Here is a 72089-nt window from a genome sequence, read left to right as displayed (position 1 = left end):
CTACAACTGGCTTATTTCACCTAGCATAAAGCTGTGTTCATTCACATTGTCATAAATGGTAGGATTTCTTTCCTTTCAAAGACTGAATATTTTATTCTATGTACAATTGTCCTTCAGTATCTGAGGAGGGTTGGTTTCAGGAGCCCCTACATTTACCAAACTCCGACTACACTCAAAACCCATAGTCAGCCCTCTGTAACCATAGATTCCACTTCCATGGATTCAACCAACCACAGTTGGAAATTTCAATCCCTGGTTGAATCTGAAGCTGCAAAAACCCTCCAATATAGGGAGCCAACTGTGTGTATATTGAAAAATATCCACAGTTCAAATTCATGTTGTTCAAGGGTCTACTGTATCTGCCATATTTTATTTTCTTTATACATTCATCCTTCAATGGGCAGTTATTTCCACACTTTGGCTATCAAGAATACTGCTGTAATGAACAAAGGAGTACAAATACCTCTATAACCTTACTTTCAATTATTTTGGATAAATACCCAGACGTGGAATTACTGGATGATCGGGAAGTTCTCATTTTAATTTTCTGAGGCACATTCATACTATCTTCCATAAAAGCTTCACAATTTTACATTCCCATCAAGGATGTACAGAGTTTCCAATTATCTTTGCCTTTTCTAAGACAAAGAGCTAAGAATCAGATCGGTTAAATAAATTGCTCAAAGTTAAAAGCCTGTTTCCTCTTGTCCTGACTCTTACTCTCCGTGCATATCTGAGCTCAGGCTTCATATCTTTCATGAAGCAGCAGCAGCATATACTCATTACAGATTCATTAATCTGAATTAAAATCACTTATGCATTAGATTGGGGCTCCCTCAGTCACTCAGATGGGAAAGAATTCATTTGCAATGCAGGAGATGTGGGTTCGATCCCTGGGTTGGAAAGATCCCCTGGAGGAGGAAATGGCTATCCACTCCAGTATTTTTGCCTGGAAAATCCCATGAACAGGGGAACCTGGTGGGCTAGAGTCCATGGGATCAAAAAAGAGTTAGACACAACTGAGTGACTAAACAACAACAGTGCATTAGATTAAGTATATGAAATTGTCAATATTCAACCATTTTTGAACTACAAATACAGCTATTTGAAATGATTCCATCTAAAGTTTGTTTTTCATGTTAAGAAAAACTCCTTGAAGGCAAGGATAATATCTTGAATACTAACAAGTTCCAAGGGCTTACCACAGTGCCTAGGATATAGCAGGCATGTAACATAATTTTTATATTAAGTAAACAAAATTAAATAAATGAACAAATAAATGAACCAACAGCATTTTATAGTTTTATAAAAAATTAAAACCTGATTATTCTACTTAAAAACATCCAATTAACTCAACCTCTGTATATCTAAGACTGTAACATAATTTATAATAGAAACTATGAATATGTTTCAAAACAATACTCATGTCTTATGCAACTTCCTTTTACAGTTGCAAAATGAAGCCTAAATGCAAATGAAATCAATAGGAGAATTTGTTGTTGTCTATCTGTTTTATTTTGTTTCGTTTTTGTTTGGTTGTATATTGTCCAAATGCATACAACTTGTTTTCACATGAACAAATAGAAAGATGACTTTCCAAATTTACTCTTTTTAAGGTATGCCTTCAATTTCACTTTTTAAAGATTTTTATAACTGAAACTGATTTGATAAGCTTAACAAAACCTTACCCAGTATGAGGCAATTAATATATGAAACTGGAAATTTTTATTCCATTTATGATTACCACATACAAAAGAAGAATTGAGAAGATTGTATACTGATTAAACTGTTCTTATCAGTGAATATATCATCTGCTTATACTCTTTCTGGTGCAGTTTAAAAGTGTAAATTGCATCACATTCCATGCTTTCCTAAACTATCACTGAAAAGAAAGTGAAAGTGTTAGTCATTCAGTCATGTCTGACTCTTTGTGACCCCATGGACAATAACATTGCCAGTCTCCTCTGTACATGGAATTCTTCAGGCAAGAATACTGGAGTGGGAGGCCATTCCCTTCTCCACAGGGTCTTCCCAACCCAGGGATTGAACCCAGGTATCCCACTTCACAGGCAGATTCTTTACTGTCTGAACCATCTAGTGCTATCTAATAAAACTTTCTGAAATAATGCAAATATTCTATATCCACACTGTCCAATACAGCAATAAAGCCATATGTGGCTACTGAGTATTTAAAATATGACTGATATGACAGAGGGAGAGGTTGAATTTTTAACTTCGTTTCATCTTAATTAATTGAAACTCAAATAACCACATATATCTAGTGCCTACTATATTGAATAGCTCAAGAAACTTCCTTTCAAACAAACAAAACAAACACAAATTGTCTCAGTGTGGTTTTTAGCCAATTTTCTCTTCTTTACTTGCTTCTTGCATCTGACATTTCTGTTCTTTTGCTTTTTAACTTCTTGCTGAACAAGTGCTTTGCTAGTTCTTTCAGTGAGGAGTGTAGGTGGTAAACTGCCTTTGTCTTCTTATGTCAAAAAATACTCTGATTTGCTCACACTCTTGAGCAGTTCCTGGGCTGATATAAAATTCTATGCTGACAATTATTTTTCTCCAGCATTTTGAAGCTGTTGTTTTATTATGTTCCAGCAGCTTTTGTTGCTGAGAGACAGTAGCAATCTATTTGACCTTTTTAAAAAAACTCTTTCTTTTTTCCCCAGTTTTGAGATATAGTTGACATACAGCGCTATGAAAGTTTATGGGGTACATCATAAGGATTTGACTTATATACATCATGAAAGGATTATCACAGTAAGTTTAGTGAACATCATCTTCTCATATAAATATTTTCTAATTTAAAAATTAGAAAAATGTTTCCTTGTGATGAGAATTTCTATACATTTTAAAATGTCTACCATGGTAAGTCTAATTACGATATGTCACCATGTAAAGACATTATATAGCTATTAAATATATTCCCCAAACTGTACATTTCATACCATGACTCATTTATTTTACAACAGGAAGTTTGTATCTTTTAACCTCCCTCATCTCTTTCTTTCCTCTACCATTTCCCTCCCCTGAGGCAACCACCTGTTTTTTTGCTGTATCTATAACTCCATTTCTGTTTTTCTGTTTGTTCATTTTTTTTCTTTTTAGATTCCACAAATAAGAGAAATCATACAGTATTTGTGTTTCTCTGTCTGACTTATTTCACTTACCATAGTACCTTTTAGGTGCATCTGTATTGTCGCAGATTGCAAAAGATTTCATTCTTCTTTATGGCTGAGTAATATACTATTATGTATATGCATGTGTGTGTGTGTGTATATATATGTGTGTATGTGTATATATATGTGTATGTGTGTATATATATGTATGTATATATATGTATGTATGTATGTGTATATATATATATATAAAACATCTCCTTTATCTATTCACCAATTGATGGACACTTAGGTTGCTTCCATATCTTGACTATTGTAAATAACACTGTAATGAACATAGGGTTGCATATATCATTTTTAATTAACATTTTCTTCAGATAAATAACCAGAAGTAGAATTTCTAGGTCATATGGTGGTTCTGCCTTTATTTTTTGACCTTAAAAAAATTCTCCATACTGCTTGCCACAATGGCTGCACCAGTTTATATTCCCACCAACAGTACAGGAGGGTTCCCTTACCCCATATCCTCACCAATGCTTGTTATTTGCTGTCCTTTTGAAAACAACCAGTCTGACAAGTGTGATATATTTGCATTTCCCTGATGATTTGTGCTGGGGAGAATCTTTTCATGTGTTTGTTGCCCATCTATATGTCTTCTTTGGAAAAATGTCTATCCAGATCCTCTGCCCTTTTTTTGAGGTTTTTTTATACATTGAATTGTAGAGTTCCTTATATATTTTGGATCTTAACTCCTTACCAGATATATTTGCAAGTATCTTATCCCATTCAATAGGTAGCCTTTTCATTTCGTTGATAGTTACCTTTGCTGTGCAAAATCTTTTTGGTTTGGTGGGAGGTGTTTTTTTGTTATTGATTAAATTTCATTACCTATGATTAGTCTAATTTTTCCCAATTCAGTCTTGGAGAATTGAACATTTTTAGAAATTTGTCCATTTCTTTTAGGTTGTCCATTTTATTGGTATATAATTATTCATAATTATAGGCCAGTCTCTCATGATTCCTTGTGTTTCTGTGTTGACAATTGTGACTTCTCCTTTTTCATCTTATTTTATTGATTTGCACCTTCTCTCCTTTTCTCTTGATTAGTCTGGCCAGAGGTTTATCAATTTTGTTTGTCTTTTCAAGGAACCACCTCTTAGTTTCATTGATCTGTTCTATTGTGTTTTTAGTATCCATTCATTTCTTTTTGCTCTAGTTTTATGATTTCTTCTACTAAATTTGGGCATTATTTGTTCTTTTTCTAGTTACTTTAAGTAAAATGTTAGATTGCTTTTATGAGATTTTTCTTGTTTCCGCCTTAGGTTGGTATTGGTAAAAACTTGTCTTTAGAACTGCTTTCACTGCATTACATAGGTGTTGAATCTGTGTTTTTGTCTGCAGGTATTTTTTATTTCTTATTTCATTTCTTCAGTGATTTGTTGGTTGTTTAGTAGCATGTTGTTTAGCCTCCACTTGTTTAGTTTTATACAGTTTTTTGCTTATATTTGATTTCTAATTTCAAATAATTGTCAGAAAAGATGCTTAATATGATTTCAGTTTTCTTAAATGTGCTGAGGCTTGTTTTATGGCAACACATAATCTATTCTGAAGAATGTCCAGTGTGCACTGGGAAGAAGTTGTATTCTGCTGCTTTGGGATGGAATGTTCTTTATAAACCAATTAAGTCTATTTGTTTTTCTAATGTGCCATTTAAGGCCAGTGTTTTCTTACAAATCTTTTGCCTGAATAATCTGTCCATCAATGTGAAGTGAAGTGTTAGCTGCTCAGTCGCGTCCAACTCTCTGCAACCCCACTAGGCTCCTCTGTCCATGGAATTTTCCAGGCAGGAATACTGGAGTGGATTGTCATTTCCTTCTCCAGGGGATCTTCCTAACCCAGGGATTGAACCCAGGTCTCCCGCACTGTAATCCAATTTTTAACAGGCAGAGCCAGGAAGGAAGCCACACGTCCAGTGATGTAGTGAGATGCGAAAAGTCTCCTCCTATTATTGCGCTATTGTCAGTTTCTCCCTTATGTCTGTTAATATTCACTTTATGTATTTAGGTGCCACTATATAGGATGCATATATATTTATAATTACTATGTCTCCTTGATTACTGTCAAGACGACAATGTCTTTGTTTCTTTTACAATCTTTGTTTTAAAGTCTATTTGTCTGATATAAGTATTGCTGTTCAGGCTATCTTTTCATTATCAATTACTTGAAATACCTTTTACCATCCCTTCTCTTTCAGTCTGTGTGTGTCTTTAGATCTAAAGTGAGCCTCTTATAGGCAACATATATACAGGTCTTAAATTTGCATCCATTCAGCCACTGTATGTCTTTTTATTGGAGCATTGATTATATTTACATTTAATGTAATTATTGATAGGCATGCACCTACTGCCATTTTGTTAATTGTTTGGGGTCTATTTATGTAGTTCCTTTCTCCTTTTGCACTCTTCCCTTATGATTTGATGTTTATCTTTATTGCTTTATTGCTTTCTCTTCTTTGTGTATCTGTTAAAAGATTTTTTGTTTGTAGTCATGAGCTTTATATGTAGCTCACTATATATACGTGTATGCATGTGTGTGCATATACGTGTGTATATATGTGGGTGTATATGTGTATGTATGTATATTTGTGTACATGTATATATGTGATTATTTCAAGTTGCTGATTTCTTAAGTTCAAAAGCATTTTAATGCTGAACAACTCCCCACCCCCATGTTTATTGTTTTTTGTGTCTTTTGTGTGTCCTTTAATTACTTATTGTAGATACAGATAATTTTACTGCTTTTGTCTTTAGACCTTCCAACTCAGCTTGTATGTGGATGACTTATTACCTTTAGTGTATATTTGTCTTTATGAGTAAGGTTTTCCCTATTGTAATTTTTGTGGTCCTAGTTGTCCTTTCCTTTTTTGTGGAGAGAAATTCCTTTAACGTTTCTTGTAAAGATGACTTCAAAGTGATAAACTCTTTAAACTTTTGCTTGTCTGTAAAACTTTTGATCTCTCTATAAGCCTGAATGAAAATTTGCCAGGTAGAGTATACTTGGTTGTAGGTTTTTCCCTTTCATTACTTTAAGTATATCATAACACTCCTTCCAACCTGTAGAGTTACTGCTGAAAAGTCAGAGTTTTTGCTAAAAGGCAGCTGGATAGCTTTATTGGAGTTGCTTTGTAGATAACTTGTTGCTTCCCCCTTGCTTTTAGTATTCTCTCTTTATCTTTAATATTTGCCATTTTAATATAGTATATCTTTGTGTTGATCCTGTTTGGGGCTCTATGCTTCCTGGACCTGGATGTTTATTTCCTTTTCTAGGTTAGGGATATTCTTAAATACTACACCCTCAAATATGTTCTTTGACGCTTTCTCTCTTTTCCTTCTGAGACGCCTGTAATGTGAATGTTAGTAAGTTTGGTGTTGCCTCAGGAGGCTTTTAAACTGTACTCATTTCTTTTTATTTTTTTTCTGTTTAGCTTCAGTGATTTCCACTGCTGTTTCTTCTAGTTCACTGATTTGTTCCTTGGTTTCATCTAAATACTGTTTATTCCATTCCTTCAAGTGTTTTTTCTCTTTAATTTCATTTATTCTATTTTTCATCTCTGTTTATTTTTATCTTTGTTTAAAACATCTAACTTCTCACTCTGTTCATTCAATCTTCTCTTGAGTATTTGAACATCTTCACAATGATTACCTTGAACTCTTTATTGGGTAGATTGACTGTCCCCTCTTCACTTAGTTCTTCCTCTGGGGTTTTATCTTGTTTCTTCATGTGGAGCATATTACATTGTCACATCATTTTGCCTTATTTGCTGTTTTTGTGTCTGTGTATTCAGTAGATTGATTACTGGCCTGCTGGTTGGTGGAGCTGTGACCCCACACTGCTAGCTGCTTGGCCTGAAGTGCTGACAGGTTGGTTGGTGGTGCCAGGTTCTGGGACTAATGAGGTAGAGGGACTATTCCAAAATGGTATTTGCCAGCATCACTGTCATCATGGTAGAACAAGCTTCTGAAAATGACTGCCACCTGTGTTTATGTCCCTGAGATGTGCTCCCCAGTTGCCTCCTGTCTCTCTGAGAGGCTCTCCAAGGTTAACAGGTGGGTCTGACTTACTTTGACTCCTTTCAAATTACTGTTTCTACCCTGTGTCCCAGAGGATATGAGATAGTGTGTGCAGTCTCTAAGAGTGGAGTCTCTATTTCTGCTTAGCTCTCCTGAAAGAAGCCCCAATTCCCTTCAGAGCCAAATCTTCTTGGGACTCATCTTCCTGATGCAGAACCTCCAGACTGGGGAGCCCAACATGTGGCTCCGACTCTTTTCTTCTTGGGGAGAACCTCTGCAGTTGTAAGTATCGCCCTGTTAATGGGTCACCATAGGGATACGGGTCTTGACTGTATCACATCTCTGCCCCTTCTACACTTCTTGTTGTGATTTCATCTTTATATCTTTAATTTTAGAATATCTTTCTCATCAGTAGTCTGTAAATTGTAACTTTGTATGCTCTTGGAAGGAGGTGAGCTTAGTTAGGTTCTTCCTACTCTGCCATCTTGGCTACTCCCCCTCTCACTCTTTCTAGCTATGTTTTCTTTATTCTTGATATTCTACAGCTTAACTAGTATGTGTCTTGGTGTGAATTTAATCTTATTTTGCTTGGTATTTGAAGTATTTTCAATTTAAGGACTCATATCTTCACTTCTAAAAATCATTCATGTATTATATTTGCAAATAAAGATGCTCCATCACTTTCTGTCTTCTTTTCTGGAAATTATACAACTGTCTTGGTTTATCTTCTATGCCTCTTCCTCTCTTCTTCTTCTGACCAGCAAACTCGTGGATTAAATGAGAATTCTGATGGAATCCTCATCCAGTTTAGTAGTTTGCTCTTAGATTGTGGCCAACCGAATGTTGTTCTATTCTCATTCATCTTTCCATTTAAAAATAATAATTTTGCGTGTTCCCTAACGGATGTTATTCCTTTATTTACCCCTTGGTCTCTCAGTGTTGTTATTGTTCAGTCACTCAGTTGTGGCTGACTCTTCGCTACCCTGTGGACTGCAGCACGCCAGGCTTCCCCATCCTAAACCATTTCCCAAAGTTTGCTCAACCTCTTCTCCACTGAGTCAGTGATGCCATCCAACCATCTTGTCCTCTGTTTTCTGATTCCTATGCTATTTTAATGTCACCAGAATAAAACCTTCATTTTGATTGTTGACTGGGAAAGTGTTTTTCTTCAAAATTTTGGATTGCAATCTCATTTCAATGGGAATTTCTCTCTTTTGCACCCTACTTAACCCTGTGATTGACTCCATCAAGACCCCCAAAGACTCTATCTTTACTCAGGCTTACACTGATTAATAGGACTTCTCTCCAAATGATATATTAGATACCACAACTCTTGTTCCCTCACTGGAAAGTTTAGTTTACTTCTACAGGTTATGTCTGTATCCTCCTAAAATGGAATGTTAATTAAGCTATAAATTGTCTGCAACAGATTTTTTTCATACTCCTTTTATGAGCAGGAGCAACTCATCCCATCAGAGACACAGGAGCAGTCTCTCTTCATGTGGAACACTTTTACTCTCTTACTCTAAACAGGGATCAAACTCCCAGTAAACTCTACCTGCTTCTGCACCTGAAATCCATCAAGATCGTAACTTCTGTCCTGGTCATGGCTGTGTATTTCCATCCAATTTCTAGACCATAGAGATGTTATTCTCATTTTATGTTTTCTTTTTTTATTATCAAGCTTTTTATAAGAGAAGGTGTCTCAAGGTTTTGAGATATGCCACAGAGCAGGGGTTGGGGTAGATCTTTATGTATTAAGATTGGACAGAGTAATATATAAGGTCATTATACCGGGGCGGGGGGGTGGGGATGAATTGAAGGGATGCTTCCAAGTACAGATTTACTGGCTTAAAAGAAATCTACCCTAGCTTTTCTGTATGTGCTGATCCCTTGAAATTGTGCACATTATCTTGCCATCTTCATATCTTCAACACTTAAAATAGTATCCAATACATTTTACTGAATTAATGCAAAAATGTTCCAAGTCTATGGATTTAATCAGTTTCAGTTAATGCAGCTATGTACCTAAAGATACATTGAAACCATGTTGAGTAAAAGCCAAGAGAGAGTTAGGTCAGTCCTACAATAAATTTCCAATTACACTTATTCTCAAATGTTCACAGATGCAGATAAGCCTATGTACTTCTGAGAATCAAAACATAGATCCTTTACACTGCAAGCAATTTTTTTTCCTCTGGGTCATCCCTGCTTGCAACTGGTTTAAACATTTGAAATGAATCAGTCAATTACATTTTCATTATTTTTATATAGTAGTTTTGCCTGAGAGTGTAATGGTGACCATATTCAGAGTAGCTAAATGGGAGTTCACCATGTTTATATCTTACTGTATTCTACTTACAAATAAAATCTCCTCAGGCCCTGGCTCAAAGTCTATCTCATCTTATTTTATACAAGTGAAAGTGAAACAACTATTATCAAATTTGTCCTTCTGGTTTCCCAGAAGACTGTAAAGGAGGGGGTGAGGAGGCTATATATAAGCAGATAGGTACGTTGGGGTCAGTGGGAAATAATTGCTGATAATCAAATGAAAGTTGCTCAGTCATGACCACCTCTTTGCAACCCTATGGACTATACAGGACTATATGAATTCTCCAGGCCAGAATACTGGAGTGAGTGGCCTTTCCTCTCTTCAGGGTATCTCCCCAACCCAGGGACCAAACCCAGGTCTCCCGTGTTGCAGGCAGATTCTTTACAAGCTGAGCCACAAGGGAAGCCCAAGAATACTGGAATGGGTAGCCTATCCCTTCTCCAGCAGATTTTCCAGACCCGGGAATCCAACTGGAGTCTCCTGCATCGCAGGTAGATTCTTTACCAGCTGAGCTATCAGGGAAGCCCTAATTAAGTAGGGTAAAGAAAGTTATACAAAGCTATTCTGATGTACCTGTTTTGTCTTGTCCACTTAGAAGACTACTATATTATGACCAGGCCCAATTATTGACTCATAATTTATATTGACTCTCAAAATATTAAATTATGTTCACCGTATTTAAGTTAAGTGGGTATGGGAAAAACAGGAAACATTGTGGAAGCATTTACTTGGAAAATTATTTTTAAATTTTTCCAGAATCAGGTGTATAGTTTTGATGAGCATATGATGGGGAAAGAGAGATTGAGAACTTCAGTAGTGTAGGCATTTCTTTTCACTTTTGGACTCAGGGACCTCATGCCCTGGAATGACTATAAACTGGCAAATGTGAATAAATTCTTCCCACCTAGAATCTCATATCCTACAGATCTCTCAGCACAGAATGCTCATCACAGAAGCATTATCCAGGCCGAGTGGGATTCTAGTTTTCAAAGATAGACTTTTGGAGGAAGGGTTGTACAAAAAAGCCAGGCAACTTACTCCATCTAGTTCCAACCTGAAATAGTGATTTGTTACAAGACTAGTCCTAGGGAACAGTGGGATCATCTCTGTGGACTTATGGAGCCATGGTTATGTTGATCTCTAATGTGATATCTTCCCATCTATTCAAGGTCATATTACTTTGATTTTTGCCATGTGCCAATGTTTTGAACAAAGACTCAACTTAAGGCAACTCTCCATCATTAAAGACACTCCGCACAGTAAGAGACAGGACACTCCCTGACATGATTCTTGAACCCTTGTGCCTAGCACAAAGCAGGCATTTTGTTTGTTTATTTTTGTTTGTTTCTAGTTGCTGAGTTGCACCAGACACTATTGTGACACCATGGGCTGTAGCCTACTAGGCTCCTCTGTCCATGGGATTCTCCAGGCAAGAATACTGGAGTGGGTTGTCATTTCCTTCTCCAATTAAACACTTATTCATTTTAAAAATAAATACACTTTAAGAATTAATTATTTGAGGAAAAAACAAAAGATTCTGCTCTTAGTTTTCCAAGAATAAACTGGCTATTTCAGATAAAAATAGATTTTTGAAAGTAGGACCCTCATCACCTACATTTTTCACTTTTATTTCCTCAGAGCCTTGTACACTGTGGGAGTGTCATAAATATTCTTGTATCAAAGAATAGACTAGGAAACCAATCTAAATTACACGTAGCCACTTATACTCTTTCAGCTGTGTTTTAAATTTAACTAGCAGTTAAGCAAATCTGACTAGGGATTAGAAACATGGCAAGTAAAACAATTGGCTTTGTTTAAGAATTGGAAGAGGACTGAAGGACTTGATTTACATAATCTACAGTGATGTTAATGGACTAAATCAGGTTCACCACTTACATGCCTTTTAAGCCTTTCAGGACCTGTAGAGAAATTAAAAGGACTTTTACCATATGTTTCAATAGAAAATGCCCTGTTGAATGAGACAAGCATGGTGATTACTATCATGTGTATGTGTATGTAGATATACACATGTGTATGTGTGTATGTATGGTTAGTAGCATTATGGTCCAGGACATGCTCTGCATGTTTTCAGAGAATCTCTTCCCTGAGCCAACTGTATTTTACTGTCTTGTGGATTTCAGCATCACTCATAAAGGTAAAGCAGAACCCCTGGGAGCTTTGAGTGTGTGTACAACTAAACAGAGTTAATTACCATAAAACACATTTTTTTTGGTTCAGAGAATCAGAGACATTCTAAATTTGAATTAGTCAATAACTGGCAAGGAACAAGAAAGCCTTCCCTCCCTTGAAAATAAATTGCCTCTCACAATTCATCAAGGATCTTACTTAGAAAATCCAAATACTAAACGAGAGAGTTTCTTTCACTCTTAAGTTGAATCAGTTAAAGATTGCAATGTTGGTGAGAAAAAAAAAAAAGTGGGCATGAACTGGAACATCTGAAGCACAGAATGAGCACAAGTCCATTGTCTCTATGATTAAGTCTTTCCCTTTTTCCTTCTCCCACATACTTTTATTTGTTTAATCTTTAGTATGAATGATAGAAATTTCCTCATTCCCTAAGACTGCTGAAATTAATCCCTAATAATTTTAAGGATGACATTCTAAGATCTTCATTCTAAGTCTAAGGTCTGTACTCTACTTCTATTCATTGTCAACATGGCTAAGTTGAAAATTCTCTCACAGGAGCAACATTTTTACAATATTCTGTATTTTGTTTAACATTAAGAGGTACCATTCACACTATTAGAATGGACAAGATAGGCCACACCATTGGTTTCTCATACCATTGCTTTCTTATGTTATCAAAGTGAAAGTGAAGTAGCTCAGTTGTGACAGACTCTTTGCGACCCCATGGACTATAGCCTACCACGCTTCTCCATCCATGGGATTTTCCAGGCAAGAGTACTAGAGTGGGTTGGCATTTCCTTCTCCAGGGGATCTTCCCGACCCAGGGATCGAACTAGGGTCTCCTGCATTGTAGGCAGACGCTTTACTGTCTGAGCCACCAGGAAAGTCCTATGTTATCAAGTATTGATTTTATTCTAAAACATTGTACCTGAACTACTGAAATATTGTATATTCATAAATTGCCTCTGAAAGCTATTCATAGGAAAGCACTCCCTCTTTTTCAATGTCCAAAGACTTGATGTTTAATGCAAAGTCTTTAAATCTTGTGATATTTGTCTACTACACACATATACACATCACACAAATGCAAATAAAAATTGAATGCTTGGCATGGCAATATCAAATCTAGAATAAACAAAAATATTCACTTGTTTGGTGCCCTTCAAACCAGTAAATGAATGGAACATAATATGGGGGAAAAGGGAACTGGGCAAGCAGGAAAGACAAAACAGGACAAAGAAAGACTTGGTGTTCCTGGAAGCATATTGGAGATAATAGGAAAATATAAATCAAACTGAGAAAATGTCCTTTGAGTGGCTTCCTGATGGAATGACACAATCCCACGTCAAGAACCATATGGGAGAGTTCAAACAGTTTTAGACCTGAGCCCAGAGGGCAGTGAGGAGGCTGGCTGGGAGAATAATTTGTTTTGTTTCTTGGGAGGAACGCCAGAATGACTGATGCTTTGACAGTTCCTGCTGGCTGATCAGCAACTCCCTCCAATTTTTCTTAACCTCTTATGAGAGATAAGACTAGAAGGGCAGAGACTGTAGGAGGTGATGACAGTGAACAGCACTCGGTAAAAAGAGAGCCTGACATTACAAGCACATTCTAGTCAGACACAGAAGCTTGAACTGATTAGGCTGTTTAGGTTTTACATGGCAGCCTTGACTGAGCTCTGCTTCTTCAAACAAGGGAAACTTGTTATTTCCATCGATATAAGGAAAATGCTAGAGTGTTTTCTTTTTTTGACAAAAATTTGTGGCACCACTTTCAAAAAAAAACAGATCAGACTTGACATTAGGCAGAATCAACTTTAGTTAGAGCCCAGAAGATATCAGAGATACTTTTCTTTTTGTTTAAAGAAAGCAGATGGCTGCAAGAAAATATTTTCATTTTGATTTAGAGGGAATCACATACCAAAAGTTTAAATTTTTGTGTGATACATGACCTACATGTTGGAAAATTTATCACCATACTTTGAAAAACTTTGCTGATGCCACAAATATAAATCTATCCATACATAATAAACACACCAAAAAAAAAAAAATCCTTTACTGTAAACTTAGTTTTCAAATTTTAGCATGCCTAAAAATTACCTAAGATATTGTCTACCAAGTCTCTCCTCTGTGGTATTTTCCAAATGGTGATGTTTTATTTCCATCATTCCATCCCCATTTTTTTAAATTGGAATTCTTGTGTAAGAGCTTTCCTGTCTCCATTCATTTATTTATTCATTTCACTTATTCATTTATTCATTTCACTTATTCATTTAATCATTTCCTCAATATATCATAATCTATTACTATTATTAATGTTTTTTACTCAAATTTATTCCAGCTTTGGTCTTAGTAGCCTCCTTTTACTTGACTTCTGTGTCTTTTCAACCCACACATGTCAGCTTCTTTTTGTTTGTTTATTTTTTATTGAAGGATAATTGCTTTACAGAATTTTGCTGTTTTCTGTCAAACCTCAACATGAATCAGCCATAGGTACACTATATATCTTTTCCTTCCTGAATTTCCCTCCCATCTCCCACCCCATCCCACGCCCTCTAGATTGATACAGAGTCCCTGTTTGAGTTTCCTAAGCCAAACAGCAAATTGCCATTGGCTATCTATTTTACATATGGTAATGTAAGTTTCCATGTCACTCTTTCCATACATCTCACCCTCTCCTCCCTCTCCCCATGTCCATAAGTCTATTCTCTATGTCTATTTCTCCATTGTTGCCCTATAAATAAATTGTTCAGTACCATTTTTCTAGACTCCATAAATATGCATTAGAATACAATATTTATATTTCTCTTTCTGACTCAGTTCGCTCTGTATAATAGGTTATAGGTTCACCCACCTCATTAGAACTGACTCAAATGTGTTACTTTTGTGGCTGAGTAATATTCCATTGTGCATATGTACCACAGCTTCTTTATCCATTCATCTGTAGATGGACATCTAGGTTGCTACCATGTTCTAGATATTGTAAATAGTGCTACAGTGAACAATGGGATCCATGTCTCTTTCAATTTTGGTTTCCTCAGGGTATATGCCTAGGAGTGGGATTGCTGGGTCATATGGTGGTTTTATTCCTAGTTTTTAAAGGAATCTCTATACCATCTTCCACCGAAGAATTGATGCTTTTGAACTGTGGTTTTGGAGAAGACTCTTAAGAGTCCCTTGGACTGCAACGAGATCCAATCAGTCCATCCTAAAGGAGATTAGTCCTGGGTGTTCATTGGAAGGACTGATGCTGAAGCTGAAACTCCAATACTTTGGCCACCTTATGTGAAGAGTTGACTCATTGGAAAAGACCCTGATGCTGGGAGGGATTGGGGGCAGGAGGAGAAGGGGATGACAGAGGATGAGCTGGCTGGATGGCATCACCGACTCGATGGACATGGGTTTGAGTAAACTCCGGGAGTTTGTGATGGACAGGGAGGCCTGGCATACAGCAATTCATGGGGTCACAAAGAGTCGGACACAACTGAGCGACTGAACTGAACTGAGCTGATACCATCTTCCATCATGGCTGTATCAATTTACATTCCCACCAACAGTGCAAGAGTGTTCCCTTTTCTCCACACCCTCTCCAAAACTTATTGTTTGTAGACTTTTTGATGATGGCCATTCTGACCAGTATGAGGTGATATCTCATTGTAGTTTTGATTTGCATTTCTCTAATAATGAGTGATGTTGAGCATCTTTTCATGTGTTTGTTAGCCATCTGTACTTCTTTGAAGAAATGTCTGTTTAGGTCTTTTTCCCACTTTTTGATTGGGTTGTTTGTTTTTCTGGTATTGAGTTATATGAGCTGCTTATATATTTTGGAAATTAACCCTTTGTCAGTTGTTTCATTTGCTATTATTTTCTCCCATTCTGAGGGTTGTCTTTTCACCTTGCTTTTAGTTTCCTTTGCTGTGCAAATCTTGCTTTCATTTTTGTCATCAAGTGTCCTGCCTATGTTTTCCTCTAAGAGTTTTATAGTTTCTGGTCTTATGTTTAGGTCTTTAATCCATTTTGAGTTTATCTTTGTATATGGTGTTAGGAAGTGTCCTAATTTCATTCTTTCACATGTAGCTGTCCAGTTTTCCCAGCACCATTTACTGAAGAGGCTCAACTGATTCATGTTAACTTCTTAATGCTCCCTTACTTTCCAGCTTCACAAGATACCCCAGGTTGATCTTGTCTTTTCCCTGCCCCTGTAGTCAAACCAGCCATTTCTCCCAGGGGTCCTGATCTGTTTTATCAGAGAATTTTGTTTGAGACCAAGATGTAGAGGATAGATTATTCATTGCTTCTGCAGTGTTATTCCTTCTAAGCCCCTTTAGCAAGTAGAACTAGGAAAAATATGTATTCACATATACATATATCTTTATCTGTTTTTATATCTATCTGTACAAACATTGAAAATCATGAGTTATGATTCTACTACACCATCACACTGTATAGCCTTCCCCACTTCCCTATTTATAACTTCTTTCATCAAGAGGTGAAAAATCTGGCCTCATTATCTGAAATACATTTGCTTATTTTCTCAATGCTAGAATATTTGCAAAGTAGTTTCAAATTTGCTAACTCAGTTTCTGTGGAAAATAAATTCACTAACTACAGAAAAAGTATTTACATAAAATTCTTCATATTTTTAGCCTTCCAATGTCTACTCAAGATACTAGTTTCCAAAGTTAGATTAATTCTAACTTTTATTAATTCCTCATCCACTTCAGTGTGGTTATTTTACTCATTTGTAATAATTAGATTCATTTGTTACTTTTGGATTCCACCCTCATTGTGGTTACCTTTCATTTATTTTTGAGCATGTGAAACATTAACCTGATACTAAAAGTCAAAACTACTCAAAAGGTAGACTTAGAGAAGCACTGATCTTCCTCATCCCCTCTACCATACACCCCTCCCTCATTCTTTTTATCACATTTCCTGACTATAGCCTCTCAGTTCAGTTCAGTCACTCAGTCGTGTCCAGCTCTTTGCGACCCCATCAACCACAGCATGCCAGGCCTCCCTATCCATCGCCAACTCCCGGAGTTTACTCAAACTCACGTCCATTGAGTTGGTGATGCCATCCAACCATCTCATCCTCTGTCAATCCCTTCTTCCCCTGCCTTCAATCTTTCCCAGCATCAGGATCTTTTCAAATCAGTCAGTTCTTCGCATCAGGTGACCAAAGTATTGTAGTTTTAGCTTCAGCATCAGTCGTTGCAATGAACACTGAGGACTGATCTCCTTTAGGATGGACTGGTTGGATCTCCTTGCAGTCCGAGGGACTCTCAAGAGTCTTCTGCAACAACACAGTTCAAATGCATCAATTCTTCGGTGCTCAGCTTTCTTTATAGTTCAACTCTCACATCCATACATGACTACTGGAAAAACCATAGCTTTGACTAGATGGACATTTATTGGCAAAGCAATGTCTGCTTTTTAATATGCTGTCTAGGTTAGTCATGACTTTTCTTCCAAGGAGCAAGTATCTTTTAATTTCATGGCTGCACTCACCATCTGCAGTGATTTTGGAGCCCCCAAAAATGAAGTCTGTCACTGTTTCCACTGTTTCCCCATCTATTTGCCGTGAAGTGATGGGACCAGATGCCATGATCTTAGTTTTCTAAATGTTGAGTTTTAAGCCAACTTTTTCACTCTCTTCTTTCACTTTCCAGAGGCTCTATAGTTCTTCTTCACTTTCTGCCATATAGCCTCTAGAAAACTGCTGTTATCGCTATTGTTCAGTCATTAAGTCCTGTCCAACTCTTTGCAACCCCATGGACTCCAGCATGCCAGTCTTCTCTGTCGTGGAGATAGCAAACTATCTCCCGGAGTTTGCTCAAATTCATGTCCATTGAGTCGGTGATACTATCTAACCATCTCTTCCTCTGCCACTTCCTTCTCTATTTGCCTTCAGTCTTTTCCAGCCTCATGGTCTTTTTCAATGAGTTGGCCCTTGTTCTTACTAGTTTCTGATTTGTTCTTCCTGTGTTTCTTTTTGCACAAATAAGCATATACCTGTATATTTCATATAGCCCTTTCCACATTTTTTAATTGAAAAAAGCCTACAAACTAAAAACCCTCTTTCACAAATTATTTTTTATTGAATAGTATATGCTAACAATTACCCCTTGTAAATTCAGAGATAGTCCTCATTTCTTCTTACTATTGCATTGTACTCCATTCTCTGAAAGTATCATAGCTTATCCAACCACTCTCCATTATCTGGGCATTCAGATTGCTTACTATATTTTGCAATTACAAGCAAGGCAGTGATGAATAACATTGTACATATGTATTTTCATGTTGTTTGAAATGTACCTCAGATTAAATTCTTAGAAGCAGGACCATTGGACCAAAATATAAGGGAATGAGCTGTTTTGTTATTGCCAAATTTCTCTCCAGAAGTCTTGTACCAATCTGCATTCTCTCCAGTAATTTTAGAGTACCAATTCCCCAAAGCCTTGCTAATAAACTAAGCTGTTAGATTTTTCAATTTTTTCTAATCTTATAGGTGGTAAGTGGTACCTCAGCAGTGTGTTAATTTTTATTTTATGTATGAATGTGAGTATTTTTTCACATGTTTAAGGGTCATTTATAAAATATATGTATTTGTGAGTTGTCTGCTTTTACTATTTCTCTGTTAGGTTTTTAGCCCTTTTTTGCTCAGTTTTAAGATTTTTTAAAAATGTATTGGGAATATTAACCTTTGGCCTGTGGTATGTGTTTCAAATATTTTCTCCCAAGTTATCAGTTCTCTTTTGATTTTATGTGTTGTGGTTTTTGTTTTTGTTTTTGTTTTTTTTGTCATGAAGTAATTTTAATTTTCATTTGGTCAAATGTATTAATCTTTTATTGCTTCTGACTTTTATGCATAAAGTCCTTACACTAAGGTTAAAGAGGAATTCACTTCTTTTTCCTTCTAATACCTGTATGGTTTCTTTTTGTTAACATTCAGATCTCTAATTCATTTGGAATTTAGTCTTATGAAAGATGAGATATGGGTCTGATTGTTTTTACTCAAATGGCTACCCAGTGGTCACAATATTGATTATCAATATACCCATTTTTGTTCCTGTGATTTGAGATGCTTTTTTTTTATCATATGTTAAATTTGCATATCTATTTGGGTACATTTTTGGGCTTTCTATTCTTTTCCACTGATAGGTCTCTCTATTCATATCACAGAACATACTGTTTTAATTATAGTCTTTATAGTATGTGTTAATGTTGACAAGGCTAGTCCTTCTCTCAGTTTTTATCTACTTTTAGTTTCTCTTAGATGGTCTTCTGTGTTCTTCTTAATGGACTTCAGTGTGGACTTTTCTAACTCTGTAATAAAGCCTGCTGGTATTTTTATTGAGATTTTGTGTAATTTATAAGCCAACTTAGGGATAACTGTCTGCTTTAGGATATTGAGTCATCATATCCAAGGACAGGGGTGTCTTTCCATTTGTTCAAGTCTACTCTAGTGTCTTTCCAAAGAATTTCAAGGTTTTACTAATATATGTTTTTCTACGTTTCTTGCTTATCCGTAGGTATTTAATCTTTTTCATTACTATTATAAAAAGGGTTTTGGGTTTTCCCTCTCACAATGTCCTCTATAACTTGGTATTGGTTCAAACATTTTTATCCTTGCTTTCCAAGTATTATTTCACTTAATTCTCACAACAAATATATGAGGTTCTTTTCAGTAACATAGCCTCTGATAGATGGCAACGCAAGGGTTCTAAGGTGGACCATCTGATTTCAGTGTGCTATACTGCCTGGTTCCCACTAATAATTCCCTTGAGTTGATTTATCTAAAATCATGGACACCAGTCTAACATATTTTAATAATTCAGAGAGACTCCAAAAAGCAAAAAGTCTAACTGGCAATTTTTAACCTGGGAATTCTGACCAGGTCTAACAGCTTACCTCCAAAGGACAGGGGATAAAATAAGAGGGAGTAGCATGAGGTATCTTTTCTCCACAAGGGTCTCTTGGGGCCTGAATTCCTCTAAGATTCTATCTCCAGCCCTGAAATAAAGGAAACTGGAAAAGGCCACAACTCTCTGGGCATGGAAAACACAACACAAATTTTGGCTGAATAAATTCTCCCAGGTATTCCCAACGTAAGCGGAATAAACGCTAGGAAAGAAGTGGGAGCCCCTGATAACAAAATGAGGCGTGAGAGGCTCAGAGCAGCTCTTAGAATAAGAGGCGTCACTGGAAGGATGTAATGTCTCAAGGCCCCAGAGATGGTGAGCAGTAGCCCTAACCTTGAGAGGTACAGCAAAGGCTAAGGAATTAAGGCAGCTGCTACAAAAATGATGGACATAACCATGACAGTCAAGAAATGACAGTCATTTTTGTAACGGAGGAAAAGCCCAAGAGAAGCAGAGCACACTCACCTCCTCCCACCTCTAGTGAAGACCTGGAGGGACTCAGTAGTGACTGCAGGCATGACCGCTCCTCTCTGAGGCAGCAAAGAGAATGCTCTACCGAGCAAACTTACAGGATGCGCACTAGCAGGGGCTCTTGTAGACAACAGTTTTGTCACTTTGAAGAATCCCACGGACAGAGGAGCCTGGCGGGTCCTCTGGGGTCACAGAGTTGGACACGACTGAAGCAACTTAGCAAGCACACACCTTTGTACTTCCTCAGGCTACTAACCTAGAAAAAATCCGTTAAAGAGATTTTCAGTGGAATAGATTTCTCTAAAAATGAGTTTTCTCAACATAAGAATGATTAACGTGTGAAGGCCTATTATTTCCAGGTAATCAATATCAAAATGCACTCTCTGGAGTCATTTGTTTTTCCTCATTATGCATCATAGTTCAGTCCCCTAATGCTGTAAGGTTAATATACTTAGGATAATATTTATGCTGCTCATCCCAAGGTTCCACATTAAGCATGAAGGCTGCTTATAATGCTTGCATCTATTTTTTGACTTCAAAAGAAACCATTTCTCTTGATAGAAGTTGATTTTCAAAAGACAATTTCCTACTGAGAGACATCGTCAGTGGAGTTTCTGGTGATGAATTAAGGGCCTTTTGATATGACAGATTCCCTGCTCAGAAGACCATGAAAAATAGCCACAATTATGGTGCTCCAGACTGTCACCCTTCCAGTCACCCAAATGCCACTACAATGTTCAGATGGAAAAGAAAATTGTAATAATATTCATTATAAATAGCAACATAAAGTGAATTCACTTTGTCTAGGAAAGGAAGTGACCATTGGTGGCATCTGTCCTATTTACTCAACAGCCAGCATTCGTCACTTAGGGGTTTGGTTTCCACGATTAAAAAGAGTTGTTAATAACAGGACAGAGAAGAAACAAAAGTTATTTGGAAGAGGAGATAAGAAGTCAGAGTTCCTCATATGGCACTTTATTGTAGAGAAGGGAACTTTTACTTATATTTACTCAATTGGTGAGAGGTAAGAGAGTTAACAGGGAACAAATTGTATATTTTCATTTCCTGTTTGTTTTTCGGTAGTTTGAGGCTTCTGGGACTTCAGATTTTCATAGCAGTAACTCAGCTCAATATTATAGCATGTATCACCTTGGAAAAGCAATTGCAAAATGCTTGTTTGTATTCTCTTTGTGCTCTGAGTGGGCTGGAATCATTCTCTTCAAACATCATTTACAACTCAGTGTAATGAGCACACGTAGTCAGCAAGGCTTTTAAAAGTTAATGAGAAATAGAAAACTTTGAGGGGGTTATTTCTCACTGTGCACAGTGTCAACAACTAGGTCTATCATTTAAAAAGAGCACTTCTGGCCTTGCCATAGATTGCATCTTCAGGACAATGGACCGGGAGCATAGACATCTATCTTGCCTTGAACCTAATTAAGAAAGGGAAAGCAAAAGGGGGAAGAAAAGGAAGAGAGAGAGAAGAAGCATGGAAGGAGGAAGACAAAGAATAGCACAGTTTTATTTGAGCATCTGCGGGACAGGGAAAATGGTCTTATCCCAGGTGTAAAAGTACTGAGCAAACAACCTCAGCATTCCCAGGAAAGTTGGAGAAGTCAAAAGGAAAAAATCACAGAGGAGAAAAGTGAAAGGTCTCTTTTCCCTGGATCATGATTCTTTTTTTTAACTTCAGAAGAGGAGAGGGAGATGGGAGGCCTTTCTGAGATAATTAAATGAGAGATCAGAATTAAACTCACTATAGCAGAGCATGTTCAAGGAGAGGTAGTGGCCCTCCATCTACTAATTCATTAAAGGCAGAGAAGTAGTACCAACTCTTGAAAAGAACAATGAATTCAAACCCTAAAACTCCTCTTGGCTCCACTGTCTGTGGTTTACATGGCCTTAACAATTTAATGAAGTTCTCTGAATATCTCAAAATCTCTAGCTTTGGGCTAGAGGTCATTTCTACTTCCCCACATTTAAATTTTAAATTTATTTCCATTAGAGATACTGAAATTTGGAGTTCTGTTTTAAATAATGCGAAAAGAGCAGAGAGAAATTTGTGACTGTTAAGCACTTTTTTTTATTATTATGCTTAGAAAACTCCTTAAGTTTTATAGTAACCTCATCACCTTTGTATTTTCCATTTTCTTTGTCCTGAAATGTATTCATTCTAATAGAGTAACAATATCATTCTCTCTTATTCAATTTCTATCCATTATTTCAGAGATTTACATCATTTGGGGAAGGACAGGGATATGGAGAATTAGACTAAATACTGTACCAAGGCAACTAACAGCATTCTATGAGTGTCATAATCAACAAATTCATCACTGTTCTATTTCAGCACATTTGTAAAACATTATTTACTACTCTATAAAGTATCTGTGCTTCTAGTATAATTTCAATATTTATTCACTAATATAGTCATAAAATCCCATGATTTATATACTCGAATAGTTTTTCCATTCCAGCTCTCAGCCATCAGAAAGTATAGGATATTTTGTAGCTACCTTTTGAGTTTAATTCTGGAGCCTCAGTCAGTCAATCAGTTCAGTCCCTCAATCGTGTCTGAATCTTTGTGAGCCCATGAATCACAGCATGCCAGGCCTCCCTGTCCATCACCAACTCCCGGAGTTTACTCAAACTCATGTCCATTGAGTCGGTGATGCCATCCAGCCATCTCATCCTCTGTCATCCCCTTCTCCTCCTGCCTCCAATCCCTCCCAGCATCAGGGTCTTTTCCAATGAGTCAGCTCTTCGCATGAGGCAGCCAAAGTATTGGAGTTTCAGCTTCAGCATCAGTCCTTCCAATGAACACCCAGGACTGATCTCCTTTAGGAGGGACTGGTTGGATCTCCTTGCTGTCCAAGGGATTCTCAAGAGTCTTCTCCAACACCAGAGTTCAAAAGCATCAATTCTTCTGTGCTCAGCTTTCTTCACTGTCCAATTCTCACATCCATACATGACTACTGGAAAAACCATAGCCTTGACTAGATGGACCTGTGTTGGCAAAGTAATGTCTCTGCTTTTAAATATGCTCTCTAGGTTGGTCATAACTTTCCTTCCAAGGAGTAAGCATCTTTTAATTTCATGGCTGCAATCACCATCTGCAGTGACTTTGGAGCCCAGAAAAATAAAGTCTGACACTGTTTCCACTGTTTCCCCATCTATTTCCCATGAAATGATGGGTCCGGATGCCATGATTTTAGTTTTCTGGATGTTGAGTTTTTAAACCAACTTTTTCACTCTCCTCTTTCACTTTCATCAAGAGGCTTTTTAGTTCCTCTTCACTTTCTGCCATAAGGGTGGTGTCATCTGCATTTCTGAGGTAATTGATGTTTCTCCCGGCAATCTTGATTCCAGCTTGTGCTTCTTCCAGCTCAGCGTTTCTCATGATGTACTCCTGCATATAAGTTAAATAAGCAGGGTGACAGCTAGGCACATATAAAACAAGATCCAGTGTAATAAAGTAGAACTTGAATATAAATGGGAAAAAAAAAAAAACACGCTAAAAGCTAACTGCATGTTTTGGAGAGTTTTTCCAAAAACAAAACGAAGTGTGCACATCCAGGGTGTCCTACCCTGAACTCTCAAACGAATCTCTTGATTATCCTAAGACTGTGGAGATCCCAAGTAGCTTCTTGGGTTGAGAAACTCTTCTGCAGTTTCTACCCTACATGGTGACCAACAAAGTTCTTTAAGCTTTACTTCCTGCTTGAATCTAAATGTCAAGCCCCACAAAATGCCAGTAATACCTTCAAGTAAAAGTGAAACATTGAATGGCTGAAATTGTCAAAGCTTTTCATTCCATACAGAGTAATAGAGCTGAGGAGACCTGTCTCATAGATTACCAAATTTTTGCATTTATTACAAACCTGCATGGAAAAGGGGAATTTTATTTACTAAATTGACTAAAATTCCAATGACTTTAACTTGGCATAGTCTAAATTTTCTTTAAACCTACATCCAACAATATTAAAGATATTACTTTATAAACAATACTTGAGAAAGAAACTTGGTTTAGATCTGATCTCCAAAATCAAATAACTTGCTTTCTAATACCTAGTAGAATCTCTCTCCATTATTACCATTCCTCCATTCCCATCCTGTCTCAATGTCCTGATACTTATCTTTCCAACAGAGCTACGTGTTATCCTGGCTATGCTAGTTAACCGCTTCTGACAGTGACCAAAGAGCAAATTCTCTGAGCCTCATTCCCTCTTCTTGAAGGGGTGATTATAACTTTACTTGAGAGGAACTTAGTACACTTTATAATAACTAGCAAGATACCTTATTTTACTACTCTATATTGATATTATCTTCATTATACTCAAATGCTACTTACTTTAGTATTAGGCATTCCCTCTATTCTTCTTACATTGCATCTAAAGCATCACTACTTGTATCAATTTTCACAGTGTGTTTTAATTGTTTGTTTACATGTTTGTGTTCTCAGTGGTCTGCAAGACCAAGAAGAGCAAATATTGGGTCTTATGTCTCTATTTGCCACGTAATATAGGCTCAATAGCCAGACACATAATATAGCGCCAGTCTGACACATAATATAGGCTCAGTAAATGATTGATAAATGACTAAATAAATGGGGAAAGATAATGAATAAATGAAGTATAATTTAAGTAATTGTGTGAACAGGACATGAAAAATGCTGTAAGCTAGTTTCATATGAAAGGACTGATTCTCAAATGGAGCATGTGTGCTCAGTCACTTCAGTCATGTGCAACTCTTTCTGACCCTATGGACTGTAGCCCTCCAGGCTCCTCTGTCCATGGGATTCTCCAGGCAAGAACACTGGAGTGGGTTGCCAAGCCGTCGTCCTCCAGGGGATTTTTCTGACCCAGGGATCAAACCTATATCTCCTGCACTGGAGGCGCATTCTTTTCCACTGAGCCACTAGGGAAATTCTTCAAATGGAGGGATCATGGAATTTATTGTGGAGATAGGAGGTGGGACATGGTCTGAAATTTCCTGGATAGGCTTTCATAAATTATTTTTAAAAAGGATCAGAGAAACATGAAAGTCAGAGAAAAAGGTATATGTAAAGTCCAAACTAAGTAAGGTATATAAACCTAATCAGGGTCTGAAGAACAACCCGTAATGACCAGATCTTAGATATTATGGGGAAAAGGTGAGAAATGACGAAGAGGTAAGTTAGAAACAAACTCTCATGGGCTTTAGATTTTTAAACAAGGAACTTGTACTTTATTTGATGACAAATGGGAGATCACTAAAAGATTTTAGTAGAGGAGCTGTAATATTGGGATTATTCTGGTCACAATGTGTCAAATGGATTGGAGTGGACAGAATGTTGGATTGGTAATACAAATTATGAGGAGGTAAATATTTGAATTACAGATGTTGAAACCAAAAGAAAATGTGGGTCCAACATACACAATGAAAGTAAGAATGAAATCCTCCTCAATTCTCCATGAAAGGCATACCTTAAAAAATCTCTCATCAGATTTGTCAAAAAAGTTAACATTGACTGCTTCCTTCTAAATTCTTAGCCAAAAACACTGGCTAAGTGTTTAGACATCTCTAAAATAGAGGTGTAAATTTTTAAGTTACTCTAAGATCTTGGACATCTACTTCTTCCCTTTATTCTTTTCACCATCATTTTATTCCAGGCTTTTTCATCTCTTCATTACAATCACACCTTGCCTTGCTATCTAGATTCCTGCGCTCAAAACTGTGACTGCCCTGCCGTATTCGACTAGCAAACAGATCTTCTAGTGAGTCACCTGCTGAGTGTTTCTGTTTATTCCTACTAAAGCCTTAAAGATCAGGTGTGAGCAGTTTATTTTCCTAAAACATTTACCAAATTACTCTTGAGACCACCTTCTTAGTTGCCCATATTCCTGGAATTCCGCCTTAAACTAGAATTAACCTAGAGAAAAATGAAATAGTATTGACACCCTTCATTTATGTTACATGTTTTCCTAAGAACCTCACAGAACTTCCCCAGCTACATACTGCTTAGAAGAGAGAAAAAAAAATATTATCTTAACTTTGCATTTGAGAAAACAGGAAGAAAGGAAAACAAAATGTCCCAAGGAGTCATGGCAAATCTGCTAATAGAATGAGAAAAAAGAACCCAGTTTCTTGACTCCTGGATTAGGGCCTCCAGCTTCAGTAAAAATAGACAAGGATTAGATCATTATTGGGTGGTCTAAGAGGATGAAGAAGTCTCATTGCTCTGACTGGTAAGTGATGTCCTTATAAGAGAAGGATCATGATCATAAACATAAAGCACATATGAAAAACGAGCCTCTCATTTAGAAGTTCTCTAATCACTTCAGTTCAGTCACTCAGTCATGTCTGACTCTTTGCAACCCCATGGACTGCAGCACGCCAGGCTTCCCTGTCCATCACCAATTCCTGGAGCTTGCTCAAACTCCTGTTCATCGAGTCAGTCGTGCCATCCAGCCATCTCATCCTCTGTCATCCCCTTCTCCTCCTGCCTTCAATCTTTCCAAGCATCAGGGTCTTTTCCAATGAGTCAGTTCTTCACATCAGGTGGCCAAAGTATTGGAGTTTCAGCTTCATCATCAGTCATTCCAATGAATATTCAGGACTGATTTCTTTTAGGATAGACTGGTTGGATCTCCTTGCAGTCCAAGGGACTCTCAAGATCTTCTCCAATACCACAGTTCAAAAGATAGCTGCTATCTTTCCTCAAAGGTCAGATTTCTATATTAAATTTTTTTGTCAATTTATAGAAAGTAACAAACTTTACACAATTGTGCCAATTCTTATGGATAATAATATTCTTTGCAGTGATGTGCATTTCTAAGATGGTGCACACCTCAAGCTAACTGCACATTTGATACATTAAGATTTGTATGTTTTCACTTTTGATAGGGGAAATAGTGAATTTCAAAAATAATTAAACATGGACAATTTAGTTCAGTTCACTTCAGTCACTCATTTGTGTCTGACTCTTTGCAACCCCATGAACCGCAGCACGCCAGGCCTCCTTGTCCATCACCAACTCCTGGAGTCCACCCAAACCCATGTCCATCGAGTCGGTGATGCCATCCAACCACCTCATCCTCTGTCATCCCCTTCTCTTGCCCTCAATCTTTCCCAGTATCAGGGTTTTTTCCAATGAGTCAGCACTTCACATGAGGTGGCCAAAGTATTGGAGCTTCAGCTTCAACATCAGTCCTTCCAGTGAACACCCAGAACTGATCTCCTTTAGGATGGACTGGTTGGATCTCCTGGCAGTCCAAGGGATTCTCAAAAGTCTTCTCCATCACCACAGTTCAAAAGCATCAATTCTTTGGTGCTCAGCTTTCTTTATAGTCCAACTCTCACATCCATACATGACTACTGGAAAAACCATAGCTTTGACTAGACGGACCTGTGTTGGCAAAGTAATGTCTCTGCTTTTTAATATGCTGTCTAAGTTGGTCATAACTTTCCTTCCAAGGAGTAAGCCGTCTTTTAATTTCATGGCTGCAATCACCATCTGCAGTGACTTTGGAGCCCAGAAAAATAAAGTCAGCCACTGTTTCCCCATCTATTTGCCATGAAGTGATGGGACCAGATGCCATGATCTTAGTTTTCTGAATGTTGAGTTTTAAGCCAACTTTTTCACTCTCCTCTTTCACTTTCATCAAGAGGCCCTTTAGTTCCTCTACACTTTCTGCCATAAGGGTGGTGTCATCTGCATGTCTGAGGTTATTGATATTTCTCCCGCCAATCTTGATTCCAGCTTGTGCTTCCTCCAGCCCAGCATTTCTCATGATGTACTCTGTATATAAATAAAATAAGCAGGGTGACCATATACAGCCTTGACGTACTCTTTTTCCTATTTGGAACCTTGAACATCCAAAATTGTGTACTTTCCCTCAATTTTCTGTTCAAGTCTAACAAAGCAAGATATGTATTTACATAATCTCAGTGATTACAAGGAGATGGTAATCATTCTAGCTCATACTTTTCATTATGCCTATGAGATATTTAATGCCCAGATATGCAGAAAAACACCAGTTTGTATACTCTGCTTTTGCACTCTGCCTGTGCCACAGCTCACTATAACATATTGCCTTCCAAGTTGGGGAATCTTAAGCTTGAGACTTACATAAGCTGACAAAAGATTTATTGAGAATCAATGGACTGACCAATTGGAATGTTAAATATATAGTTCATTATATAGTTAACTTGAACAAGTTATATCTGTAAGCTATAAATAAAAAATAGTAGAGTTCTGGTTTTAACTTATTCTTCACTAAGAGCTAACAAAACTTTTGTTGAATGTAACTGAGAATTGACTCTGTTCTGGCTCAGTTATCACTCCTTTCCTTATACAGCTTCTATTCATCTTCTGTGAATTCTTTTCTCTTTTAATCCTACACTAGTTGGTGAGAAATGACTCTTCTAATGTGAAGGCTTTATAATTGTCATTATTATTCTCTATCAGTCTACCAGAACTCAAAGTTCCCACTTAAACTGTACTTAACACAGTCCCAGCTATCTGCTCTTGGTCTTATATGATGATTTTCTTCCTTCCAGATATTGTGGTAATTCTGCCAAGCTATGTGTGATTGTCAGCAATTTGTTTTGGTCTATAGAAATTACTCTGTTAGACTAACTCCAGACTTTGGCTTTGTCTTATTTACATTGAAAGAGTGAGACAAGTTTTATCTGGCTCTAGCTTTTGTCAAGAAGAGTGAATTCTCCCACCCAGCAAAAGACCACTTCCCACCCCTCCCATGTAATACTATCAGACAGAACCTCTGGCTATAGAAGCATAAACCCATAAATACACAGGATACATCTGTATATCCTTAGCTTGGGTTTTGGTCAACCTCAAATACCTCTTATTTTATTAGAAAAGTGTCTTTCCTTTCTGGGTGCCTCGTGTCCTCCACCGGTGTTCAGAAGTTATTTTGTTTGGAAAGGAGTACATCAAGGCTGTATATTGTCACTCTGCTTATTTTACTTATATGCAGAGTACATCATGAGAAATGCCAGGCTGGATGAAGCACAAGCTGGAATCAAGATTGCTAGGAGAAATATCAATAACCTCAGATATGCAGATGACACCACCCTTATGGCAGAAAGTGAAGAGGAACTGAAGGGTTTCTTGATGAAAGTAAAAGAGGAGAGTGAAAAGTTGGCTTAAAACTCAGCATTCACAAAACTAAGATCATGGCATCCAGTCCCATCACTTCATGGCAAATACATAGGGAAACAATGGACACAATGACAGACTTCATTTTTGGGGGCTCCAAAATCGCTGCAGATGGTGATTGCAGCCATGAAATTAAAAGACGGCTTACTCCTTGGAAGGAAAGTTATGACTAACCTAGACAGCATATTAAAAAGCAGAGACATTACTTTGCCAACAAAGGTCCATCTAGTCAAAGCTATGGTTTTTCCAGTAGTCATGTATGGATGTGAGAGTTGGACTATAAAGAAAGCTGAGCGCCGAAGAATTAATGCTTTTGAACTGTGGTGTTGGAGAAGACTCTTGAAAGTCCCTTGGACTACAAGGAAATCCAACCAGTCCATCCTAAAGGAAATCAGTCCTGAATATTCATTGGAAGGACTGTTGCTGAAGCTGAAGCTCCAATACTTTGGCCACCTGATGCAAAGAACTGACTCATTTGAAAAGACCCTGATGCTGGGAAAGATTAAAGGTGGGAGGAGAAGGCGACAACAGAGGATGAGATGGTTGGATGGCATCACCCACTCAATGGACATGAATTTGAGTAAACTCTGTAAATTGGTGATGGATAGCATGGTGTGCTGCAGTCCATGGGGTTGCAAAGAGTCGGACACAACTGAGTGGCTGAACTGAGATAATGTCAACTGAAAAAATAGCTCAGCCTAAAAGTTTAGAGTTATGTTTTATTCTGTGATCTTTCTAATCATCATAGCCTGGGAATCAGTCTCTCACAAAACTCTGAGGAATTGTTCCAAAACTTGAGGGAGGAGTCAGGATATATAAGAGTTTTACTAAAAATAAAATAATATTTAAAAACCTCATGTAGTTGAACATTGAAAGATTACTGCTAATCACAAAAAAAGTAGGCATATCAAGGTAATAATTTTAGAGCCTATCTATGTATGGAAAGATGCATAGAGTCTGGGCTGAATGAAATTATTCCTTTGATATGCATCTTAACTATCTAGGGCCAGTATCCCTTTTTTTCTCCAGCCTGAATTCTCCTCAGGATGCACCTTTGGGTACTGCAGTGGTTGATGGATTGATGGCAGGGAACATTCTTTTGTCTGCAGATATAGATTAAAACCAGCCAATGAAACAGACATATCAGATGAGATCTGAGAGGGTTCCCCATGTGTCCTCAGGAAGCAATGATCTCTCAGCACCTCGATGAATAACAATATTCACTATTGCCAACCAGGAAAACTCACCTGAGTTCCATGTCCAGAGTTTATTGGGTTTCATTCTGTAGGCAAAACTGAATCACTGGCCACATGGTTGAACTCAATCTGCTGCTCTTTTTCCTTCCACAGAAGTAGAGTTAATGACACATGTTCAAAGCCCCAACAATCTAATTATACTCTTTGTCTTTCTGACATTGTCAGCCCCTCATCTTACTAAGTCATCTATCACTAGCATTAACTATATTAATGTAAACTATGAAGGGGCCCACCATGAGTCACCTCATTAGTGTAAGCTATCAGGCACTGTTTTAGGAGGCTGCTATGGATAAAAAGACATCCCAGTGACTCAGGAAATTTTAAGAATTTAGAGCCTACCTTCTAAGAACCAGGGCCAAAGGCCAGCCAAATTCTTTATTACACATGACAATGATTATTTTAACATAGATAATATTTCCATAGTTCAAATCCTTTGGGAGGGGAAAGAACTCCAGCACAATAGTTCAATGGGTCTCTTGGATCCCTTATAAAAGCTTATACTAACTATCAAGCCACATAGCCAACATCTTTCAATAATGTGGTATAACTGCTTGGTTATCTCTCCAAATTGTACATATAATTAAACAAAAATAATGTCTTTTTCGCTTTCTTTAAAATAAAGATACAAATGGGAAATGCTACTTTGTTTTCAAATTTAGATGGTTGAGGAATAGACATGAATGAGTAACTTAATGAAGAACCACCTAGAAAAATCTAGAAGCCAGCAACAACACCTGAGATAATGGAAACCTGTAAATTGGAGATTTTCTGCTGGGTGATGAAAAGCATCTCTTACTGAAAGTCCTGTTATACTATGGAGAAGAAAAAAGTGAGTCAGCATGAAAATAATAGCAAATATTTCAACCTTTCTTTTTATAATTTTATTTATTTATTTCTGGCTGTGCCGGGCCGTCGTTGCTGCACAGGCTTTTCTCTAGTTGCTCTCTGCCGCTCGTAGGTTTCTCATTGATGTGACTTTTCTCGTTGCAGAGCACAAGCTCTGGGGCTCTCAGGCTTCGTAGATGCAGTGTGCAAGCTCAACGGTTGTGGTGCATGGGCTTAGCTGCTCCACAGCCTGTGGGATCTTTCTGGATCAGGGGTCAAACCCCTGCCTCCTGCACTGGCAGGTGGATTCTTTACCGCTGAGCCGCCAGGGAAGCCCTATTTTAACCTTTTAATCTTCTTGTTTTTCTTACCTGGAAGCAACTCTATAAGTGACATTTTTTTTTTCCAAAAGTAAACACACCTTAAGCCTAAACGCTAAATGTTCAAATCTGAGGGTTCCTGTGAATTCAGAAAAGGTGTACTCACTTCATTACAAAGTCACCCTGTCACCTAGGGGTTCCTCAGACACGGAATTTGAGAAAATAAGCTAACGGCTTATTTGGGTAATTTATTCTCTGATATATACAAAATAAGTACAAGACTATTTTGTCTTTATAATATCTGAAAGGTGTTTTATATCTTTAACTTATTTCTATGGGTTTGTTGTTTTTCAGTCACTCAGTTGTGTCCTTCTTTTTGTGACCCCATGGACTGCAACACACCAGGCTTCCCTGTCCTTCACCATCTCCTGGACCTTGCTCAAATTCATGTCCATTAAGTTGGCGATGCCATCCAACCATCTGGTTCTCTGTCATCCCCTTCTTTTCCTGCCTTCAATCTTTCTCAGCATCAGGGTCTTTTGTAATGAGTCAGCTCTTCGCATCAGGTGGCCAAAGTATTGGAGCTTCAGCTTCAGCCTCAGTCCTTCCAATGAATATTCAGAGTTAATTTCCCTTAGGATTGACTGGCTTGATCTCCTCGAAGTCCAAGGGACTCTCATGAGTCTTCTCCAACACCACAGTTCAATAGCCTCAATCCTTCAGTGCTCAGCTTTCTTTATGGTCCAATTCTCACATCCATACATGACCACAGAGAAAACTATAGTTTGGCCTAGACAGACCTTTGTCAGCAAAGTAATGTTTTTGCTTTTTAATATGCTGTCTGAGTTTATCATAGCCTTTCTCCCAAGGAACAAGCATCTTTTAATTTCATGTCTGCAGTCACCATCTGCAATGATTTTGGAGCCCAAGAAAATAAAGTCTGTCATGTTTCCATTGTTTCCCCATCTATTTGCCATGCAGTGATGGGACCAGATGCCGTGATCTTTATTTCTTTTACTGTTGAGTTTTAAGCCAGATTTTCACTCTCCTCTATGGGTTTGGGTACTATTATAAATGACTCACAAATTGTTTTTATTGGAGCACATGGTTTCTTCTCACAGACACATGCAGAGTATGGAAAGAGTAAATAAAGAGAATGCTGTAACTCACAGTGAAATATTTGGTGAATTTACTTGGTTTTCCTAAATTCTAACAGAGTGGTTGTATAAACAAGTTTGGATTATATAGTTGCAAAATTTCCCATTTGCTTTAACAAAATACTCAGTCTGTAACAAATAAAACTTGGAATTCTCCTTCCTCACTCCTCTGCTTTCTGTTGGCTTTTCTTTGCTGCTTTCATCAGAAGGAACAATGACATCTAAGTGCCTGACACATAGTGGATTCTTCATAAGTGATTAAAATAAAAGTGGTCCTTAGCTAAATGTCACAGTCTAGGCTCAGATAATAAAAATTAAAATTCATATTTTTCTACAAATGAATCAAGAATCTTGTCTCACTCTTGATAGTTCTTTCCAAACCCACAAGAAAAGCTTACTTCCTTTGAGTTTCATGTGGAAGAAGAAATATTACATTTCATCTTTAGTATCAATTAAAAGGCTTTATTTCTTTTCCTTTTGCATTTAGTGAAGGTCTTTAGTGTCTAATGCTTGGCATTTTAAAGTAGCTTGGAGAACATTTGGGCTTCCTGGGAGAATCAGGACACGTCTTACTATGGTGAATAATAAATCAACCTGAAAAGTAGAGTAGCAGGATGTACCCCTATTGTTGTTTAGTCGCTAAGTCTTGTCTGACTCTGTAACCCCACAGACTGTAGCCTGACAGGCTCCTGTCTTTTGAGGATTTTTAGGCAGGAATACAAGAATGGGTTGCCATTCCCTTCTTCAAGGGATCTTTCCAACTCAGGGGTTGAACCTGCCTCTCCTGCTTGGAAGGTGGATTCTTTACCATGGAGCTATCAGGGAGGCCCTATAACTTGCTATAATTTTCATGGGAATCAGTTTATCTGCAGGGTGATTTCCTAAAGCTTTGAAGTATTTATATAAATCTGTCTGAAAATTAGAAGAAATTCTTTTCGTGTAACTAAACAACTGAGAAAAATGTTAAAAGCTGACAGAACACACACAGGGCTCACAAATTCTATTTTCCAGTATGTTTATGCTCTTATATTTAACAGAATCCTAGAAAAACTGTCCAGCTGTGGGGAATGTGATAAATAGAGCATGGTATAGGTTAGGAACCCTTGATTTCAGAGTTCCATGGTGTCTGCTGCAAACACTCAAAGCTTATTAGAACCTAGCCAATTCTGACTTGAGGTAGATGTAGGGGAGGAGATGATTGTTATAGGATTCAGAAATTTTCTCTGGGGCAAGTCGTTATTCACTCTGGATGCAGATTAACTAATGTATGTTATTCAGGAATTTAAAAAGTAATATTATTTATGGGAAAACTGTATTTTTGGATGGAAAATTAAAGGAATCCCTTTTGCCCAGAGTATGTTTACTACTATATACATATACAATATTCATAGATGAACCCACAAAAGTACCAGAAATTCTCACTGATTTCACAGGATAAAGCTCTCCTATGGATTTCAGATGTATAAGTATAAAAACACCAGTCTCATACTGAAGGATAACAGTCATTCAGTAATCTAACTTCAGGAAGAAAATATTAATATCTTCTCAGAGATATTAAAATTTTTTAAAACCCCACATATTATCCAGAAGTAATGTTGACTTTTTTTTTAGCTCTAATCAAAATATTCAGTAGGTTATGGTAGTTAGGGCAGATTATACACTTCAAAACCTTTTAGAAATGTGAAACATGATTATTTTACAGGGATCAAATCAGGCAAATGGGAAGATGCTCTCACCCCCACCATGTGATCTGAATGGAAGTATTTAGAGTATGCTTACATAAGGTCATTGCAAGTTAGATGATGGTGGTGCTGTCAAACCCTATACCATACTGTGAACCATGGGCAGCAGTGAAGGTGTAAGAATTAGCCAAAATGAAGTTTGCTGTGTGGTTGCAGACATTCTATCCATAAGATCCATAAAAACAGACTTTTAACAATGAGTATTTGTTGTTGAATGAGTGCTCGGATGCTCAGTGTAGTAAATATAGATTAGTTGTGGATTTTTAGAATGCACCTGCCTATTTGCAGAAGAGTGGTAAAATATTTTATCTTTTATTTCATTTATATAGTAAATATATACATATATGTGTGGATATACACACATACTCCTCTCTATGTGTTAGACGCTATTCTAAACGTTTTCCAAATATTAATGCACTTAAGGCAAGTATGAGAACTTAGATAATATGCCACAAATAATTACTATCAAAGTTTTGCAGAACAAAAGAATTTTAGTGCTCTGAATTGAATATTACTGAGTGCAGATTAGGTTATTGTGACCCTGATAATGACTAATATTTTTGAAGCCTAAATAGAAGTCAACTTAATATGCTTTTCGTCGAGTAAATACTTAATGTAGCAATTGGAATGCAGTCAAAAAACCCCTCATTATTTTAACAAAGATTTTCATAGAAATAATTTTGAACTAAGTATTAAAGACCGAAAGGCAAGAAAACGTAGTGTGTTGTGAACATAAACTATAGAAGATGCAGCTAGCCCTCCTGATCCTCCCTTAATGCTCTGGGAACAAGGAGAAGGAGGAATTAATAAAACTTAAAAGTTTGATGGGTGACTCGGGACACTCCAAGCTGAGGCTCTGTGACAACCTGGAGGGATGGGGTGGGGAGGGAGGTGGGAGGGGGGTTAGGAGGGAGGGGCACTGTATACCTGTGGCAGATTCATACTGATGTATGGCAGAAACCATCGCAATATTGTAAAGTAATTATCCTCCAATTAAAATAAATACATTAACAAGAAAGTGGTTATCAGGATAAGGGGGGAAATGTTTGGGAGAAGAACGCTGCAGAACTCAGAACTTTGAGAGCTTCCGGCTATGGTGATGACTCTAAGGAGGGCAAGCAGGGGGCTGGCTTTTTTTTTTTTTTTTTTTTTTTTTTTTTTTTTTATTAGTTGGAGGCTAATTACTTCACAACATTTCAGTGGGTTTTGTCATACATTGATATGAATCAGCCATAGATTACACGTATTCCCCATCCCGATCCCCCCTCCCACCTCCCTCTCCACCCGATTCCTCTGGGTCTTCCCAGTGCACCAGGCCCGAGCACTTGTCTCATGCATCCACCTGGGCTGGTGATCTGTTTCACCATAGATAGTATACATGCTGTTCTTTTGAAACATCCCACCCTCCCCTTCTCCCACAGAGTTCAAAAGTCTGTTCTGTACTTCTGTCTCTCTTTTTCCGTTTTGCATATAGGGTTATCGTTACCATCTTTCTAACTTCCATATATATGTGTTAGTATGCTGTAATGTTCTTTATCTTTCTGGCTTACTTCACTCTGTATAAGGGGCTCCAGTTTCATCCATCTCATTAGGACTGGTTCAAATGAATTCCTTTTGACGGCTGAGTAAAATTCCATGGTGTATATGTACCACAGCTTCCTTATCCATTCATCTGCTGATGGGCATCTAGGTTGCTTCCATGTCCTGGCTATTATAAACAGTGCTGCGATGAACATTGGGGTGCCTGTGTCTCTTTCAGATCTGGTTCCGTCAGTGTGTATGGCCCAGAAGTGGTATTTGCTGGGTCATATGGCATTCTATTTCCAGTTTTTTAAGCGAATCTCCACACTGTTTTTTTCCCATAGTGGCTGTACTAGTTTTGCATTCCCACCAACAGTGTAAGAGGTTCCTTTTTCTCCACACCCTCTCCAGCATTTATTGCTTGTAGACTTTTTGGATAGCAGCCATCTCTGGACTGGTGTGTATGGTTTAAACCGCTCATTGTGGTTTTGATTTGCATTTCTCTGATAATGAGTGATGTTGAAGCATCTTTTCATGTGTTGTTATGCCATCTGTATGTCTTCTTTGAGGAACTGTCTGTTAGTTCTTTGGCCCACTTTTTGATTGGGTCATTTAATTTTTCTGGAATTGGAGCTGCAGGAGTTGCTTGTATATTTTTGAGATTAATCCTGTCTGTTTCTTTCATTTGCTATTATTTTCCTCCCAATCTGACGGCTGTCTTTTCAACCTTACTTATAGTTTCCTTTTGTGTGGCAAAAGTTTTTAAGTTTCATTGGGTCCCATTTGTTTAGTTTTGCTTTTATTACCAATATTCTGGGAGGTGGGTCATAGAGGATCTTGCTGTGATTTATGTCAGAGAGTGTTTTGCTATGTTCTCCTCTAGGAGTTTTATAGTTTCTGGTCTTACATTTAGATCTTTAATCCATTTTGAGTTTATTTTTGTGTATGGTGTTAGAAAGTGTTCTAGTTTCATTCTTTTACAAGTGGTTGACCAGTTTTCCCAGCACCACTTGTTAAAGAGGTTGTCTTTTTTCCCATTGTATATCCTTGCCTCCTTTGTCAAAGATAAGGTGTCCATAGGTTCGTGGATTTATCTCTGGGCTTTCTATTCTGTTCCATTGATCTATATTTCTGTCTTTGTGCCAGTACCGTACTGTCTTGATGACTGTGGCTTTGTAGTAGAGTCTGAAGTCAGGCAGGTTGATTCCTCCAGTTCCATTCTTCTTTTTCAAGATTACTTTGGCTATTCGAGGTTTTTGTATTTCCATACAAATTGTGAAATTCTTTGGTCTAGTTCTGTGAAAAATACCGTTGGTAGCTTGATAGGGATTGCATTGAATCTATAGATTGCTTTGGGTAAAATAGCCATTTTGACAATATTGATTCTTCCAATCCATGAACACGGTATGTTTCTCCATCTGTTTGTGTCCTCTTTGATTTCTTTCATCAGTGTTTTATAGTTTTCTATGTATAGGTCTTTTGTTTCTTTAGGTAGATATACTCTCTAAGTATTTTATTCTTTTTGTTGCAATGGTGAATGGTATTGTTTCCTTAATTTCTCTTTCTGTTTTTTCATTGTTAGTATATAGGAATGCAAGGGATTTCTGTGTGTTAATTTTATATCCTGCAACTTTACTATATTCATTGATTAGCTCTAGTAATTTTCTGGTAGAGTCTTTAGGGTTTTCTATGTAGAGGATCATGTCATCTGCAAACAGTGAGAGTTTCACTTCTTCTTCTCCTATCTGGATTCCTTTTACTTCTTTTTCTGCTCTGATTGCTGTGGCCAAAACTTCCAACACTATGTTGAATAGTAGTGGTGAGAGTGGGCACCCTTGTCTTGTTCCTGATTTCAGGGAAATGCTTTCAATTTTTCACCATTGAGGGTGATGCTTGCTGTGGGTTTGTCATATATAGCTTTTATTATGTTGAGGTATGTTCCTTCTATTCCTGCTTTTGGAGAGTTTTAATCATAAATGAGTGTTGAATTTTGTCAAAGGCTTTCTCTGCATCTATTGAGATAATCATATGGTTTTTATCTTTCAATTTGTTAATGTGGTGTATTACATTGATTGATTTGCGGATATTGAAGAATCCTTGCATTCCTGGGATAAAGCCCACTTGGTCATGGTGTATGATTTTTTTAATATGTTGTTGGATTCTGTTTGCTAGAATTTTGTTAAGGATTTTTGCATCTATGTTCATCAGTGATATTGGCCTGTAGTTTTCTTTTTTTGTGGCATCTTTGTCTGGTTTTGGAATTAGGGTGATGGTGGCCTCATAGAATGAGTTTGGAAGTTTACCTTCTTCTGCAATTTTCTGGAAGAGTTTGAGTAAGGTAGGTGTTAGCTCTTCTCTAAATTTTTGGTAGAATTCAGCTGTGAAGCCATCTGGTCCTGGGCTTTTGTTTGCTGGAAGATTTTTGATTACAGTTTCGATTTCCTTGCCTGTGATGGGTCTGTTAAGATCTTCTATTTCTTCCTGGTTCAGTTTTGGAAAGTTATACTTTTCTAAGAATTTGTCCATTTCATCCAAGTTGTCCATTTTATTGGCATAGAGCTGCTGGTAGTAGTCTCTTATGATCCTTTGTATTTCAGTGTTGTCTGTTGTGATCTCTCATTTTCATTTCTAATTTTGTTAATTTGGTTCTTCTCTCTTTGCTTCTTAATGAGTCTTGCTAATGGTTTGTCAATTTTGTTTATTTTTTCAAAAAACCAGCTTTTAGCTTTGTTGATTTTTGCTATGGTCTCTTTAGTTTCTATTGCATTTATTTCTGCCTTAATTTTTAAGATTTCTTTCCTTCTGGGGCTGGCTTTTTAAAGGTAGAAAACAGAAACTGGAATTGCTGCTGCCAGGGTGAAGTTTGACCGGAGTGACACTCAGGGAACCAGGAAGAAGAAAAGAGCGAGCCAGCGGAGGGCTGCCCGGGGCATCCCGCTCTCGCTTCCGCCCTCCCGGGCTCCCTCTAGTGTCCCTCACGCGAACGGAAGAGCGGTTTCCGGAGTCCCAGTCTCCGTTTTCCAAAACTACCAACACAGAAGGAGGAAACAAGAACCGCGGGTTGAAACTGAGAGATACCACTGCTGGGTAGTTAGAATAGGAACCAGGAGTCCACAGTAGCGATGGTAAAAGACAAGGAAGGCAAAAGCCCGCGAAATAGAACTAAGGCCCAAGGACCGGAATGAGGACCTTAGGTAGAACAAACAGCACTCCTGGCTAGCCCAACTTACATAGGGCAGGCTCAGAGGGAAGAAAAAACAAAGAAAAAGAGGAGCCAAAGGGCCGGGGGACTCTCTCTCTCTCCCCCTCCCTCTCTCCCCCTCTCTCTCTCTCCCTCCCTCTCTCCCTCCACCTCCACCCCCCACTTTGAGTCTTTTGGGTCGGCATGCCCCCACACCTCTAGGATGTTATTTTCCTTTATCTTCTAAATAAAACTGAGGGAGCTATAACACTGTCCGAGAGCTGTGTTGTGCCGAGGGCTTTAATGTCCGTCACTTCAAATTTTTGTTGAGAGGAGACAGAACCGAGGAGATTACTCCCCTGACAGTACCTTCAAAACCAACCCAGGGTCTTTTTTAACATGAGAAAGGATTCACTCCTTAACCTGATTCTCTTATATTAAAACGTGAACGCATGTGCCGATTCATTTCTCTGAGGAGAGACAAAGGACCGCCTTAGTATCATCACCTTAATCCCTAGGAATATTCATTAAGGTAGACATCTCACTTGATACTCTTTGTATCACTTGCACAGCACATAATGATCTTAACAAATGTTAGTTGTATGAATAAATGTGTAGAAGTATATTTCCAGCATAACTCTGACTCCTGAATTCTCTTTAAACAATGAATTTTTCATCTCTTTTGATTACTGAACTAGGTTATAAATATTTATACCATAAAACCTGCAGCACCACAGAAATATGAATTCAAAATGTCAGAAGTTCTCGTGTTTCATTAAAACAGTTAATAAAGATTTTGCTTATTGCTCTCTTAAACTCCAGACAGATACAAGGAAAGAAATTAAAACTCTCCTCCTTGATTTCTTCTTGAATTGAATTTACCCTATTGAAACTCCAGTGATGCTTCAAGCTACTCTTTGGCTTTTCTAATTTACACAAAAGATATAGGTGTACTATTCATCCTTCATATGAAAGGAATGAGAGGTTATCTCCTCTTTTCTTACCTTTGGCTTCACTTTCCTCAGTCAGTCTCCTCTCGCTTGGGTGCTGTAGCACTCTCCACGTGCAAGGAACTCAACCATGTGCTGTAAAAGAGTTATTTAAGAGAGAGTTCTGTAAAATATCTATGGACAGATAAGATCTAGCATCTACAAAATTTCATTCACTTTGCCTAGCTACATGCTTAGCTTTCTATCTGGTTTATAACATTCATTGTGTCATCGATGAATATTCTTTTCCAAAAGCATATGACACATATTGAGTATGAAATAAAAGAGAACTGACTCATTGAAACAGTGGCCTTCAAAATTTTTTTTCTCTCAAATAAAATATTTGAAAGGGGGAATGTAAAAATCTGTTGTTTTCATGGCAATTATTCAAATTCTCCAAGTCTTTCTCATATTTGAGGATATTATTTTGCAGACATGTCAGGAATTAGAATCTCTTTGTAGAAATTCTTGTTAAACATTAGAAAAACAATCCAGCCCTAAAGAACAATGTATATAAACACATCTTAATGCATTGCATAGTCAATGTAATATTTAAACCCAGCCATCCATTTTATTTTATAAACCGTATGTTTTATTGTTTTTCTTGACATTAATTGTGTTATTAGGGGATTATGGACAAGTGTATTTGTCATTTGTTTATGACCTTTTTGAGGGTTCACCAGAAGTATGTTCATACAGTTAAAGATCAGTTCCTGCTCACCAGACTGTTTACAATAGAAGAAGAAATGGAAGGTCAGAGTCCCATTGGCGGTCCCTTGATTTTCCATATAAACTAGATTAACTTTATGTTGCCCTTAGAATTTAAACAAAACAAAACAAAAAATCAGTTTTAAAATCTGGAGCTGATTATAAATCAGTCCTTTCCTGTGACCTTGGGGATGTTTAGCAGGACTCCTGGCCCTTACCCACTAGATCCTGGTTGTACCTCCCAAGCTGTAACATTGAAATTGTACCCTGACACTCTTACCCCCAGTTAAGAGCTGCTAACATTAGCTCTTGACTATTTCTCTGCCATTCTATTTTTCTTGTCTCTAGTTTTGCAGCCCATTATGGCATATAGGGATCAGATGATCTTCTTTCTAAATTATTTATTCAGTTGCTTACCCTGGAAGATTAACCTAGAGTTAATCACAAGGCAGACCTAGTTTAGAGACAGCTAGATAGCCCTTGCTGGAAATGATGGTTGCCTGGTTATTTGAATTCTACTAGCCTTTTGTGTGAGGGTGAAATTAAGGAAGGACCGTGTTCTAAACATCCAGTACTTAAAGCTGTTTGTTCTCAGAGTGGTAACAGAGTGAAATTCTTTTTGGTAAGGTTGAATGCTGTGAATTTTCACTTGACTTCCCAGGTGGCTCAGACAGTAAAGAATCTGCCTGCAATGCAGGAGACCTGGATTTAATCTCTGGGTGGGGAAGATCTCCTGGAGAAGGGAATGGTAACCTACTCCAGTATTCTTGCCTGGAGAATTCCATGGGCCAAGGAACCTGGTGGGCTACAGTCTATGGGGTTTTAAAGAATCAGACAGGACGAGCAAATAACACTTTCACTTTCTTAATAAATATATAAATAAGTATACTCTTTAAATATATTTTATAAAATTTATATCATATATATTTAAATAAATATAAATATAGTTTTTTATTTTTAGAAAACTAATACTTTTAAAAATTATTAACTGTGTCCTTTATCTCATTTACTGTGTAGTAATTATTTACTACTTAATAATGAGTACTTAATATTGAGTGTTAGTCACTCAATCGTGTCTGACTCTTTGTAATCCCATGGACTGTAGTCCACCAGGCTCCTTGGTCCACGGAATTCTCCAGGCAAGAATATTGGAGTGGGTTGCCATTCCCTTCTCCAGGTGATCTTCCTGAACCAGGGATCAAAGCCAGGTCTCCTATATTGCAGGCAGATTTTTTACCATCTGAGCCACCTGGGAAGCCAATTTAATAATATAATTTATATTTAATTATATAGTATGATTGTTTAATACTATAATAATGTAACATGAAGAAATCAGATGTTAAGATCACTTTCATTAATTTTGAGTCAATATTATTGAATATGAGATAGTATATATGAACCCCTTCTTTATATATGTGATATGTGGAATTATATCTTTAGTCATGTGGATGTAAGTTCTTAGAAACTCATTACAAATGTTATCACTGCATAAGATATCAAAACAGGGTTCTCAGCTTTGAATGGAAAAGATAAATGATTTCAGGAGGGACAGTAAAACCTGGAGAACCCTGATGTACTTTCAGGACTCTACTCAGGATAGCTGCCCTCCTTTGAGCTAAGGTTTTAGGAGAGAGTATTAGTAGTATCACTAACACATGAACCCAGTCATTTATTAACAGCATTTCTTATATTCTAGATCATCTAAATGATGCCTAAGAAATCAGAAAATAATCGGTTAAAAAGAAAGGAATTATTATGACCAACAAAAGAAAATTTAATCTAGGAGAAATGAGGAAGTATTAGTTCTACAAAATAATTAGTACCCATTATATTAGGAAAATACACAATCTTGAATAAGCAGAAGCGCATTCAGCCCTATATTTAATAGGTAGCAAGTGATGGACACAACTGTGACTCAAGCTTGAAAATGGAAACTTCAGATCTTGGATTTTTTTCAGTGTACAGAGCAAAACAGACTTGAGGTATAAAAGCAATTTATTTGCTTGTTGTGGTTAATGAAGACTTGGGGTTTCTAATGGAAAAGAAATAAAAACGAATGTATGAACGTGCTAACTCAAATGAAGTGAAAAGTGAAAGTGTTAGTAGCTCAGTCCTGTTCATCTCTGCAACCCCATGGACTGTAGCCTACCATGTCCTTCTGTCCATGGAATTCTCCAGGCAAGAATACTGAAGTGGGTAGCCATTTCCTTCTTCAGGGAATCTTCCTGATCCAGGAATTGAACCTGGGTCTCCTGCATTGCAGGCAGACTCTGCTGTCTGCACCACCAGAGAAGCCCATAAATGTGTGTAAATTATTTTTTCCTGCTTTTTTAATCAAATTTTTTTAAACCAAGGGCCCAAACTTTCAATGAGTAGCATAAATCAGGGAAAAGTGGCAGGCAGGGCACAGATAGAATTCATCAAGGCATAAGGTAGCACATAATACATTGTCAGAGTATTTTTAAAATGTACAGGAACAGGAACTATAGGTTTACTATTCTAGAATTAAAGCCATAATTCTTGGTAGAAAATCTCAGCTTTTAACTATTTTATAGCTGATAATTCTGTATGACACATCTCCTTTCTCAGTTGCCTGTGTGTATATTTAAAGTAGCTTATCTTTGAAGGAAATGAATTTCTAACATTTTTCCTTTTTCTCTCTAATAGTAAAGCTTTCTCTGTGTGTTTTTGTTTTGGGATAAGGAGTGATTTCTTTTGCCCTGGTTTTCTATATCAATCATTATCAGACTAGATTACAAATTCTATTTCAGGGAAAAAGTGAATGAACTTTATGAATTCCTCTTTATCTCCCATATATTCAAAGGAGAAGTAGTTATTATACATTTAGTGAGTAAAGAGATCTTTAATTTAAATAACTGGTATCAGGAAAAAGTGTTTTAAACCATAATTTTAGATGGAAAATAAACTTTCCTCAAAAATGACTAATTTCCCCACAAGACTGATAAAATAAGAAGATACAATAAATTCCCCAAATAACACAGGCAAATCTTCTGGTTTCCTGGAAAGAACAGAATCAAGCAACTAATTGGAAGACTACCAGAAGTTATCCATGTATCTGAAACACATTCAACTCTCTCCTGGGCCACTGGATTTTATTTTGTGACAAGTTTTAGGCTAAAACTTGGGAAAATAAGTTCAAAAATCACTTTTATTAGGGAGGCCTCATCACTGCTGAGCTGTTACCAAATGATTTATACATGGAGCACTCAAAAGAGATTTATTTTTCATTTGGAGCTTAGGGAAATATACAATAGAGCAACAAATGACAAATGCCATAATTGCTTAGGAGTATTATCATTTCCAGTGTGACAGACCAAATCTGGAAGTTTAAAATAAACTAAGCAAGCATTCACTTTGCTAAATAGCATGAACCAAGTAATTGCTTACTCTTTTCAGAGTTCAATGGAAAGTCATCTGTTAGAACAAAGGGATTTCAGTTTTGTCACTGAACAATAAATGTGCTCAATGAAGCTTGACTGGCTTTTTGTTATTCTTCTCTATGCTACCCAGCATAAAATGAAGATCAACTTCAAGGAGCGAGTGGTTTTTTGGCTCTGAGCTGGCACTGTTATAGAGAGAGAACTTTTCCATCTACATAAACCAAAATTCTTCTCTTCTCTTCTCTTGTGAATAATGACCTGAAGGTCAAAAGGAATGGCTTTTTGGCATTTCTTTACCACTTTCAAGTATTGAACTTTAAAAACAACACTGGCCCCTGCATGCCACACATGATGTTTGTGTTATTTGTCTCACAGGAAGTCTGTGTAGAACACATCATGCTGATGAATCACAAGTCATGATTATGAATGTTAATAACCATATTTTCTATAGGTACGCTTGGAGAAAGAGCCATAGTAAGAGGAACAAATGTTTATTTGAATTTCTACCAGGCATTAGAAACATCTTTGAATATCACTGAAATACCATTGCATAGCACTTTCCTATTTCCTTGAATTTTTGAAGGGGGTGAGAGTTTTATTTGAAGTCACAGATCATTGAAAAGTTCAGGGAACATTACTACGATATCTGTGGTGGCTATGGTAATGCCTCAGTGCACGCCCAGTGAAAAGTGGTAATTGAAGAAAGAAGACTCCCCAGTACCAAGAGCATAGCTGCTGTCAGATGTTCTAGTGTAGTGAACAAGTGCTGACAGCCTAAATCAACTCCTAGCCCTGCCCCTTACTAGCCAGGTGATTTTAAGCAATGAACCCATTTTGTGATGCTTCCTCAAATGAAAAAAAAAAAATTAAAGCAACATATACCTTCCAAATGGTGCAATTATGAAGATTAAAAGATTAAATGGCTATCATAGCACTTTAGGAAAGAAATAAACTTAAGTAGTATAATAAAGTTACATAAAAATATGCTCATTTCTTGAATAATATTGTAAACTCTTTTTAGAATAAATAAGATAAAAATAATGGGATACATGATGACTGGATTTATAAAAGTAAAGTTTACTTTTAAGAATCTACATAAAATTCTTTTTATCTAGAATTGGTACATAAGTGATTGGCTGTTTTCTTGGAATTCTCCAGGCTTTTATCATGCTATTTCTTCTCTTTCAAAGCATGTGAATAAATCATTCTTTGAATTTTCACAGCACCTTTTTTTTTTAACGTGCCCCAAAGTTTGTTTTCTGTTTTTTAAATTTTATTGGAGGATGGTTGATTTACAATATTGTGTTAGTTTCAGGTGTTACAGCAAAGTGATTCAACTATACATATGTTCATTCTTTTTCATATTCTTTTCTGATATTGGTTATTATAGAATATTGAGTAGAGTTCCCTGTGCTACACAGTAGGTTGTTAGTTACCTTTCTTATATATAACAGTGTGTATATATTAATCTCAAACTCCTGATTTATCCCACTCAACATTTCCCCTCTGTTAACCATAAGTTTGTTTTCAATATCCTTAAGTCTGTGTCTGTCTTGTAAATTCATTTGTATCATTTTTAAAATTAGAGTCCACATATGAGTGATATCATATGATAGTCTTCTTTGACTTCACTTAGTATGATAATCTCTAGGTCCATCTATGTTACTGCAAATGGCATTATTTCATTCTTTTTATGGCTGAGTAGTATTCCATTGTATATTGTATCACAATATACAATGTGGTATATTGCATATTATATGTATAGAGAAGATTGTACTACATCTTCTTTATCCATTCATCTATTGACAGATATTTATGTTGTTTCTATGGCTATTGTAAATAGTGCTGCAATGAACATTAGGGGAACATTATCTTTTCTAATTATGATTTTCTCTGAATATGTGCCCAGAGGTGGGCTTACTGGATCATATGGTAGTTCTATTTTTAGTTTTTAAGGACTCACTAATGGCAACCCACTCCAGTGTTCTTGCCTGGAGAATCCCAGGGATGGCGGAGCCTGGTGGGCTGCCGTCTATGGGGTCACACAGAGTCGGACACGACTGAAGCGACTTAGCAGCAGCAGCAGCATGCATAGCCATACATGTCCCAACCCAAAAGGTTAAATGTTTCTTCTGAACATCTTTGTTATATTAATGCCATTTGGAGATTTTTATTTCTGAGTGACTCATTCATTGAACAGTATGTAGAAGTATGAGGGGACTTCAAGTTACTTCTTTCCACTATCAAATAATGCTGGCAATGACAATTACAATAGCTAGAGAATCTACTAGCTGGATCAATCCTAGGATTTCACTAGAAATCCAGACTGGTTGTTAGTCCTACCAGGAAGCTTATTTGTGACATAATCCTCAAATGGAACATTATAACTATGAAATTAAATTTTCTGCTTATCAGAGGATTACCACACAAGACATATGAGTGATCGACCTTTAAAAAAATCAAAATAAAAGCATATTTATCAAAAAGCCACTGAAAAATTAATAGGTTTTAAATCTGATATTAAAAGGATAACTTGGCATCTTTCAGTGGCACAGAGTCACAAATGTATTTAATTATTATCAAGGAACTTAGCAAGGAGTTCAAGGTCTTTGGTTCTTGAAAGAAGACTTCAAACTGAATGGGAGTAGGGGTTTTCTGGTTCTTTTACTGGAGTCACAGCTTTTCTATCACAGTGCGTGTTATGCAGCTTCCTTGGAAATTGAGACTGAAGCTGGTGTGAGGGCTCTGTCGTGGATCATCTCTGATTAAGAGATACCTAATGGAAATCTCTGTATCTCTTCCTCCTGCTCTCCATGAGTACTGCCAGTTTCTTGGTCTGGGTACTCATCACCCTAATTTGGACTTAGTTACAATAGTCTTCTTAGCCATTTTCCTGCCTCCATTGATGCCCACACTCAGTCTGTCTTCCAGTCATCATAATTATTATTCTAAAATGCTTGTCCACAAAGGATTTTTACTATCTATGCTTTAGAAATGGCTCTTACTGATTGATTAAAAACAATTGTAGAGAATAAAAGACAAAGAATATTAATAGGCAAATGACAGTAAAGCAATTCAAATGCCCGGTGCCTGGTAAAATGATTCCTTATCCTAGGAGAAGTCAGAAAAAAGCAAACCCAAGTAATGATAGGATACTATTCGCACTTAATAGACTGGCAAAAACTGGAAAAGAATGATGCTACTTATAGGCCGCAAGTATATGGGGAAAAGGTACTTTCATGCATTTCTGATATAAAATGAATTATGACAGACATTTCTAGAAAGAAATCTGGCAATATCCATTAAAATTAAAAATAAACTACACTTCAACTCATCAGTCTCTCTTTTGAAGATTTCATCTCTGAAATGCATTGTGCTCAGTTGCTTAGTCATGTCCAACTCTGCAACCCCCTGGACTGTAGCCCACCAGGACCCTCTGTCCATGGGATTCTCCAGGCAAGAATACTGGAGCGGGTTGCCATTTCCTTCCACAGGGATCTTCCTGACCCAGGGATCAAACCCACGTGGATTCACTACCACTGGGCTAACCAGACTCGGAAGTCCCGGTATATGAAATAACACCAGTCAACAAGGTAAGGAGATACTTATAAGGAAGTTTACTGCCATGTAGTTGACAGTATCAAAAACTAAAGACACAGTGAATGCCCATCAATAGGGAAATGGTTGAATAAATTGTAGTACATTCATTCTACAAGGATAGTATTCAGCCATTAAAAAGACTAGTAAGATCTATACCAGTTGAGGGATTTTTAGAATATATCATTGAGTAGGAAAATCTATATGAAGAACATAATATATGATATGAGTTCATTTTTCTCAAATAATGGCAAAAGTCTTATTGTGTATATGATTATCAGTATGTGTCAATATGTTAACATTAGTAGGATGCTGAGAAGAAATGCTAGAGAAGGGGAAAGAAGTAAATAAGTTAAATAATAGAAAAAGAGAGTAAAAAATGTTTACATAATAAACATGGAGTATCTTATATGATTCAGTTTATGTAAAATGTATGTGTGTATGTTACACACCTGTCAATATGGCACATGTAAAGAGATGCATGGAAATATGGTCAACAAAATGTTAATGATGGTACATCAAGGTGATACAAATTTTAAAATGTTTTCTTTATACTTTCGTGTATCTTTTTTCTTTACATTTTTTCCGTGTTTTAAATTTTTGCAGTGAATGTGTACTGTATTTAATTTTTTAAAAAGGGTAAATTGTTTTATTTGTGGGAAAAAGTCACACTTTTTATTACTTCTCTGTTTAACCCTAAATATTCCTCAGTGACCTTACAGGATAAAGTCCATATAAATGTAGCATAAGGTCTTTTGTGATCTGACTCCTGACTATCTTTTTAATTTTATTTCCAATAGCTTTCCCTCTCAGCCATTCTGAATTACGGCAATCTTCTGAATACCCCATGGTGTTTCAATCACTCTGTCTTTGAACTCATTCTCCCTTTCTCTAAAATGTGTTTTATACATGCCTTACTTGCCTGAAAATGCCTTCCCATTTATGCTGCAAATTTCAGTTTGGGTATCCACCCATCTAAGATGTCTTCACCAGCATCCCCCGGGATAAATTTCCCACTAATGATTCAGCAAACATTCACTGAGCATCTGTATGCCTAGCATTATGTTCTTGTTTAGCAGTGATAAATAATAGCAATCCTTATTCTCTTTTTTTTTTTTTTTTTTTTTTTTTTTTTTTTTTTTTTTTTTTTTTTTTTTTTTTTTTTTTTTTTTTTTTTTTTTTTTTTATTAGTTGGAGGCTAATTACTTCACAACATTTCAGTGGGTTTTGTCATACATTGATATGAATCAGCCATAGATTTACACTTATTCCCCATCCCGATCCCCCCTCCCACCTCCCTCTCCACCCGATTCCTCTGGGTCTTCCCAGTGCACCAGGCCCGAGCACTTGTCTCATGCATCCCACCTGGGCTGGTGATCTGTTTCACCATAGATAGTATACATGCTGTTCTTTTGAAACATCCCACCCTCACATTCTCCCACAGAGTTCAAAAGTCTGTTCTGTATTTCTGTGTCTCTTTTTCTGTTTTGCATATAGGGTTATCATTACCATCTTTCTAAATTCCATATATATGTGTTAGTATGCTGTAATGTTCTTTATCTTTCTGGCTTACTTCACTCTGTATAATGGGCTCCAGTTTCATCCATCTCATTAGGACTGATTTATATTATTCTCAAAGAATATTTAGTGTAGGAAACATAGTCTAGCAAAGCAATAATTACAGCTTAGTTAGGTAAATATAATGATGGAAATATGGGCTGAGGGAGAGGAGCACAGAGGGGCCTAAATCAGTGAGGGAAGTCAAAGAGAGCTTCACAGCATGAGCAAAATTTGAGTTAGAATTTTTGAAGAATTTTAGTAAGTGGGTGTTAATTCTCCCAAAAATAAGTTTGGTCATTCCTGGCAGAGGAAACTTCCTAAAGAAAGCACAGGTACCAGTAGCCATGGTGGCACAGATGGTAAAGAATCTGCCTGCAATGTAGGAGACCCAGGTTCGATCCCTGGGTTGGCAAGATCCCCTGGAGAAGGGAATGGCAACCCACTACAGTACTCTTCCCTGGAGAATTCCATGGACCGAGGAGCCTGGTGGGCTACAGTCCTTGGGGTCCCAAAGAGTTGGACATGACTAAACAACTAACACATGCATATATATTCTGTATCTTGAATAATATCCATCAACAGACTGACTGACTGTTTTTCCTCCACTGGATATGAACACCTTGACAACAGGGGATGTGTCTTTATCATCACTGATTTCTCTTGTGGGAGCTGGCACAATGCCTGACACAGAATGGGTGTTCTGTAGCTGGTGGTTGCTCTGGACTCAGTTGGATCCTGTCCCTTTAGTTCTCCTTGTAAATATCCTCATTTAACCTCATCATGTATAGCATGGTGAATTTTCTAACTACTTTTATTCATTGTAATTTACACCAAGGTCTTGAATCCTTTGCGGAATTTTGTTGATTGGAATCAAAGCATCTTCCTTTCCGTACTTCATTTATTTTCCATTTAGCATGCAATTTTAATTTTATTATCTTCTTAACATCTTTTATTTTTTATTCAAAAGGGAATAGCAAAAGTGCCTACATACATCAGCAGATCCCAGCAACAACTGAAATGTTTTTCTGAAACAAGAGAAACTAGAAGCTTTGATCCCTTTCTCCCACTTAGGGAAGAAGGAATTCCTCTCAGTTCCCCAAGAGAGGATTCCTATTATTAGGTGTTTTTTTTACCTTTTATCTTTTTCAAATTAACTTTACATTTAGCAAAGAAATACATGTGTATTGCTTACAAATTATTCAAATGCTACTAGAAGACTTAAAATGAAAATTAGCTGTTGTTCCTTGCCCTACTCCACACATCACCCCACCCCTCAACCTCCAGGGAGGGCTACTCTTTTGGCTGTTTTGTGGTATTTACATTCAGCTTTCTAAATAATATGCTTATATCTCTAGTTCTTTTATTTACTTTAGACAGCTATTTGTTTTCAGTATGCTATCCATAGTACTTTAAAATACTTCAGCATAGAAAGAAACGTGTGTGTGTGCGTGTTATTTTGGCTTAATTATACCCTGTGTGTGGTCACTAATTCTAATCATACCTTAGACACAGCTAGAATTCTAATCAGGAAACCTACCCTCCAGAGGCCATCACTACAAATGCTTCTGTCTTGTTTTTTTTTCCCCTATCCCACAGGTTTTGATAATTAGCATAATGAATGTTTAAAAAAAAAAAGATTTTCCATAAGCAAATTAGTGGCTTGTAAATGGAAATTTGAAAGAGAGCTCATCACAAAATTAGCAGTATTCAAGATACATGGACTGGCTTAAATATTGCAGGGGCGTCCTTACCCATACATGGAAATAATCTAAAGAAACCTGGAGTTTATAGCTTTAGGGTTGATCCTAATTTCTAGAGGGTTCTCTGAATGAACTAATTTGAGAAGATTCTGGTTGTCAGTTGCTGATCTTATGATTAAGTGTATCTTGTCTTGAAACATTTTCTTATTTGCCTTGGATACAGTCTTCATGATGAATATGGTCAGAACACTAAAAAGGATGAGAACAGAGACTTTCTAAATTGTATAACTGTTTAGGTACCTGCTTGCTGATGAATGTTTATGTAATAGGTGAAAATGTGTATAATATTATTTGTTCTGAGACTGACTTTTTTATTAAAGGCTGGTTTGAAGATGTTGAATAGTAGCTAAACTTTTTACCCACTCTAGTCTTCTTTGGAAGCTTCTGTGTCAATTAAAAATGCAAAACTCTATTGGCCTGAGTCAGTTTGAACAGATAATTATATAGTCAATTATTTAGCCCCCTTACACATTTTACCCATTACTCAATCTTTCCTATAAAAGTTTATCATAATTTTTGGTTAAATTAATTTTAGTGTTTTCATTAATATAATTACAAAATATTATTCACTTCTGAGGCAATTAGTATATTATGATTATATTTCATTCATTGGTCACTTTTTCATTTTTCTTGCATCAATGCCCCATTTTCAAAATTTATTTTGTTTTCTCCCTTTACTTCTTATGTCTTAGTTTCCTTTAGCTGTCCCTTGATAAAATTACCCACCCTGTTAAACCTCTCACATAATCTGTCAGTTGCAATTTTTTCCTCTAGACACCACCTTTCTACTCTAGGCTTGACTGGTTGCTTGTTGTATACCTGCTACTTTCCTGAGACTTCCTTTTACTGCTAACTGTACCTTTCTCCTCTATGTGACCCCTACTTCCTGGACCATTTTTTCCTACATTTTGGGTTATGTTCTCAGTATACTAAAGAGTATCCTTTGATAAGTTCCTGAGAAACAGTGTATGTGAGGCACAAATTTTGACTCCTTGAATATCTGAAACAGTGTAATGGCTGGGTCATATGGTAGGTGTTTGTTTAACTTCTCAAGTAACCATTAAACTGTTTTCTAAAATAGTTGTATTATTTTATACTCCCGTCAGCAGTATATGAGTTCCAGTTCCTCCATCCTCAGCAGTCCTTGGTATGGTCAGTCTTCTTAATTTTAGCAATTTCTCACAGGTTGTAGTAGTATCTCCCTGACATTTTTATTTGGATTTCTCTGATGATCAGTGATGCTGGGCATCACTTCAGGTGTTTATTTGTCATACACATATCTTCTTTGGGTATATATATGTGCAAATCTTTTGCCATGTTTTCTTTAAATTATTTTCTTGTTAATGAATTTTTCGATTTCTTTGTAGACTACGGATACAAGTCCTTCAAAATATATGTGATTTGTAAATAGTCTCTCTCAGTTTGTGGTTTGTCTTTTCAACCTTTTAATAGTGTCTTTAAAAGAGAAGATGTTCTTAATATTGTCGAATTTCAACTATCATTATTTTTTCCTTTTTTGGACCATGCTTTTGGAGATTTTCCTGACCTAAACTTTGTTTTATATTAGAATTCTTATAGTTTTAAGTTCTACATATAAATTTATGCTCTATTACAAATTAATTATGTGATGCTGCAAAATCCAGTTTCAATTTTTTTTTCTTTTTGTATATGAATATCCAGATTTTCCAATATGTCAACAACATTGCAAAGACTACATTTTCTTTAATGAGATGGCTTTGCATCTTTGTTGAAAATCATTTGACCATACAGTTGTGGATCTATTTCTGAACTCTTTATTCAATTGATATGTTGGTCTATCTTCATGCCAATACCACAATAACTTGAATAACTGTCTCTTTATAATAAGTATTGCATAAAATAGGTTGCCTTTCAACTTTGTTATTTTTTTCAAGACTGCTATTTTAGGTCTTTTGCATTTTCATATGAATTTATAATCAGTTTGTAAATTTCTCCAAAAAAAGGTCTTCTGAGATTTTGAGAGGGATTAAATTAAATCTTTGCATGAAATGTTACCTTGGTGTCTCTAATTTTCTTGAAGAGATCTCTGGTCTTTCCCGTTATATTGTTTGCCTCTGTTTCTTTGCATTGAACACTGAGGAAAGCTTTCTTATCTCTCCTTGCTATTCTTTAGAATTCTGCATTCAGATGAGTCTGTTTCCTTTTCTTCTTTGCCTTTAGCTTCTCTTCTTTTCTCAGCTATTTATAAGTCCTCTTCAGACAACTATTTTGCATTTTTGCATTTCTTTTCTTGGGGATGGTTTTGATCAACACCTCCTGTACAATGTCACGAACCTCTATCCATATATCTTCAGGTACTCTATCTATAAGATCTAATCCCTTGAATCCAGTGTATAATTGAAAAGATTCTGATTTAGGTCATACCTGAATGGTCTAGTGGATTTCCCTACTTTCTTCAATTTCAGTCTGAATTTTGCAATAAGGAGTTCATGATCCAAGCCACAGTCAGTTCCCCTTCTTGTTTTTGCTGATTATATAGAGCTTCTCAATCTTTGGCTACAATGAATATAACCAATCTGACCATCTGGTGATGGCCATGCATACAGTCGCCTCTTGTGTTGCTGAAAGAGGGTGATTGCTATGACCTGACCAGTGCATTCTCTTGGCCAACTCTGTTAGCGTTTGCCCTGCTTCATTTTGTACTCCAGAGCCAAACTTGCCTGTTATCTCTTGACTTCTGAATTTGCATTCCAGTTCCCTATGACAAAAAGGACATCTTTTTTTGGCTAGTTCTAGAAGGTCTTGTAGGTCTTCCTAGAACTGTTCAACTTCAGCTTCTTCAGCATTAGTGATTGGGACGTAGACTTGGATTACTGAGATATTTCAACAGTAAAAACCAGACATGGAACAATGGACTTGTTCCAAATTGGGAAAGGTTTATATCAACGCTATATATTGTCACCCTGCTCATTTAACTTATATGCAGAGTACATCATGCAACATGTCAGGCTGGATGAAGCACAAGCTGGAATCAAGATTGCCAGGAGAAATATAAATAACCACAGATATGCAGATGACATCACTCTTACAGCAGAAAGCAAAGAGGAACTAAAGAGCCTCTTTTTAATATTTTTTTATTTTTTATTTTTCATTTATTTTTATTAGTTGGAGACTAATTACTTTACAATATTGTAGTGGTTTTTGTCATACATTGACATGAATCTGCCATGGATTTACTGAAAGTGAAAGAGGAGAGTGAAAAAGCTGGCTTAAAACTCAACATTCAAAAACTAAGATCATAACATTCAGTCCCGTCACTTCATGGCAAATATATGGGGAGAAATGGAAACAATGACAGACTTTATTTTCTTGGGCTCCAAATCATTTCATGACTGTAGCCATGAAATTAAAAGACACTTGTTCCTTAGAATAAAAGCTATGAAAAACATAAACAGCATATTTAAAAGCAGAGACATTGCTTGGCTGACAAATGTCTATCTAGCCAAAGCTATCATTTTCCAGTAGTCATGTATGGATGTGAGAGCTGAACCATAAAAAAAGCTGAGGACTGAAGAACGGATGCTTTTGAACTGTGGTATTGAAGAAGAAAGACTCTTGAGAGTCCTTTGGATAGCAAGGAGATCAAACCAGTCAATCCTAAAGGAAATCAGTCCTGACTATTCATTGGAAGGAATGATTTTGAAATTGAAGCTCCAATACTTTGGCCACCTGATGTGAAGACCTGATTCACTGGAAAAGACCCTGATGCCAGGAAAGATTTAAGGCAAGAGGAGAATGGGACAACAGAGGACAAGATGGTTGGATGGCATCACCGACTCAATGGACTTGAGTTTGAGCAAGCTCTGGGAGTTGGTTGGACACTGAAGCCTGGTGTGCTGAAGTCCATGGGGTTGCAAAGAGTCAGACATGACTGAGCAACTGAACTGAACTGAAATTAAATCTATAAATAAAATTGGGGAGAATTGTAATTGTGGATTCTTCTTTATCTCCATTTATTTACATTTTTTAAAAAATTTCTCAGAGTTTTGTACATTTTAATACAGGAGTGATGCATTTTATCAGATTTATTGCTTATGTATTTAATATTTTATACTGTTATGAATAGCATTCTATTGATAATTTAAATTTATAACTGCTTACAGTTAGACATAATATATAGTGTTATTATTGATAATTATATCATTAAAGTATTTATTTTACCCTGCCCATATTCCCAAGGAAATTTAAGGTAGCATTCTTCTTATAGTGGCATGACTCTATACTGAATCTGATCAAACTGATTCACTTTCCTCCGAGCTCTATCTTCATTCATTGAATCAATACTCAGACTCTGTGTTTCAAAAGAATACTCTGGAATGCATTTTCCAATTTGCATTAAAATGTCATTTTATTGAAAGAACCATTAAATTCAACTGCTTTAGAGTTAGCTTTAGCAAGCTATTCATTCTGACTGGTTCATCAAGTTGCAGTGTTACTCAAAACCTAACATTCTGCAGAAGTCATATCAAGATTATCTTTTAGTACAGACAACTGGTTGGTAACACCTGCCTTTAAAATTTGTTAAAGCAAAATCATCTACTCAAACTTTATGGAGCGTAGCCTTGAAGCTGTTATTGTGCCTAGCCATTTGAACGAATTGAAAGGGCTGTTTAGGAAAAAATTGGCTTTACTTTCTTGCCCACCTGCAGTGGAGGGGTTGGCCTGCCTTCAAGGTTAGAATGCAAATCAGTCTTTTCAGCTTTAGAACAAATTGCTGACTTAATTTTTTTCATATATAAAACTTATCAATATCTTTCTGATTATTGCTATAGAAAATATTCATTCTTTATGAAGTTCAGTTTTTTAATTGACTTTTACCTGGCTACTGTCAAAATACCACTGTTAAAAATATTATTTGAAAAATATAGTTTGATATTTTAGATAATAATATCCTTTCATTAATTCATCTCATCAATAATTTATTATAGTCCTATATATGAATGTCTTCACTGGGTTACTATTTAAAGTTAAGTTTCAATTTCTACTAAATTTTATCTCAAGAAATAGACATATGAAGACTTTTCTACACCTACAGAATTGGACTTGAGTTTAATATCCCTTATAATACTCAGTAAAGATTTCTAGTTGCAAATTTTGCTTGGAACTTAATTCCAGGATTTTTTTTTTCCATTTATTTTTATTCATTGGAGGCTAGTTACTTTACAATATTGTAGTGGTTCTTGCCATACATTGACATGAATCAGCCATGGATTTACATGTGTTCCCCATCCACATGAGAAATGCCCACCAAGCCAAACAAAAGAGGAGGAGATAGGGAATCTACTTGAAAAAGAATTTAGAATAATGATAATAAAAATGACCCAAAATCTTGAAAACAAAATGGAGTTACAGATAAATAGCCTGGAGACAAGGATTGAGAAGATGCAAGAAATGTTTAACAAGGACCTAAAAGAAATAATTTCAGGATTTTAGTGTTTGCCCCATAGACTATATTATATTCTTCTTTTTGTTGTTGTTAGGGTTTTTTTTAAACAAGAGTAATTATATATTGTACTCCCTGTTAACCATGGCTACAAAGCTCTGAACCAATTTTCATACTTAAAATACCCCTTCATTATTCTGTCATAATTATCACTTGCTTTTTCTAATTTGGTAGCATATATCACCAATCTTTACTGTAATTGTCCTATTATATATTAAAAGAAGTCCAGCTTTATTGAGATATAATTGACATATAACATTGTAAGTTTAAGGTGTATAACATGTTGTTTTGATACATTTATACATTTACAAAATGATTGCTGCTAGGTGTTAACTAACACCTCCACCCTATCTTATAATTATTTCATTTTTCTTGCAAGAATAGTTATGACCTACTTAATGTGAACAACTTTCAAATATATAATGGTATTATTAGTTATAATCACTAGCCTGTATATTAGGTCCCTTAAACTTGTTAATCTTATAACTATTAATAGAAGTCTAAAACTCAACCAACATTTCTCCACTCTCCTCATCCCTGAGTCCCTGGTAACCGCAACACTATTCTCTCTTTCTCTGAGTTCCAATTTCTTTTAGATTTCATATATAAGTGGTGTCATATAGTATTTTTCTTTCTTTCTCTGACTTATGCCCTCAAGTTCCATCCATATTGGTACAAATGGCAGAATTTCCTTTCTCAAGGCTGAATAATATTCCATTGTGTATGTATACAAATCTTCTTTATCCAGTAATCCATTGGTGGACACTCATGTTATTTTTATATCTTGGCTATTATTACGTATTATGATATAATACTGTGGTGATCTTAGGGGTGCAGATCCCTTGTCAATGTCGTGTTTTTATTTCCTTTATATATATATATATATATATACCCAAAAGAAGGATTGCTGGATTACATGGTATTTCTGTTTTCAATTTTTTGAGAAGTTTACCTAACTGTTTTCCATAGTGGCTGTACCAGTTTACATTCCCACCAAAATGCACAAGTTTCCTTTTTCTTCATACCCTCACCCAGCACTTGTTATCTCTTGTCTCTTTGATGACACAAGACTCAACTCTTTCTAATCTTAAATACTCTATAAAACATTTTCATGCACAAATTTAGCAAATAATTCAATGCCCCTTGTCCCTCATAATGGGCATTCTAATCGTTGCTTCTGTTGTTTTTTGTTTATTTGTTTTAATCCATGTTACAATTAATGTAGACCACTCTGCTAATTTCCAAATACCAGTGGCATCTAAAAGTCTTTAAGGCCTAGATTCCTTATGGACTAAATTTCACTCATTTGCAATTAATAAGACTTTTTTTATAAATATAAATATATGGTAAAAATGAGTATATATATTTTATTCTAAGTATCCTTAAATTCTTTTAAGAAATAGAGTATAAACAGGAAACCTTAAAAAAATCAATTTCCATTGAGATACATTGCATTAGTATTTCTGCAATATTTTTATTTGTAAATCAAGGTTATTTCTTCAAATCCTGCATTACAGAAGCAACTCAAGTCATTTTAAACTGGTAGGGAAAAAAAAATAAAAATAAACTGGTAGGGAAGAGAGATGAGCATGATCAGATTTTCTATTTGCATTTCCCAAGAAAGAAGAAGCTTCAATTATATAACAACATGCTGTGCAACTGAACACTGACACTAAGGTCAGGCATGACATTTTCTAATTCCTTCAGAGCTTCCAGAAATGTAGCATGATTCCATTAATATAAAAGGTGATGAATGACTTTTCCTTTAACAAGTTAACATGCTCCTACCACATGCCAGGCACTGTTCTAGGCTCTGGAGTTATATAAATAAATAAGACAGATGAAGATCACAGTTCTCACAGAGCTTAAATTCTGGTAGGGGGAAACAGATGGTTGAATGAATGCATGCATGACTTGATTAAAGAGAAAAGACAAATAAATTTTAAATAAATTTAATCAATAAAACTATTTCACTTTTTAATATAATATAAATAAAAAGTACTTATGAAAAAAATGACAGGAAATTAGGATAGGAGAACTGGCAGGGGAATGGGGTAGAAGATAGGAGTCATAAAAATTTTAACTAGGGTTGCATGGAGCTTCTGGTAGTGCAATGATTAAGACTCTGAGCTTCTATTGCAGGCAGTGTGGGTTTGCTCCTTGGTTGGGGAGCTAAAATCCTGCATGCCACATGGCATGGCCAAACATTTTTTTTTAATTTAAAAATAAAATAGGATGGCCTAGGTAGGCCTCATTAGAAAGGTGATATTGGTATTTATAACTGATGTTTAAAGAAATCTGTTTAATAATTTCATCTATTATTTCTGGGCCTGTTAATGTTGATTGACTCTCTTTCTCCTGAAGTCATATGTTTCCATTTCTTTGTATCCGTGGTAATTTTTTATTAGATTGCAGATGTGAATTTTACATTTTTGAGGGCTAAATTTTATTCTAGTCCTTTAAAGTGTGTTGGAATTTGTTCTGGAACATATTTAAGTTCCTTGGAATCATTTTGATCCCTTTAAGGCTTTTTTTAAGCTCTAGGTGAAGGGTCAGAGTGGACTTCCCAGGTGGCTCAGTGCCAGGGCACTGCAGGAAACATGGGTTCAATCCCTGGGTTGGGAAGATCCTCTGGAGGAGGGCGTGGCAACTCACTCCAGTATTCTCGCCTGGAGAATCCTATGAACAGAGGAGCCAGACAGGCTACAGTCCATACGGTTGCAAAGTTGTACTGTTCTTAGTCGTTCCATCATGTCTGACTCTTTGCCACCCTGTGGATTGTAGTCAGCCAGGCTCCTCTGTCCATGGGGATTCCCTAGGCAAGAATATTGGAGTGGGTTGCCATGCCCTCCTCCAGGAGTTCTTCCCAACCCAGGGATGGCACCCAGGTCTTGCACATTGCAGGTGAATTCTTTACCGTCTGAGCCACGAGGGAAGCCCAGGAATACTGGAGTAGGGAGCCTATCCCTTCTCCAGGGGGTCTTCCTGACTCAGGAATCAAACCAGGGTCTCCTGCATTGCAGGCCGATTCTTTACCAGCTGAGCTACCAGGGAAGCCCAGGGTTGCAGAGTCAAACACAACTGGGCGACTGACCACGCGCACAGGTAAAGGTTCAGAGCAGCCTTTATTCTAGGGATACATTAGCACCACTACCAACATGACACCCTTCTGAAGACTCTGCTCAACACCCCTTGTATTTTGACACTTTTCCCTCTAGGATTTAGGAACACAGACTATTCTCAGTCCTGTGTGACTTTGGGAATGCTTGTCCTATGCTTTCCTCTGTCTGTAGGAGTTCCAACTTGCTTATGTTCACGCTCATACTCAGCCCAAGACCGGACAAGCCCTCTCGCTAGGTCTCTGAGACTTCCTCTCTGCTCAGCTCTTTCCTCTCCAGAATTCAGCCCCCCTGCTCTCACCTCTCTCTGTTCATTGCAGTAAGACCTCCAGGCTGTCTGGGTTTCTTTCCTCCCTTACCTGTTCCCTGGAAACTGCCGTCAGGCAGGGTGTGAGTTGGGCAGTAATAAGGTCTCAGCTTTCCTTTATTTCAGAAATCTTTGAGAAATCACATTCCAGGGCTGTCTATAGTTCAATGTTTGAAAGCAGTTACTTCATTTTTTTCCCCCCTGCATTTCTAACTGTTTGGAGCAGAAGGACAATTCCTTTAGAAGCTAATTCTTCATGAGTGGAAGCAGAAGTACCTTAGGTTTTTTCAGGTAGTACTTTGACATTATCACTCATAGATTTTTTAAAATATTTCTTAAGCTACTGAAGATTAAAACCATTTTTATCAACATTTTGTGACCTTTTGTTTATTTATGACTTCTTACTAAGAACAGCATACAAAGCGTCTTGGAATACTAGAATGGGAACAGATCTTATTTTTATTTGGACTGAAAATTGCCTGGATGAAAAATGTGAATGTAATGCAATTATGTGCTGGTTGTTTTTTTTTTTTAACATGCGGTATATTTCTTCATTTACCTTCAGAGAACATCAAAATAAGCACAAAGGGGAAACATTATGTCCTAAGTAAAAGAAAGGGGGAAAATGTAGCTTTGCTGTAACTGTACAAAAGTGCCATATAAAAGAAATATTTTGAATAGCTGATTTTTGTCTTGATAAATTCAAGGACACTCAAATCCTGCCCCAAGCGGATCAATCTTCCCTTACCTGTAGTTAAGGTAATCAGGCATTAGTATCCAGCAGTATATGTCTTAACTTGGTAATTATGTTCACACATCAGAAACTGATTTTTTCTCATATAGATGTATATCTTAGATATCAGGACATAGGATTGTTTTCTTAAAACTTACATTGAAGAAGCCTTTTCAGGTTTTAGTGACTTTGTTTATGGAGCACTACAGGAGACAAGTAATTCCCTGCAACCCATTCTGACCTTTAGAATCGCACGGAGGATACAACACTATATGAGGCGAAACACCAATTTCATCACAATGCTACTCTTCTAGAGCTGAGAGAAATTGGTTCTTCAGCTTATTTTTCCAGGCAAAGCCTTTGAATGGCATCACTCAATGCAGGTAGTGATCTTAAACCTCATTTTAAATGGGCAGTGTTTCATGACAAATTAATATTGGTATATTACTCTAAACAATGAGGAATAAAATATCATTGGTATGTTGCCTTTGCTATGATTATTTATCAAGATAATTCAGCTGTCATTACACATTACATAGTTCCTTTTTATAATGATTCTAAAAATCATGGTGATTATGAGTTCTTTGGTGTTAATTTCTAATTTAATTTAGGAAATAAAAAAGGAGCCTAAAGGGTCCAAATACGAATGAAGAAGTGCATCATGTTCAAAACTGCATTATGTTCAAAAAGATGTACTAAGCCATACACAAAACTAGAGAAGTTTAAAATAATTATAAATATTATTTTACTGGCTTCTTGGGTCTGCTGTAGCAAAGATTTAACATAAATTAAAAAACTACATAAGATAATTTTTGAATCCCCCAAATCTTTTATATGATGTATCCTACTGTGTTTCTTCAAGCTCTTTACATATAATCCATGTACACATGTAAAACTCATTGTTCAACATAGTATTCTTTAATTTGCTAATCAGATGATAGAAGGGTGATAGAGGGGGCAGAGGAAAAGGAGCTATTAACAGAGTAAAGGTAACATGACAGTCAGGCATCAAATACACGGTTGCTCAAAAGGAAAGGAAATAAATTTTGTTAGGGTCCCTTAACTCACCTCCCCATGGCATTCCACAGTGTCCCTTTGGCCTTCTTCAAGGTCTTGACTCTCAGAGAAACCACCCTGCACAGTTACTTCCAAGTTTGACCAAAGAGAAATGACTATCTCTTTAAAACACAATTTCATTTCCTCTTATTAAATATGTTAGGATAAAGAACAAGATTAACCTAATAACACTGATACATTTGCAAGAACAGCCAACTGTAAAAGACAGTGATAAAATAAGCAGTTTGTAAGTTTTCCTTTTACAACACTCTTGTTAAACTAATTTAAGTGTCCTTCCTCCAGGAGAAGCTTAGAGAGGATACACTTTAAGTGATTATTCTTAAATAGGTTATTATTTTAAATGGACTCCTTTAAGAGTCATATGTGTGGCATTTGGTTAATCCATTACATTTGCAATTACAAACCAGGGCTTTTTATGGCAGGCAAATTATTTTATATGTTCCACAGCTGTACTTAGGACAGAAGACTCAGCCCATGACATTCCTTTTGAAGACATTAAGGGAAGCACTATGCAATGCCCAAGGGTGATTAAGCTTTTTAAATCACTTCTGATAGAGACAGTCACTTCTATTTCTTTGAAAATTGCACTTTGTGTTCTACATGAACTCGCAGAATATTCTTTTTGCTCCTGCTCTTAGTGCATTTTAATGATCACTGCAGAACTGTTGAGCAATCAACCTATGAGCAGGTATGACACAGGTAACATAAACAGCTTTGACAGTTTTTCTCTCAGCTGGGTTCACATTATACTTCTGATGCCCAGATTCGATCCACTAAAATGACAATCGACAGATCTCAAATTCATTGTGTTTTAAACATAATGCTTAAGACTTGCTTGATTCTAATCAGTGTTCTGTCACTTGTTAGCTGTATGACCTTGACCAAGTTATGTAATTTCCCTACACTTTCATTTTCTCATGAGTTTAATAACTATATCCTTATAGGATTAATAGGAGAAACGAATACAATGTTCTATGTAAAATGCTTAGCACTAAACCCATAGGAAATACTCAGTAAATAATTACTAAGTCTATCCATCGCCCACCTCAAAGACCTTTGGAGTAAGGCTGTTCAAGACTATTCAAGTAAGGGTGCTCAAGACCAGAGCTAGAATAAAAGAATGTCTGTAAAATGCCAGGAATAGAAATAGCTAGAGTTTGGATTCCATGATAAAATCTTTAGAGAGCCTAAGCCAGAAAAATAAAATAAAAGGGGAGGTGGCAAGTCCAAATGAGAACTAAAAACTAGGGACAGTTATGAGTTTAAACTTTCAAACTAGTGGGTAATATTCCATGGTGTATATGTACCACAGCTTCCTTATCCATTCACTGGAGCCCATTATGCAGAGTGAAGTAAGCCAGAAAGATAAAGAATATTACAGCATACTAACACATATATGGAATTTAGAAAGATGGAATTTAAAATGATAACCCTATATGCAAAACAGAAAAAGAGACACAGATGTACAGAACAGACTTTTGGACGCTGTGGGAGAAGGTGAGGGTGGGATATTTCGAGAGAACAGCATTGAAACATGTATATTATCTAGGGTGAAACAGATCACCAGCCCAGGTTGGATGCATGAGACAAGTGCTCGGGCCTGGTAAACTGGGAAGACCCAGAGGGATCGGGTAGAGAGGGAGGTGAGAGGGGGGATCGGGATGGGGAATACATGTAAATCCATGGCTGATTCATGTCAATGTATGACAAAACCCACTACAATATTGTAAAGTAATTAGCCTCCAACTAATAAAAATAAATGAAAAAAAAAAGAAAAAAACTAGTGGGATTACAGTGTATCTGGAGAGAGTTTAGCAGAGACAAATGCTTGGTGAAAGATAAGAAGATGTTGTAGTTTCCTTCCACGGGACATGAGAAATGGTAGGTACATAGTCTGAATTGATCAAACATATAGGGTTTAAAATAGACAAAGTAGCAGAGTGTACCCAGTTATTAATTAATCTATTCACATTTAAGTGCCTATGGACTGACAGGTATTTATTCTAATTCTAGAGATAAATAGGCCCCAAACATGGTTTTTGCCTTCAAGGATCATAGAAGAGGGAAGACGTAAGAACAATTTCCAATTTTATTGCTTAAGTGATAGAATGTGTGAGTAGTCACTCAGTTGTGTCTGACTCTTTGTGACCCCATGGGCTGCAGCCTGCCAGGCTCATCTGTCCATGGGATTTTCCAGGCAAGAAAATGTGTGGGTAACCATTCCCTTCTCCAGGGGATCTTCCCAACCCAGGGATGGAACCCGGGTCTCCTGCATTGCAGGTAGATTCTTACCACCTGAGCCACCAAGGAAGGCCTAGGTGACAGAATAAGTGATGATAAACAGGTCACACAGATAACTAACACAGGCAGATGTACAGGTTCAAGGGAAGAGAAATGAATTCTGTCTGCATACGTAGAGTATGAGCTCCTTGTTCATCACTCAAGACTTGTAAATAGATGACTAAATACTTACCTGGAGCTTAGACTGGAGAGCTGGTTGTCCACCAGTGTAGGTGTGAGTGTTAGAGCCACGGGTGGTACCCTAGTCTACTCAGACTGTGATTAAAATATCACAGACAAAATGGACTAAAAACAATAAAAATTTATTTCCTCACAGTTCTAGAGGCTGAGAAGTTCAAAATTATGGTGCTAGTAACTTCAGTTTCTGTGAAGGGCTCTCTTCTTGCTTTTGATTATGTCCTCACATGACTTTTCCTGGGTGTATGCAGGCCTTTTCTGGATGGAGAGTGACGTCTCTGGTGTCTGTTCCACAGGGACACCGATCTCATCAGATCAGGTCCCACCCTCCTGACCTCATGTAACCTTAATCAGAGTCCTAATCTCCAAATAAAGCCAAATAAATCATAGTAAAGGACAGAAATGGTATGGACCTAACAGAAGCAGAAGACATTAAGAGGTGGCAAGAATACACAGAAGAACTATACAAAAAAGATCTTCATGACCCAGATAATCGCGATGGTGTGATCACTCACCTAGAGCCAGACATCCTGGAATGTGAAGTCAAGTGGGCCTTAGGAAGCATCATTATAAACAAAGCAGATGGGGGTGATGGAATTCCAGTTGAGCTATTTCAAATCCTAAAAGATGATGCTGTGAAAGTGCCACATTCAATATGCCAGGATATCTGGAAAACTAAGCAGTGGCCAGGAAACAGGCCTGGAAAAGGTCAGTTTTCATTCCATTCCCAAAGAAAGACAATGCCAAAGAATGTTCAAACCACTGCACAATTGCACTCATCTCACATGCTAGCAAAGTAATGCTCAAAATTTTCCAAGCCAGGCTTCAGCAATACATGAACCATGAAATTTCAGATGTTCAAACTGGATTTAGAAAAGGTAGAGGAACCAGAGATCAAATTGCCAACATCCGTTGGATCATCGAAAAACCAAGAGAGTTCCAGAAAAACATCTACTTTTGCTTTATTGACTATGCCAAAGCCTTTGACCGTGTGGATCACAACAAACTGTGGAAAATTCTGAAAGAGATGGGAATACCAGACCACCTGACCTGCCTCCTGAGAAATCTGTATGCAAGTCAAGAAGCAACAGCTAAAACAGTTAGAGGCAACAGTTAGAAATCTGGAAAGGAGTACATCAAGGCTGTATATTGTCACCCTGCTTATTTAACTTATATGCAGAATACATCATGTGAAAAGCCAGGTTGGATAAAGCACAAGCTGGAATTAAGACTGCCAGAAGAAATATCAGTAACCTTAGATATGCAGATGACACCACCCTTATGGCAGAAAGTGAATACTAACTAAAGAGCCTCTTGATGAAAATGAAAAAGGAAAGTGGAAAAGTTGCCTTAAAACTCAACATTCACAAAACTAAGATCATGGCATCCAGTCCCATCACTTCATGGCAAATAGACGGGAAAACAAAGGAAACAGTGGCTGACTTTATTTTGGGGGGCTTCAAAATTACTGCAGTTGATTGCAGCCATGACATGAAAAGATGTTTGCTCCTTGGAAGAAAAGCTATGACCAACCTAGACAGCATATTAAAAGCAGAGACATTATCAACAAAGGTCTGTCTAGTCAAAGCTATGGTTTTTCCAGTGGTCATGTATGGATGTGAGAGTTGGACCATAAAGAAAGCTGAGCGCCGAAGAATTGAGGCTTTTGAACTGTGGTGTTGGAGAAGATTCTTGAGAGTCGCTTGGACAGCAATGAGATCCAACGAGTCCATCCTAAAGGAAATCAGTTCTGAATATTCATTGGAAGGACTGATGCTGAAGCTGAAACTACAATACTTTGGCCACCTGATGAGAAGAACTAAGTCATTTGAAAATACCCTGATGCTGGGAAAGACTGAAGGCAGGAGGAGAAGGGGACGACAGAGGATGAGATGGTTGGATGATATCACCAACAAAATGAACATGAGTTTGAGTAAGCTCCAGGAGTTGGTGATGGACAGGGAAGCCTGGTATGCTGCAGTCCATGGGGTCACAAAGAGTCGAACACAACTGAGTGACTGAACTGAGGGGTTAGGGCTTAAACATATGATTTTGGAGATGAGGGGACAGAAACATTTAGTCCATAACAGGATAAGATTGCCAAGAACAGTATACAGAAGGATAACTACAGCTGTCTAAGGACAAAAGTTTAGAAACTGCATTAAAGAGGGGTGGCAGAAGGAAAACTAGGAGAGGAACTGTGAAAGAATGGTCACAGTTTTCCAGTTTTTCACATGGTCTCTTTCAGAGAAAGGAAAAACCTCAAAGGAAGAATGGTACACAGCTGGTGTAAGAGAGTGAGAGGAGAGAATTTCAACTAGTGAATAATCAACAATACTGATGTGACAGAACAATCAAGAAGGGACAAAGAAATAAAGACCTGGATGTCCTACAATTCATTTGATACTGAGTTTAAAATTGGGGGGAAAATAAAAACTGTTTATAAAGCACACTTAAATTTTTTAATGCAAGTACCTTTGAGGAGTCCCATTCCTAAAAGGAGGTGGGAATGGATAGGTTATTCTAACACGGTTTATTGAATACAAGCATATCAATGAGAAATTTGGCATTGTTTTGGCTACTGAAATGCTAATATCTGGGAATCTTTGAAAAGATTAACAGAAACGTATCTCTAATTTTTCATCTTTTAGACTTATTTCTGAAGACAGATACATTTATGATCTCATTTCCTTCTCAAAATATCATACAATGACCAGGCCACATTTGTAATTTTTTTTAAAATGGACTGAAGTGATTTTCCCAACATAATACAATGCTTCAAGAAAAAAACAAAGGCAAAGTTTCATTCATTTAATTCTATACAGTTTGTACTAAATGTCTCTTGTGTGCCGATAACCAGCTACTGGAGACTTAGATGAATAAAATGAAGCTGCTCTGCTCTCCACCCACCCTTACCCCATGCCTGGCCTTTGCTCAGCTTCCACCTCTCTGGATGTTTAGTCTCTTCTCATCCTAGTTTCAGCAGCGCTGGGAAAGCTGTGACACCCACAGTAGCACCAGCAATAGCTGTTTCCCTGAAACAGAAACACACAAGGCCTGTGTGGTGTTGGGGAAGGTTATAACTCTCAGTGGCAGATTGTACCTGTTCCGATGACCAGAAGACACTTTTGAGATTCTCCTTCATTTTACTCCTGAGGCTCCTGACCCGTGACTCAGTCCCTCCCCTTTATCTGAGCTGCCTTTGAAATTAGAGCATTCATAATATATTGAGAAGAGTTAGGATCTGGTAGCCATGGTTCCTGATTCGAGGTTTGTTCAGCACCTCTCGTGGAGGGCAAAAGGATGAACTAGGTGATTTTGGGTATCATCTATAGTGGTAGTCCTCCAACTGGGTTGCTGGATGAGCAGCATCAGCTACTGAATTAATTCTCTGACATTGCAACCTATGGGTCTGTGTTTTAACAAGCCGTCAAGAGACACTGATGCACGCTAAGCTTTAAGAATCACTAGTACACAGCTATAGAATTCTTTTCCTATTTAGAGAGACGTAGTGTTACAATTGTTCCCAGCAAAAATAGAATCCATCCATCAATGTAATGATAAGCTCAAGCACATTTTTATTCACATTATTACCACTCTATCTTTATTTGCTATCACCTTTCATCCACAGCTGCCTTTAAAATCTCTAATTTAATGTCAAAGCACGCTCTCAGGGCTGGTTAGTGTCATGTCTGCAAATACATACTTCATATTAATGACAATGAAAGTTGAACTATGTGCCATTTTGTTCCTTTTTATTCACCCTCAACTTATTGCTGTTTCCAGAAATATTAGGTATATTTATTGTCTCTTCATGGTTAGAGTTTGAAAGAAAATTGCCCAAAATATTTATATTTATGCTCTAGGTAACACAGTAGTGAAGATTATTTGGAGTTCAAAATGGCAGTTTTGTTTATATTTTAAGAATTTTACATTATACATTTTAAGGAGAAATTTATGTTACTGTGCGTGCTTAGTCACTCAGTCGTGTCTGACCCCGTGTACCGTAGCCTGCCAGGCTCCTCTGCCCATGAAGATTCTCCAGGCAAGAATACTGGAGTGGGTTGCCATGCCCTCCTCCCAGGGATCTTCTAAACCCAAGAATTTCCAGGTCTCCCTCATTGAAGGCAAATTCTTTACTGTCTGAGCTACCAGGGAAGCCCATGTTATTAAATGCTTCTTACTATATTTCGTTTCCTTCTGAGCAGAAATTATTTGTGAATGTATAGAAAGCCTCGATTTGTGATTTTTGGTTGATTTTAAATAGTTATTTGCCAAGAATTTTCTTTTTCCAAAATATAGCAAGTTTATCACAGAAAACATTGTCGACTACAGTCCTAAAACATTTATTAATAAAACAGAGAGGACAAAACTGGTAGGATTTTAACTTACATCTTCAGCAAGTATTAAAAATGATGTCTCTGTAGTCCAATCTTGCTTGTCAGAAACTGTGGCATGGCAAATAAATACTATTTTCTCTAACTCATCATTCTTTACCCCTGTACAAGGATACATGTGTACTCACAGGTTGAGTTCTAATTTTGGAGTTTCTTCATGTTTGTAAAGACACATATGATTTTTTTCTGGATTAGGTTTGCAAAGACATTTGTAACCTGTGTTTCATGGTGTAGTCACTTTAATTGCAAAAGTTGCTTAATTTTTTTCTGGGAAGAGCTGACTTCACTGACTACAATCCATACTAAGTTGCATTTCTAGGACTCCATTAAGGTATTTTAAAATCCTTTGGTAGAAAACTTAGCTTACTTAAAAATTTGGATGATATATGTTAAGGAAATTTTGGAGTTGTCTGTCTGTCAATAGAGGGACTTAGTGGAATTTTTAGGAATCTGTACAAGCTGTAGGACAGAGGAATTACAGTAAAGGAAGAACCTGCTGGATATCATTGACATGGAATAGAGGAGACTGCATGATTGCCAAGAACCCATTTCCTTATCTAGCAGCCAGCCTTCATGAGGAGGGGCAGGCAGTGGAAGAAAGGAGGTAGAGAACAAGGGGGTTAAAGGAGAAACAGCAGATATTTTGGGGTTTCTCCTTCTTTCCTTCTGTAGCCTTCCTGCATTGACTATTTCCCAGTTCTAGCCCTCTGGTCAAGCCCGTTATCTGATGGATCATTACACACACCATTTTGGAACATATCTGAACAAAATGTTAGAGCACCTGGTGCACCTATTTATAATGCTGATTGGAATAAAATTATCTGACTTGATATTTTCACATGTACAAATCATAAGAGAAAAGATCCAGGTATAGAATTTTGTATGTAAAGAAATGAAAATCAACCAACTAACTGTTAAATAAATAAATCCTATAATTTCCAGAAATGTTTGAAACTCTATAAACCACCCTATAGGCATATAGAAAGCTTAGATATATAGGTAGATATAGATACATATACAGATATCACATCTTTATCCATTCATCTATCAATGGACACTAAGGTTGCTTTGTATCTTGGCTATTGTAAAAATAAATGCTGAAATAACACAGGGATGCATATATCTTTATGAATTAGTGTTTTTGTGTTCTTCAGAGAAATACCCAGAAGTTCAATTGCTGGGTCACATGACATTTCTGTTTTTAATTTTTTGAAGAACTTCCAGTACTGTTTTCCATAGTGACTGTACCAATTTACAGCCCCACAAATGGTGCACAGGGTTCTCTCTTCTTCACATCCTCTCCAATGCTTATTATCTGCTGTCTTTTTGATGATAGACATTCTGACAGGTATAAGGTGTTATCTCATTTTGGTTTTAACATACATCTTGCTGATAGTGATGCTGAGTATGTTTTCATGTGACCGTTGGCCATCTGAACTATTTTCTTTGCAAAAATGTCTGTTAAGGTCCTCTGCCCATTTTTTAATTCTATTGTATGAGTTCTTTGTATGTTTTTTACATTGATCCCTCATCACATACATTGTTTGCAAATATATTCTCCCATTTAATAAGCTGCCTTTTCATTTTGTTTATAGCTTATCTCACTGTGCAAAAGCTTTTAGTTTGATATAGTTTCATTTGTTTATAATTGTTTTTGTTCCAGAAAGATATTTAAAATATATTGCCAAGACTAATGTCAAAGAGCATATTGCCTATGTTTCCTTCCAGTTTTTTTTACGGATTTAGGTGTTACATTTAAGTCTTTAAATCCATTTTGTATTTATTTTATCATGTAAGAAAGTAGTCCAGTTTGATTCTTTTACATGTAGCTGCCCAATTTTCCCAACACCATTTATCGAAAAAACTTGTATATTCTTGCCTTTTTTGTCATATCAGATGATCTTGTAAGCATAGATTTATTTCTGTGCCCTTTATATTGTACCAGTTGATTTATGTGTCTGTTTTTGTGATAGCACCATTCTGGTTTCATTACTGTAGCTTTTTATCAGGTAGTATACTTCCAGCATTTTCTTTCTCAAAGTTATTTTCGTTATTCAGGATCTTTGTGATTCCATGCAAATTTTAGAATTATCTGTTCTAGTTCCGTGAAATGTATCACTGGAATTTTGATAGGAATTGTGTTGAATCTATAGAATGCCTTGGTAGTATGGTCATTTTAACAATATTAATTCTTCCAGTCCATGGACGTGTATGCATTTACATTTGTTTGTGTGGTCTTCAATTTCTTTCATCCCTATCTCATAGTTTTCAGTGTAGAACTCTCACCTTTGGTAAGATTTATTCCTTGGTATTTTATTCTTTTGAAGCAATCTTAAATGGGATTGTTTCTTAACTTCACTCTCTGATAGTTCATTATAAGTGTATAGAAACACAAAGATTTCTGTATGTTTATTTTGTATCCTACAATTTTACTGAATTCCTTTATTCTAATAGTTTTTGATAACATCTTTAGAATTTTCTACATATTGCATCATGTCATCTGAAAACAATGGCAGTCTTAAACATCTTCCTTTCCAATTTGGACTCTTTTTATTTCTTTTTCTTGTCTGATTTTTGTCCCTAGGACTCTCAATACTATATTGAATAAAAGTGGTGAGAGTTGATATCCTTGCCTTGTTCCTGATCTTAGAGGTAATGCTTTCAGCTTTTCAGCATTGAGTATAACCTTGGCTGTGGGTTTGTCATACATTGCCTTTATTATATTGAGGTGTGTTCCCTCCATACCTTCTCTGTTGAGAGATTTTTATCATAAATGGATGATGAATTTTGTCAACAGCTTTTCCTGTGTCTATTGAGACTGGTCATATGATTTTTATCCTTCATTTTGTTTATACAGTGTTTTCACATTGATTGATTTGCATATATTAAACCCCCTTTTTGTTCTTGAGATAAATCTCAGTTGGTTGTGGTATATGATTCTTTTAATGCTTTTTTGAACATAGTTTGCTTATATTTTGTTGACAATTTTTGTATTTATGTTCATCAGGGATATTGACTTGTAATTTTCTTTTTTGTGATACTTTTGTTTGTTTCTGGTATCAGGGTAATCCTGGCCTAATAGAATGAGTTCACAAGTGTTCCTTTTTCTTCAATTTTTTGAACAGTTTGAGAAAGATATGTGTTAACTTGCCTTTAAACATTTGGTAAACAAAGCTGAGCACTGAAGAATTGATGCTTTTGAACTGTGGTGTTGGAGAAGACTCTTGAGAGTCCCTTGGA

This window comes from Cervus canadensis, chromosome 4, assembly GCF_019320065.1.
Source record: "Cervus canadensis isolate Bull #8, Minnesota chromosome 4, ASM1932006v1, whole genome shotgun sequence".
Lineage (NCBI taxonomy): Eukaryota > Metazoa > Chordata > Mammalia > Artiodactyla > Cervidae > Cervus > Cervus canadensis.
The sequence above is the reverse complement of the archived record's forward strand: the minus strand, read 5'-3'. Positions refer to the sequence as shown.